The sequence below is a fragment of the Scyliorhinus torazame genome, chromosome 12, assembly GCF_047496885.1.
Source record: "Scyliorhinus torazame isolate Kashiwa2021f chromosome 12, sScyTor2.1, whole genome shotgun sequence".
In the NCBI taxonomy this organism is placed as follows: domain Eukaryota; kingdom Metazoa; phylum Chordata; class Chondrichthyes; order Carcharhiniformes; family Scyliorhinidae; genus Scyliorhinus; species Scyliorhinus torazame.
In genome coordinates this window covers 67012641-67083878 of record NC_092718.1, presented here as the reverse complement: position 1 = coordinate 67083878, position 71238 = coordinate 67012641, and the positions used below count along the sequence as shown (strand labels likewise).

The following is a 71238-nucleotide window of genomic DNA, read 5'->3' as shown; positions in this document are numbered from 1 at the left end:
AATTGCCCTTGGTGTCCAAAAAAGGTTAGGTGGGGTTACGGGGATAGAGTGGAAGTGTGGGCTTAAGTAGGGCGTCTTTCCAAGGGCCGGTGCTGACTCGATGGGCCGAAAGGCCTTCTGCACTGAAAATTCTATGATCTATGATCACATGGTGTTCAGGAAGCTCAAGTGTGTGAAGTGATTCTCTTCATCTTCCCGCTCATGAGAATGTCTTATTGGTGTGAGACCCTAAAACCTCCTTTGGGGACTTCCACCGTACAACTTGAGCTGTCACTCAGAAAGCCCCTCTGTGCTATTCCGCTCTGTGTAGCAGGATACACTGAATGGGCTGCTTCTACACTCCACTTCCTCACCCTAGTCTCCTGCCCATACACTTCCTGGCATTAGGTTTTGCCCTTCAGACACTTCCAGGTCCCTGAAATGAGCCACTTAATGGGGTGATGGTGGTGGAGTGGTAATGTTACTGGTAATCCAGTAATCCAGAGGCAGCTAGGCTCTGGGAACCAGGGTTTAAATCCCACCATGACAGCAAGTACAATTTAAAATCCAATTAATAAAACCCTGAAATTAAAGCTAGTCTCAGTAATGGTGACTGTGAAATCATAGAATCATAGAATTTACAGTGCAGAAGGAGGCCATTTGGCCCATTGAGTCTACGCCGGCCCTTGGAAAGAGCACCCCACTTAAGCCCAGGCCTTCACCCTATCCCTGTAACCCAGCAACCCCACCTAAACTTTTTGGACAATTTAACATGGTCAATCCACCTAACCTGCACATCTTTGGACTGTGGGAGGAAACCGGAGCACCCGGTTGAAACCCAGGCGGACACGAGGAGGACGTGCAGACTCCGCACAGACAGTGACCCAAGCCGAGTATCGAACCTGGGACCCTGGAGCTGTGAATCAACTGTGCTAACCGCTGTGCTACCGTGCTGCCCTTTGTGCTACCGTGCTGCCCTTACAATCAACAAACATTGATTGTCATAAACACCTATGATTCCCTAATGTCTTTGTAAGCCACTCAGCTCAAGGAAAGTTCGGGATAACAACAAATGTTGGCCTTGCCAGTGAAGTCCAATTACATGAAAGAATTTTAAAATGCTGATTTATCTGTTGCGCGGGATATTCTGTAACGGCTCAGATCGCTTGTTGTAATGTATCAGTGAACTAATATTTGCACCTTAAATTTCATTGTTGCAGCATGTCATCGATTGTTCCTGAGTTTATGCAGTTGTTTTGCTGGAGGAGTTTTCCTTGCTGCTTGCCTATTGGATGTCCTCCCAGATTATCTTTCTCACATTAATGAAGAGCTGGATAAACTGCAAGTTAATGTATGACTTCATTTTCATTTTGTGGTCAATGCTGGGAGGTGGTTTGGACAAGGTTTAAGACAAAAAGATGAAAATTAAAATGAAAATCGCTTATTGTCACAAGTAGGCTTCAATGAAGTTACTGTGAAAAGCCCCTAGTCGCCACATTCCGGCGCCTGTTCGAGGAGGCTGGTACGGGAATTGAACCGGGCTGCTGGCCTGCCTTGGTCTGCTTTAAAAGCCAGCGATTTAGCCCTGTGCTAAACAGCCCCTCGACTATCAACGATGGTCACCATTACTGTGACAAGCGTTATTCCAGATTTATTTATTAATTTAAATTTAAATTCCATTAGCTGCCATTTTGGAATTTTAACCTGTGACCCCAGAACACTAGACTGGCCTCTGGGTTACTAGTCTAGACAAATTACATTATGGGAGATAGTCAGATTTGGGGTACTTTAAGTTCAATTAAGGGCATCTTTGCTGCTGCAATTTCTGTTTTTTAAAATCTGGCAACTTTAAACTTTTTTTCTTTGGAAAAGTCTGAATCTGTGTCATTGTTACCATAGTGACAATACAATGGCATGATGCACTGAAATTATGAAGCTCATCCTGCCAAATTCACACTGACAAAGGATTCACAAACTAGGCAGGAGTGATTTACATTGAAAGCACATTAAAGAGCATGAATTCTCACCCATTATTTAAGCAAATCTATAATTCAGTCGAGAAAGAGGAAGGGAGGGATCCGGTGATAAGGCAGGAAGCTGGAATTGAATTTAACCAAACAAGAAGGCCTTTTCCTGTAGCTATAAGATCCAATTGTCCAAAATGGTTTACGTGCAATGTGTTTGCAAATAGATGAAAAGAAAAGGTGAAACATTTTTCTTCAAGACTACTAATCAATTCTTTAAAAATAAACCACAAGTGTGGTGAAATTGTTCATTGCGCCTCCTTATCAGTAAGGTTTGGGAAATGGTGCTTTGTCAGGGAATGAGGGTATTGTTTTCTCAGACCATGAGAAATCTGGTGGAGATAAAGGCTAGCTAAAGTGATCTGTTTGGAGGAAAAGTTCATGGAATGCATTCCAGACAATTTTTGGAGCAATATTTCAAGGATCCACAGTCATTGAGTTTTACAGCACAGAGACCCTTTGGCCCGTCGTTTCTGTGCTGGCCATCAAGCACCTAACGATTCTAATCTCATTTTCCAGCAGTGTATGTTATGGTGTTCAAAGGCTCATCTAAATGCTTCTTAAAAGTTGTGAGGGGAGGGCAGCACGGTGGCGCAGTGGGTAGCACTGCAGTCTCACGGTGCCGAGGTCCCAGGTTCGATCCCGGCTCTGGGTCACTGTTCGTGTGGAGTTTGCACATTCTCCCCGTGTTTGCGTGGGTTTCACCCCCACAACCCAAAGATGTGCAGGGTAGGTGGCTTGAACACGCTAAATTGCCCCTTAATTGGAAAATATTAATTGGGTACTCTAAATTTATTTTTTTTAAAGTTGTGAGGGTTCTCGCCTTCACCACCTTTCCAGGCAATGAGTTCCAGATTCGCACCAACCTCCTGAATGGAAAAGTCGTTCCTCACATCCCTCCAAATCTCCTGCCCCTCACCTTAAATCTGAGCCTCCTGCTTATTGACCCCTCAACTAAGGGGAAAAGTTCCTTCCTATCTCCCCTATCAATGCCCCTCATAATTTTGTACATCTCTATCAGGTACCCCCTCAGCCTTCTCTGCTCCAAGGAAAACAACCCTCTCTACACAGCTGAAATGCGCCAGCCCAGGCAACATCCTGGTGGATCTCCTCAGCACCCTCTTTCTCCAAGTAGGAAACAGGGTATTTGGATCAAGTGTTGTGTAATGAGACAGGTAACCTGGTCCGAAAGGATCCTCTGGGGAAGCTAATGGCCGGAATTCTCTGTTTGGGGACAAAGTATTGCCCCCGGTACTGAATTGGATGTGCTTAGTGTTCCCATTGGGGGGTGCTATTCGGAAAGTGAGTCAGGAAATGCAAATAGACTAGCACTCTGCCCATGTGAATGTGGAAAAGTGTGAGGTTATGCACTTTGGAAGGAGCAATGGAGGTATAGGCTATTTTCTAAATGGGGAAATGCTTCAGAAAGCAGAAGCACAAAGGGACTTGGGAGTACTTGTTCGTGATTCTTTTAAGGTTAATGTGCAGGTTCAGTCGGCAGTTAGGAAGGCAAATGCAATGTTAGCATTCATGTCGAGAGTGTGAGAGTACAAGACCAGGGATGTACTTCTGAGGCTGTATAAGGCTCTGGTCAGACCCCATTTTGGAGTATTGTGAGCAGTTTTGGGCTCCATATCTAAGGAAGGATGTGCTGGCCTTGGAAAGGGTCCACAGGAGGTTCACAAGAATGCTCCCTGGAATGAAGAGCTTGTCGTATGAGGAATGGTTGAGGGCTCTGGGTCTGTACTCGTGGAGTTTTGAAGGATGAGAGGGGATCTTATTGAAACTTACAGGATACTGTGAGGCCTGGATAGAGTGGACATGGAGAGGATGTTTCCACTTGTAGGAAAAACTAGAACCAGAGGACACAATCTCAGACTAAAGGGACGATCCTTTAAAATGGAGATGATGAGGAATTTCTTCAGCCAGAGGGTGGTGAATCTGTGGAACTCTTTGCCGCAGAAGGCTGTGGCGGCCAAATCACTGAGTGTCTTTAAGACCGAGATAGATAGGTTCTTGAAAAATGATGGAAACCAGAGGTTCAGGGGAAAAGGCAGGAGAATGGGGATGAGAAAAATATCAGCCATGATTGAATGGCGGAGCAGACCCGATGGGTCGAGTGGCCGAATTCTGCTCCTTTGTCTTATGGTCTTACAGCAATTCCCATTCCCCTTGCAGTCTGATTTGCTGGGGCCAAAATTGGCGCTGGAGAGCCTGACAAGTTGGAGCTGCTTATAAGCACTCCATTCCTCACAAACTCTATCCAGCCAACAATATGACTCCACGGGACGGCGCAGTGGTTAGCACTGCTGCCTCATGGCACTGACGACCCGGGTCCGATCCCGGCCCCGGGTCACTGTCTGTGTGGAGTTTGCACATCCCCGCCCCCTCCCCCCTCCCCCCACCCGTGTTTGCGTGGGTCTCCCTCCCACAATCAAAAGATGTGCAGGGGAGGTAGATTGGCCACACTTAATGGCTCCTTAATTGGAGAAGTTTAAAAAAAAAAAGATGACTCCACAAAGACCAGCACCACACTTCATGGAGAGTGAGCTGGAGAGAATGCTGGACGCTGTGGAGGAGAGGAGGGACACCCTCTTCCTCAGAAGCCTGTTGTCCTCCACAGGGCCTGGGAAGAGGTTGCAGAGCCAGTTCGTGTTGCCAGCCTCACCAGGAGGACTGGAACCCAGTGCAGACAAAAAGATGAATGACCTCAGGACAGTTCGGGTGAGTCACCACCTGTGCCCCTGGCATCACTTATTCCTCACACCACTGTCCCCCCACCTCCCCCCAAACCCCTGTCACCTGCATCTGCACTCGCCACCATCGCAGAGACCATCACCACGGTGGGGCATTTTAGTGAAGAGGCTCCCGGGTCACCTTTTGGTGCACACTTCACACATGCTTCAGCACCTCAGGTGGACTCCCGAGGGAGTGGGCGGTCAGAGGGCTTCCTGATCCCAGGAAACATTGTGGCCTGGACAAGTGTCACGCTTCTGGAAAGTCCATCACTTGTAGAGATGCAGACACAGTGCCAGGATTTACAGGAAGTGGCGTTAGCAACTTTCCAGCGCCTGTAACTGCAGCTAGACGAGTCCAACCCTTAAGGCACAAGAGATGCCAACACTGAAAGAGTGGTGTCTGCAGTGGAAGGCCTGGGCAAGAAGTCAGAGACATGGGTAAAGATGTTCAAGGCTTGGGGCACGCTGTGCAGTTAGGGCTGAGGCGCAAGACAGGAGCCCAGTCACAGGTAGACATGTCCTGGGTCCACATGGACATTGCTGCGATGCTCCAGAACTTGGTTCATTCACAAAGGGTTATGGCTGAGGGCATCAAGAGCATTGGCTGGGCACTGACTGACCTTGGCCAGTCTTAGAGGCAGTGAGGGACGTGTCTCACTCGCTAAGGGATGTGGCCCAGTCTCAGTGCTCCATGGCAGAGAGCATCGTGACCCTGCAGCAGATGAGGGTGGGCCTTCTGGACTGGCAGCGCCAGATGATGCTGGAGCCTCCGGAGCTCACTCCGGCCTCACCTTTGTCCCATTGAGTACCCGGGGGCCATCGTGCACCCAAAGGGAGGAGAACGTTATGGGGCTCATGCCAGGGAGGTGCTGGAACCCCTCCATGCTTCCAAATCTCTCTTTCCCCTCCCCCCAACCACTGGTGCATCTGATGGGCAGGGGGCAGACAGGCTGACATGTCGCCACCTTTGACACCCGAAAATCGACCATGGTCACCCTGATCTAGGCACTCCAGACGATGGCCGTCAAGGGCATCTCAGGTCAGAGGACGAGACACACAGCAGGCCATCTCCGTGTCTGATGTGCTTTCTGGGGTAACACCTAGAAGGTGCGGTACGCAATGTAAAATATGAAAGTTGGAGAACACTTAAATTGGCGCAGTGTAGCATATAAATGATGTGGGTCAGGGCACAACAATGTATATAGACTCCATTTGACATTTTTGCACCAACAGTCTGACCTGCCCCATATGTCGGTCTGATGGGTGTTAGTGTTGGGCTGGATCCGGGTGTAGAGGGTATGTAATGGGGGGGGGGGGGGGGGGGGGGGGTGCTGGAGGATTTGAAGGGGGGGCTGGAGGATTTTGGGTGGGGGAGGGGGCAGGAGGATTTGGGGGGGGGGGAGGGGGCTGGAGGATTTTGGGGTGGAGGGGCTGGAGGATTTTGGGGGGGAGCCTGGAGGATCTTTGGGGGGGGAGGCGGCTTGAGGATTTTGGGATGGGGGAGCTGGAGGATTTTGGGATGGGTGGTACGGAGGAGCTGGAGGATGGGAGCACCCTCTGAGAGGTGGCAGGGCACGGGGGCCAGAAGAGTGAACCTGCCTAGTATGACAGCTTACCCAGTGAGTGAACCCTAACCGTTTACCAGCTCCATAATCCTGCCCCCACCCCCCAAAGGATATATGGCCCGAACACGTGCAGGGTTCACCTGGGCAGACAGTGGAATGTGATCCTAAAGGCAGTACGATGAGGAGTATCAGAGCTCATCTCACAGTGTGTCATCATCCTCCTAAATTCCATGGTCAAGACCCGCTGATACTGCCTGCCCAGGGCCAGCACCATGTAGTGATGTTGGTAGGACCCTTGGAGATGAGAGAGAGAGGGCCGGGGGGGGGGTTGTGCTAGTGGGAAGGAGTAAAGGGCTGAGGGACAGGGAAGATGTGAGCAGGTATGGGGAAGGGGTTCCATTATGAAGGGTGGTTGGGGGAGAATGGAGAGGTGGGACAGGACGGCGGAGCTGTCGGTGGCCAGGCCTCTTTGTTGGCAAATTGGGAGGCAATGTGGTTGTCCCATGTACGGTGGCCCTGGAACACATATTGGGTGGCCTGCCAGCCAGGCCAAGCTCCATGCCGGTTCTTCTGGACACCCTCTTCGTCAGATGAGGCCTGGCGTTCTTCCTCCTCTTCCAGCATGTCATCTCTCTGCTGTGCGTTGTGCAGGACGCAGCAGGCCAGTACGATGCACAGGACCCTCCTCGGGCTATATTGGAGAGCTCCACTCAAGCGGTGAGAAGCGCAACTTGAGGATGCATCACTCAATGACACTCCTGGTTGCTGCATGTGCATCGTTATAATGGGTCTCCGCTTCGGTCTGGGGCCTCCGGACAGTGTTATTAGCCATAACTTCAGCGGGTAACCCTTGTTAACCAAGAGCCAACCCATCACCCGAGGGAGCATCTTGAAGGTGCCAGGAACTGATGAGTGTGCCAAGATATAAGCATTGTGCATGCTGTCTGGGTATTGGCTGTAGACGTGCATGATGTGCAACAGGTGGTCATACACCAACTGCACATTCTGGGAGTGGAACCCCTTAATGATGAAGGGCACCCGCTGATGAACCAGTGCTTGTAGGAGGACATGTGTGCTATCAATAACCCCTGGGGCATGCCAGTGATGGTGGCGAATTCTGCTGGTTACATAGTCTGCAGCCTGGGCGCATAGGGCATCTGTCACATTGCAGATGCACCAATGTGCAGACGTTTGCAATACCCCACGCATGTCCCTGCTCGAGCCCTGAAAGACCCAGAGGCATAAAGGTTTAGGGCGACCGTCACCTTGACGGCCATCAGAAGGAAATGTCCTCTTCCAAACCCATGGTGCCAGCTACGCCATCACCCGGCATAGGTGGCGCACAATCTCATTGGTTAGCCAAAATCTTCGGCAGCACAGACGGTCCAGCAGCTCCTCGAAGGACAGGCACAGAGAGTATATAATGTGGTTGGTGGAGTGGCAGACAGTGTTGAGGATTGTCCGAGGATACAGCAGGACATAGGTTGATGACTTGGGCAGAGAAATGGCTAATGGAGTTTAATCCAGACCAACGTGAAGTAATGCATTTTGGTAGGTCTAATATAGACGGGAAATATACTGTAAATGGCAAAATTCTTAGGAATATAGAAAGTCAGAGAGATCTGCAGTGCAGGTCCACAGATCTTTGAAAGTGGCAACACAAGTGGACAAGTTAGTCAAGAAAGCAAATGGAATGCTTGTCTTCATTGGATGGGGAATAGAGTATAAAAACTGACAAGTCATGCTACAGTTGTGGAGAGCCTTGGTCAGGTCGCACTTGGAATGTTGTTTGAATTTATTGTTGAGAAAGTGGTAAGACACTTCAAAATCATAATATGCAGGGTCCCTAGAATTTTGACACTGCAGAAGGAGGCCATTTGTCCCATCAAGTCTGCACTGACCCTGCGAAGGAGCACCTTTCCAAGGTCCACTCCTTCGCCATATCCCCATAACCCCACCTAATCTGCACATCTTTGGACACTAAGGGGCAATTTAGCGTGGCCAATCCTGGGTACTATGAAAGGGAACTAGTGTTTGGCAAATCTGGTAAGAGCATTTTGAGGGTGTACTAAGGGTGGTAAGTGGATGTAGTATATTTGAATTTTTAAAAGGCATTTTAAAAAATGCACACAAGATTGTTACGCAGGATTAGAGTTCAGGGAATTAAGAATAATAATTTGACAGTAATTGAAAACTGGTTATCCGAGATGGTGGCTTGGTCGTTATGTATGTTCAAGGCTCCAATAGACAGATTTTTAATCCGTAGGAGAATCAAGGAGCATGGGGATAAGGCGGGAAAGTGGAGTTGAGAATTATCAGATCAGTCATGACTCAATGGGCTGAATGGCCTACTTCTGTTCCTACGTCTTCTGGTCTTAAGACAGAAAACGGGCTGCAAAAATCAATTATTTTCACATTGGCAAATTGTAGCTGGTGGGGAAATATGCTGCTCTAAGTATCAGTGTTTGGGCATTAGCTATTTACAATCTATATCAATGACTTAGATGAGGGGAGGGAGGACAGAATAGTCAAATTTGTTTATGATACAAAACTAATTTGGATAGTAAGCAATGAGGAGGATGCAAAATTGCTGCAAAGGGACTTGTTGGGTTGTTGGACAAGAAAATGCCATTTGTAGTATATTGGGGGGAATTTGAAACTATCCACTTTGATAGGAAGATGAGAAAAACAGAGTTTATTTTAATGACGAGACTAGGAAATTTTGGTAAAGGGTGTCCAGATCACAAAGGTAACAGTCAGCAATAAGGCAAATGGTATATTCTTCATTAGGTCTTGTGGCACAGGGGTAGTCCCTGCCTCTGAGCCAGAAGCTCTGGGTTCGGGTCCCACCTCAAGTTTTGATGGCCAAGGAAGGCCAAACCGGTTGAGTCAACCTGCAAATCCTTCCAACACTCCGCAGCTGGCGGCAAGAGTGGGAGAGACTCCTGGCTAGCTACACTTCGATGTGGAGTGGCACCCCTCAAGCTATGAGCCCCTGGCAATAGACTAGCGACCTGTTCAGGAAGAATTAACTATGGAAACCGATGAAAGCCTGCCTTAATGCACCACTAGGTGCGGGAATGAAATTGGAATATCTGTCATTGCAAGGGAATTGGAGCATGAGTTAGAAAGTTTTGTTGCAATTGTGAGTAGGACTTTTGTGAAACTGTACCTGGAGTACTGGATACATTTTTTTGTCTCCATGCTTATGGAAAAGAATACTTGGCTTAAGGGTTTTGATTGATTCCTGGGCTAAGGCTGTTCTATGAAGATTGAATAGAATGGGCCTGGATTCTCTGGAGCTTAAAAGATTGAGAGGTGATGTCATTGAATTGAGGGTTTGGTAGGGTTGATGCTGAAAGGTTGCCTCCCCACCCCCCGGAGGAGAATTGCAAACTTGGGTTCATAGCCCAAGGATAAAGGAGTTGGCCATTTAGGACTTAAATAATAAGGGGAATTTCTTCACTGGGTCATCAATTTTTGAAATTTTCTATTGTGGATCCCCAGTCTGTTGGCTTAAGTTTCAGTTTGTTTTGAAATCTGAACTAAAATTAACATTCTCTCTCCAATGATTTGCTTTCTGAAGTTTATTGAACATAAAACAAATGCTACTTTGTATTTATTGCCCTTAATTAGTTCATGTTTATATATTTGCAGACGATCTTTCCACTTCCAGAGTTTGTCATGGCAGTTGGTTTTTTCCTGGTCCTTACCCTTGAACGAATAGTTCTGGAGTGCCACAGCAGCAGTTTGAGTGCGAGCACCCCTCTTATCGTACACCGTGCCCGAGCAGCAACGCACTGCAGTGATGACCACGTTAACCAGTGTGTACGGATAAACTGCAACAGTGTGGAAACCACAGATGACCATGTTCATATTGATGTCAATGCCCATTCTGCTTTCCGTTCTTTTATTCTCTTCCTTTCTCTATCCTTGCACTCTCTATTTGAAGGATTGCCCATTGGTCTTCAACAAACAGAGTCAAAGGTTTTGCAGATCTTTGCTGCCATTTTAATTCATAAAAGTATAATTGTTTTCAGCCTGGCTCTGAAGCTTGTACAGAGCAATGTGCCACGAGGCCGTGTGATGTTATACATTATAATCTTTGCAATAATGTCCCCTCTCGGGATTGTCATTGGTATTATAATCACACAGGTCAAGTCAGCCAGCAATGCCCTGGCACAGAGTATCCTTGAAGGGATCACTGCTGGAACATTCATTTACATCACCTTTTTAGAAATTTTACCCCATGAACTAAATTCCACTGATGAGCGACTATTGAAGCTCCTGGGCATTATCTTTGGTTTCTCAATAATGACCATGCTGTCCTTCATATCTTAGACTCCGTATTTGAATATTTTAATGATAAATGTTACTTATTTTTTTGTTGATAAACTTGTGAATTCTTAGCAAATATTGAAGCATGAGATGATTTTCTAAACTGTTTTTACATTGCCTGGAAAGTACAGACATGGGCTAATCAGATTTGCTGGTGCTGAATTCCCTGCCTTTCCCTTCAATTTTCCACTGCTTGTTTACTGGGTAACACAATGTTACAGCACTCTTGGCTGGCTCTGGATCCTGTTGCCTGGAAATTCCTGTATCAATGAAGATAGTTCTGCACCAGTGTTCACAATTGAAAAGTGGTTCTTTAGCTAAAATGATATCCACATTTGTATCTCTGTTAAGAGAAATTAAAAATCGGAATAGTGACAAATTTCCGCATTTCTAGAATGCTCCATCTTGTACCCAGTTTACAGCCAAAACTGTTGCCTGCTTGTCAGGTGTTCCAGTGACTTGAGCACAAAATCTAGGCTGATACTTCAAGTCTAGTATTGAGTTGCACTGACAGTGGAGGCATCTAATGGATTGCAGTGAACTGTTTGCCATTTATATTTCAACCTCGTGACAAAAACTATTTGGTCATTTAAAGATGACCAGGTTATTTATTTCAGAGCTATTTACAGGACCTCGCTGTACAAATTGCTGTTTTTTTCCCCCCAATGTCCCTTTTAGTCATTTCAGTGAAATGAAAACATTTTTTTTATTTTTGTTCACTCTCTGATTTACACAATCTTCATTTTTGTGGTGAACAGGGGTGAAGCATTGAAAAGAAACCAGCAGTAATTAGGAATGGGAGTGAGACTGATTTCAGCCAGGATAATTAAGTATTAAATAGAAGAGGATCATAAAATGACAGTCAGGTGCCCGTTAGATGAAATATTGCATGTTAATAAGGAAATTATGTTTTTAGAATTGCAAAGAGTGAGAGACATTGACTAAGAGACTCTTTATTTCCTTTAAAAAAAATAATTTTTATTAAAGTTTTCACAAAATAGCAACAACAAAATGTAAAAGGAACCCAATAGAATTAAATACAAAACAAAACCCAGTGCCCCCTCCCCTATACATAAATAATATATTAACACCCGCCGAAACACAGAGCAAAGCAAATATATATACACCCCCTCAGATCCCCCAATATAGACGAACAAAAATAAAATAGAACCGCCCCCCCCCCCCTCCCCCCTCGGTTGCTGCTGCTGACCAGTCTAACGTTCTGCCAGGAAGTTCAAGAACGGTTGCCACCGCCTGAAGAACCCTTGCACCGATCTCCTTAAGGGAAATTTCACCCTCTCCAATTTAATAAACCCTGCCATATCGTTGATCCAGGATTCCACGCTTGGGGGCCTCGCATCCTTCCACTGAAGAAGAATCCTTTGCCGGGCTACCAGGGACGCAAAGGCCAGAATACCGGCCTCTTTCGCCTCCTGCACTCCCGTCTCCACTGCAACCCCAAATATTGCGAGCCCCAGCCCAGTTTGACCCCGGATCCTACCACCCTCGACACCGTCCTCGCTACACCGTTCCAAAATTCCTCCAGCGCCGGGCATGCCCAGAACATATGGGTGTGATTTGCTGGGCTCCCTGAGCACCGAACACACCTGTCTTCACCCCCAAAGAACCTGCTCATCCTTGTCCCGGTCATGTGTGCCCTGTGCAGCACCTTAAACTGTATGAGGCTGAGCCTCGCGCATGAAGAGGAAGAGTTCACCCTCCCTAGGGCATCTGCCCACGTCCCCTCCTCAATCTCCTCCCCCAACTCCTCCTCCCACTTACCTTTCAGCACCTCCATCGAGGCCTCCTCCTCTTCCTGCATCACCTGGTATGTTGCCGAGATGACTTTTTATTTCTAAGGATTGAAAAGGAGTTTAATTTTTAAAGTTGGTGAGTCAAATAAGTTGAATTAGTGACCATTTAATTGAGCAGTTGGGTGTTAGTTCTCTTGTCGCATACATTCCACTGAGTTTCATTGATGATTCTTAACCATGTTTATCTCAAGCAACTAATTGCAATTATTGTGTCCTTTCATTTTATTAGATCCCTGAATGATCACCCCCCCCCCCCCCCCCCGAAACCTGCTCCCCAACACACAAACATATACTTTTTAGAATTTGATATCAAAGTTTAAATACTTCCATTAATATATGCATGGAAAAACTTGTTTATATCACAAACATATCAAACAACTCTTCACTACAAATGCAATGGAATCAGGTTGTATGTAGCAATGTGTGAAATCTGCCAGATTTGGGTGGGCTGTTGAAGCCGGTTGCTTTAACAATGTCACATGTAAGAGAACTGATCATGCATTTAGGAAAGTCTCATGTCTTGCACCACCTTTCATGGAAAATGGATTGTGAATAGTCATTGTTGAGAAGGGGTCCTGTTGTGAGATATTTTTAATGAAACAAAGAACTCACTCTATCTCTCCCTGGAGATTTGCAAATCATATTTGTTTGTGGCTTCAGATAGCAGTTTCAGTGATAGGTTTACATTTAAAAAAAATTTCCTGTGTAAGTTTAGCCAGAGTTTAAAGTATTTTTTATTCACTCTTCACCATGAGAAGGAACAAGCTATCCTATTGTGGACTATGTGAATTCACCAGGAGAGAAAATGGACTTTCAAACTTTTTCAAAAGTAGAATTGCCTTCACTGTTCCTTGTATTTTTAATTCATGTAACACGTGAAAGGATCTGAAGATATTTTGGATCTTAGAATCATGTGTTTTTTAAATTTTCCATAATTGAGGATGAGTTAAATTTTTAACTAATTGCTGATTTTGTTTAATTGTGTATTTATTGTAAAATCTGTTAATATTATTAAATGGCAATATGCCAGATTTAAATATTGATGGAGGATTTGGCAATGGTAATGGCATCAGATTTAATGGGGAAGTGGTTCCAGGATATTGATATTACACAGCAAGAGGATGGAGTCCTTTCAAAATGGAGGAGGAGGATCCAGAGGTGTGTTCATATCCATGAGTTTTTGAAGCTGAGCCTAAGGAGAAAGATCATTCAGTCTGAGAAACAAGATAAGGTTTTTTTTCTTCCTTCTCTGACACTGAATGATCTCTCTCCTTAGGTTCAGCATCATCCCATTACACCCCCACCTTAATGAATTGAGCTCAGCATGGCCATGAACTCTTCTTTTGTCATCTTTGTTTCTGTGCCCATTCTTTGGCCGAGTTCTTCCCCAACTCAACAGATGCTTTACCCGCCCCAATATTCTCCCTCCACCTGGACCACTCTAGCCACTTACCCGCTCGAGACCTTTCATTGAAAACTGCTGATGAATCATTAGGCTCTCTCAATTTCTCTGCTACCCTCACTTACTTCAACCCATCTCCCTTTAAACTTGCAGCACTCCATTCTCTTGGGTTCATCGGGAGCCTCGTCATCAAACCTGCTGACGAGAGTAGTGCTGTTTTCTGACCTCTCTAACAGAAGCCAAATGCCAATGCCAAAGTGAAATGTATTTACTTTTTCTTTTAGCTCAATAAAGGGTATTTGCGGTTCACAATGCACGGTGCACTGCTGCCTCACAGCACCAGAGATCAGGGTTAAATTCCGGCCATGGGTGACTGTGGGGTTTGCATTTTCTCCCCGAGTCTGCGTGGGTTTCCTCCTGGTGCTCCATTTTTCTCCCATAGTCCAAAGGTGTGCAGGGTAGGTGGATTGGCCATCCTAAATTGCCCCATAGTGTCTAAAGGTTACAGTAAGAAGTCTTAAACACCAGGCTAAAGTCCAACAAATTTATTTGGAATTACTAGCTTTCGGAGACAGCTGAGGAAGGAGCTGCGCTCTGAAAGCTAGTGATTCCAAATAAATTTGTTGGACTTTAACCTGGCCATTGTGCCCACCCCAGTCCAATGCCGGCATCTCCACATCATGGCTACCATCTTAAAGGTTAGGTGGGGTTCCTGAGTTATAGGGGTAGGGTGGGGTGTGGGCCTAGGTAGGGTGTCTTTCGGAGGTTGGTGCAGCCCCGATGGGTCAAATGGCCTCCTGCAATGTAGGGGTTCTATGATATTGGGGAGACCAAAAGCACACTGGGTGACCACCCTGTCCAAACGTGATCCCACGCTTCCTGTTACTTGTCATTTTAATTCACCACCTTGGTCCGACTCTACCCTTCTGTCCTTGACCTGCTACAATGAGGTTCGAAGCAAACTCGAGGAACAGGACCTCATAGTTCAACTCAGCACTTTTGAATTTCATGTTGACCTCAATAATTTGAGATCATAACTTCTGCCTGTTTTGTTTCATGTTTCTTTGCTCGTTTGGTTTCCCCCCCCCACTCCCGCACATTACACTCTATACATTACCATTCCCTTTGGCCTTGAATGATGAAATCGTCTGTCATTTATTCTCTCCTGCCCTCCATCTATCACAGACCTTCCCTTTGATTTTTTTCTTCCTGCTCTTTCACTTGCACAAACCTGCAGCCCTGCAGAAACTCAATACATGATTACCACAGCAGTTCCCATTCTTATGATTCTGACCTGATGATAGTTCAAGAGCAGCAATTTCATCAGAACACCCTCCTTCCAAGACATCATCCTGAATTGGACATAATGGGTGTGATCAAATGGCCTCGTCACGCCTGACTCAGTGACATAACATGGTCGTTAAATCTGCCGAGATTTGCGACGCTTGAAACGCTGCTCGCGAGACATCACATTACGGATCTTGCTGTCACTGGGCGAGATCTATATTTACATATTCAAGTGAGCCATTCGGCTCAAATATGTTGGTGCCTGATTCTCCCAAGGCCTGAATGAATGCCTGCACCTGAGAGACTGCGCCATGGCATCGTTTAGCACTGGTCCACACAAATGTGGACCAGGTGTAAAGGCACCTGTGAGAGGAGGAGGTCTCTCAGGCCATCGGAGGCTCCAGGGTGGTTGGGCTCTGGGCAGGGTGGTACCCTGGCTCTCGTGCCACCTGGGCACTGCCAGTGTAGTACTGCCTAGGTGCCAGGTTGCCCGTCCCACAAATCGGGTGCAGGGGTGCCCTGCCCTTAAGAGGTGGAAGGAAGGGGGGGTCTCAAGGACCCCTAAGAGGTAAGTTGGGGCAAAGGGAGGAGGGATGGATCCGGAGGCCGCAGTGTGGTGTCAGAGGTGGTTGAGAGATTGGGGCGGTATTTAAAAATGGCACCCCAATCTCTTCCTGCACTGACGAGTTCATCCATCAGTGCAAGAAATGAGGTAAGTGCAGCCTCGGCGAGGCGTTCCCAACCGAGGCCGAAATAACAAGAGTCCCGTTTGTAAAGAACGACGCCGCTTTATGCACCCAAAACAGAACTCTTTTTGTGCGTTAAATCACGCCCAATGTCTTTGTCACTGATCTAATACTGTAATTCTCCAACACTGTCATTTGTTGAAAGAGAAGGCCGATCACCATAACCATATTTATATACTGTAACTTCTCCAATCAGGAATGCCTAGGGCCAAGTCATTTCTGGACTATTCAATGAGCACAACCAAATAAGCTGGAAAAACATTGTTGGGTGCAAATATTTGCTCTGGAACAGTGGATAAAGCAGTAATAAAAATTGTTTTACTTATCTGAATACTGCATCTTCCAGGTTGCTGGTCCCGAAGTACTGGACTAAAATAATACTGAATTGTTTGGGGCTGCTCAAAACATTTCAGGGCAACTTATGTTTCTAAAGAATAGATTACTAGATTGGCGAGGTTCCAGTGTCTTTGATTTTAATGTAGGAATACATCTCAAGGTGTTTCATAGGAGCATTAAAATTACTTTGAGCCAAAAGGAACATTAGGATAGGTAACTAAAGGTTTGGCTAAGGACATATGGTTTAGTTTAGGATCCAGGTACCTGAAATTAGGGCAAAGAAGCCATTGCTTGAAGTTCTTGGAGGAGGGGTACACCTATGGAGTGAGGTTGTATGGGGATTTGAACACGAGAATGTGAGTTTTACAATTAGGGCATTGGTCGACCAGGAGCCAAAGGTCAGCAAGAAAAGGAGTAACGGATTTGATGCAAATGAAGAAATAGGCAGAGTTTCCAATAAATTCAAGTTTATGAAGGGTGGGGGATAAGAGACCATCAAGAGTGTGCGAGATCAAACTCAAATAGTTGAGCACTTGAAACGCAATAGCATACAAGACTACGGACCAAGTGGTGGAAAATGCGATTAGAATAGATGCTTGATGGTTGGCGTAGACATGATGGGCTGAAGGGCCTCTTTCTGTGCTGTAAAACTTTGAAATCTGGAGGCAACAAAAGCAGGGTGTCAGCAGCAGATGAAGTAAAACAGAGGCAATATTACAAAGGTGGAACTATGTACTTCTGGTGGAGTGGATATATTGAATTGGCATCAAATATGACACCAAGGTTAGCCAGTGATGAGGGAAAGGACTAGAGATTACAGAACAGTATGTGTGCGGCAGGAACCAAAGACAATAGCTTCAGTCTTCCCAATATTTAGTTTGTAAAACTGTAGTTCATCCCGGCCTGGGCAGCAGACAAGAAGTCAAGACAATTAAGAAAGGTAAAGGGGCTGAGGCACTGGTGAGTTAGAGTTGATGTCATCTGTGTACCTGTGGAACCTGATGCTGACTCTAGTTGTAATAGTGCAAGGGCAGGAAGAAGAAGAAGCTATTGCTTGTGATTCTCTGGTTATGGCTGGATAGATATGAATAGAATCAGGTTAGTGGAGCCCAACCCAAAAAGACAATGGAAAAGGTGTATTGGAAGATGATGTGATCAACTATTTCAAGGTCATAAGAACAAAATGACCCACTCATAACTCAAAAAATGGGTGTGGGCGAAATGGGTTCTGATTCATAGGGCAATGACACCAGTACTTGGAAAAGAGGGAGTTGTGTCGTTGGGACAATCTTCCCCTGAAACATACTGGGACAACTGGCAAATTGAATAACTAGGGCTTTAGAGAGGACTTTAAACTAAATAATGAAAAAAAGTGTTGACTCAAGGGAGATTTGGAAAGGACAAGGACATAGCACAGGATAAAGATACTGGTAGTGATACCAGACTGTGACAGGAAGGGACAAAGTATACAAACATGAGTACATCAAAGTAGGGGAAAACAGTAAAAAGACAGAATTCAAAGTTCTTTTTCTGACTGCATGCAGTATTCATAACAAGATGGATGAATTCATTGCACAAGCAGAGTCTAATGCAGCCATTACAGAAACATGGTTGCAGGGTGACTACAGCTAAGATCTAAATAAGAGTCTCACCAATGTTCTGTATAATTGTAGCAAGATTTTCCTAGTTTTATTCTCCATTCCCCCTGCAATAAAGGCCACATTTCTATTTGACTTCCTAATTGCTGTATCTACCTGTAAGTTAACTTTTTGTGATGCATGTACAAGGACACACCAAAGCCTTTGTACCATGACATTTTGCAGCTGATATGCCGATCATATCATACTCATTTGCTTATACTTGCTATCAATTCATCCATCTTGCTACAAATGCTGCTTGATTAAGATAAAGAGCCTTTAGTTGTGTCTTTAACCATTTTTCCCTGCTCTGACCTCGGGCTGGTATTCCTTGTACTACTCTTTCCTTTCTTACACACACTGGTTTTCATTAGCCACATTACTGCCCTGCATAATTGCCTGTCCTTTCTCTTTTCACTTTCCCTATTTCCTCTCCCTTGCACCCTCCCCCAACTATTTGGTACAAAGCCCTGGTTATATAGTCCACTGGTTTTAGCACAGTTCATTTACTGGTGCGTGCCCCATGAATTAAAACCTATTTCTCCAAAACCAATCTTTGAGGTTTTCCTGGTGATATTAGCAGATTTGAAAGGGAGGGGACAGATTACAGCATCAACCAGCATGGGGACTAAGAAGAACTTGTTGGTTAGAAGTTTAATGGAAATGAGTGTTGAGGACGTAAGAGGTGGGTCTCATGTAAAAGAGGAGCTGAGACGACATGAAGGGAGATGAAAAATGTGAAGTCAGGGCAAGGGTTTGATTTGCTAAACCAGAAATGAGAGGTAAGCAACAATTGATCTCAATTTTAGTAACATATAAGTCCATGGGCTCCTGGGCTTATTGAAAGTGAGGCAGGGAGAGGGGTTTAAGGATATGGTTAGTTGGGGAGAAAATAAACTGGCGTGTTTGTTCCATTCTAGGATATTCCTGTAGTCGTGAGCAGGATCTAATGATTCTTGATGTAGTTCAGCTGGATCTGGCAATTAACCAGCTGAATGGTCATGTGCTCCGGTTGGACTTGAGGGAGCAAAGGTGGGGGGCTGTAGTGTGAAAATTTGGGACAGGATATCACATTCAAAAATAAAAACAATCCATTACACATTCAAGTATATTGTTCATTTCACTTAAGCAAAGCATTCCTACATTGAATCAATCCCACTTCATAAAGTACAGACATGATCTAAACTAACATGGGTAGCATTGTGGATAGCACAATTGCTTCACAGCTCCAGGGTCCCAGGTTCGATTCCGGCTTGGGTCACTGTCTGTGCGGAGTCTGCACATCCTCCCCGTGTGTGCGTGGGTTTCCTCCGGGTGCTCCGGTTTCCTCCCACAGTCCAAAGATGTGCAGGTTAGGTGGATTGTCCATGATAAAATTGCCCTTAGTGTCCAAAATTGCCCTTAGTGCTGGGTGGGGTTACTGGGTTATGGGGATAGGGTGGAGGTATTAAACTTGGGTATGGTGCTCTTTCAAAGAGCCAGTGCAGACTTGATGGGCCGAATGGCCTCCTTCTGCACTGTAAATTCTATGATAATCTATGAACTAGCCTGAGAGGCTGAATAGCAAACAGTTGTTCTTATATTACATGAATCATTTTAATCCATCGCTGATGTATTCCATCTCTATTAAATTCCATCAATTTGATCAAATCATTAATTTTTATTCCATTCCACTATCCATTATTAAAATATATGGGGGAACCTAACCAAGAGAACATTAAACTACACAACTAAAATAGTAAAAATACAAAGCAGTTATAACTGCTGAGGGCAGTGCAAAGAAACCCATAGCTGAGATTAGCATCAGGTCTTTGAGTTATGGGACAAACTTTATAGCTTGGACTGGTGACATTTGAAAGGTGATCTTATGGATATTGATGAAGAGAATTAAAAAGAAAATATGTCCATTTTCGACTACTGGTAAGAAATTCTTCACGAAAAATACATAGAATTATTTAATGGAGTAGAGGTACAAAATACCTTGGATTCATTTAAGAAATAATTAACAAGACGGGGGTGAGAGGAGACAGTAGGGTCATTCTAGATGGATAAATTATGTGCTGAATAGCTTTCTTCAGCTCTAATGATCTTATGAAAACATGTCATGAGAAAGAAACAATTGCTGAAAAACAGACATGCTGTCAACCAATTTAAGATTCAGTTGGGCTCGTAATGTAGCTTGCTAGCGAGAAGTAAGCAGGGACCTATACTCTGCAGGCAAAAGGAATATGTACAGACATTACATCCTTTTTCAATAAATTAAAGCATAGGGGAACAACAGCTCCCTGTTGCATTCATCATGACAGTGTCTTGACCAATCAGAGCTGACTTGTCAACCAATCAGTACCCCTTTTGTCATGCAGTATAGATTGCTGTTCTCTTTGAAATTTGTCATTCTTCCAGCTGTGCAAGATGAAAAGCTTCGACAGCATGTCTCTGTTTCCAGAAATACTCCCAAGTTCTGTACTACCAATGATCCAAGTGCATGCAAGGGTATCAGCAGGCAGTAGGGTCAATTCATATTAAATGCCGTTCCATCAACTAACTCCTACTCATTGTGGGTTCGCTGATGCATCCGCAGCCCATTGGAGGTACAGAAACGCTTTGTGCAGAAGGTGCATTCAAATGGTTTTTCTCCTGTGTGAACACGTAGGTGTGTATCCAGGAGACTGGGCCAGCGAAATATCTTCCCACACACAGAACAACGGAACCCTTTCCCTTCCTTGACATCAGATACACACTGGCTGGGGGTGGGTATTGGTGTCTCAGAGGATTCACTTTCTTTCACTTTTTCCTTCCTGGCTCTTCTCTTTGCCTTGTTTGAACATGTCCCATCCAGCAGACCTGGACAAAGAAAATCAATTTATTAGCATAAAGGCTTCAGACTGTCCTCTAACATACAGCTCAGTCAGAACCCATGAAAAGAGAACAACTTTCTGGGCTCAACTTCTTCAGAGGCGCAAAATGACAGATGGACAATTCCCAGTGGAACAAAGCAGATCATGTCAAGTATTTGAATTTGATAGAGTGCACACCTGACAGGAAGTGGCAGGAGTATAGAGAGTGGGAGAGAAGGCCCAAGACAGAGCATGGACCTGGGCAGGCTGGTCAGGAAAACATAGTCCTTCAGCAGGCTGTCCCTCGATTCGAGGATGACATCTATTCAGGTTTCACGTTTCTGCCATGAGTCTTCATGTGACTGAACAGGCCAATTTTCAACTGCAGATCTTGGGCCACGTGGAGCAGGATGTTCCACAATGTAGTGGGATCTGGATTGCAAGCTTTGCTGCCTTTTCTTTCCCGCTATGCCACTGCTCTGCCTCATGAAGGTACTTGAACTCAATGTAAGATGCAGCTTGATGGACAAGTTGTTGCCATTTTGAATGATTGGTAGCAAGCCCCTCTCGATCATTAATGTCAAAGCTGCTGTGCTTCAAGGAGAGCTTCAGAGTGTCTGTGAAGCATTTTCTTTATCCTTCTTTGGAATGCAGGCCATTTGAGAGTTAGAAAAACCGGACCTGGCAGAGAAGGTGCGTTTCAGTCATTTGGACACAATATCCAGTCCTTCGTGGTTGATTTTATTCAAGGTGAACACGGAGTAGGAGGAACGTGAAGTCCCTGCAGGCAGATTTTAGGGTGTTTGGAAAGTGTAAACTGAAAGATAGCAATTTCTGCACAGCAAAAGTGACAATAATGGATGAATCCAGAGCTATGGTACAGGAATGAGTGCTTTGGAGTTCTGGACAATGGCATGGATTTTGGGAGAGATGGGATTTGTACTGGCTAATGGGATACATCATACTGTTGGGGAAGCTTCAAACTAGCTAGGTTGGGGAGTGGAAACTTGGGCATAAATTTAGAAACAATCACACAATAATCCAGTGCAGAAGAGGCCCTTCGGCCCTTCCATCTAATCTGCATTGACACATGAAAACCACCTGACCTGTCTACCTAATCCCATTTGCCAGCACTTGGCCGATAGCCTTAAATGTTATGATGTGCCAAGTGCTCATCCAGTTACTTTTAAAGGATGTTAGGCAACCCGCCTCTACCACCCTCCCAGGCAGTACATTCCAGACGTCACCACTCTCTGGGTAAAAAGGTTTTTCCTCAAATCCCTCTAAATGTCCCACCCCTCACTTAGAACGTGTATCCCCTCATAACTGACCCTTCAACTAAGGGGAACAGCAGCTCCCTATCCAGCTTGTCCATGCCCCTCATAATCTTGTACACCTCGATCAGGTCGCCCCTCAGTCTTCTCTGCTCCAGTGAATCAAAGCCGGAAATGGAAGGCAGAAAGTTAGTAAATCTGCAAAACGAAGAAAACAAAGGCTAGAAAGTGGGCTACTGTAAGAAGTCCATGGAGGCAGAAGTCCCTTCACCAGAATTCCTTTTATTTACAAAGCCAACAGTCGAACAACCAGGTGCATTATTCAACTTGCTGTCTACACTGGGAGTGCAGAGAATCTGACACAGAGAAAGGGGTTCCCTGATTGGGCCACTAATCAGGGAACTCTTATTCTAATTGGCCAATCTCAAAGGCCTGGCCTAAGTCATTACAACGACAAACAGTGTTTAATATTTTACACTGCACAACGTCTAGTGAGGTGTAAGGGACCTTCCCGTTTTTTCTTGTTAGTTCTCTGTTTATTACCTTAATTCCCCTTTATTTTATTTTTGCCATTACATTTTTGATCCATCAATGTTTAATGGACTTGTGACTTTAAGGCATAGCAGCCTGTACCTTTAATTCAATCAGTAGTTTCCAGAAGGCTGGGATGTTTTAGACTGTGATTGAGATAGACTGGCATCAGTGATAATTTGGTTTGATTGATATGATGGATGGCCATTGAATTAGCCTGAAAGGCTGTGCTCCATCTGGTAACAGGTGATGTTTGGATCTGGTCCCTAGGAATGTTTCAGAGCTTCAAGAGTTGTGCTTTGGTTTCGGTTTGACTGCTGGGAGACTGGAGGAAGGACTGCTTCCTATCCCCTCTCTGTTTTCTCCAAAGAGGCTGTGTTTCTGAACTGCCAGGGAGCCTGGATGAATCTATGTACAGGGGAACCATTATAGGCTGCAAGCAGGGGAGAACCGTTCAACTCTCTCTGTAGAGAAGGCAGAGGCCTAGAAATAAACCCAAACTAATGTGAAGCCAAAGGGACCTCTCTAGGAAAAGCTGCAATACATTTATAAACTATAGTGAAGATCGTTACAGGCTGCAAATCAAGGACTTTGATCACCAGCACGCTGTGCAGAAAGAGTGCTAAAGAACTACCACTGGAAGCAAAGACTCTTCTCTTTTTACCTTCATCCCGATCATTTTCATCCCTTTCCACCACCCACTTTGTCTTCTTCTGGGTGGGTAGAGGTTGGGACAGAAAAGGTGGTAGTAGGTTAGCTTGCTTGTTATCCAGGTGCAATTACTGCATATTTCATCATTATTCTTTTTATAAATAAAAAAAAAATTTGTTTTTAAAAATAAATTTAGAGTAACCAATTCATTTTTCCCCCCCCAGTTAAGTGGCAATTTAGCGTGGCCAATCCACCTACCGTGCACATCTTTGGGTTGTGAGGGCGAAACCCACGCAAACCAGGGGGGAATGTGCAAACACCACACGGACAGTGACCCAGAGCCAGGATCGAACCTGGGACCTCGGCGCCGTGAGGCAACAGGGCTAACCCACTGCGCCACCGTGCTGCCCTGTTATAAATAAACATTAATTGTGTTTCAACTTACAAACTTGGTGACTGTAATTACTAGGCAGCCAAGGGCCAAAGACTTCGGGAATTTTTACAAGAATTATTGGCTAATTCACTTGTGCTGTGACTCCGGGACAAGTGGGACTGGAATTGACCGTGCACTTGCCTACGGTGGCATTACAGAGGTCACTGAGCTGAGGTCACGAACACATTTGACGATATAGCTTTTATTGAAACATGTCTTGAAGCAGACTTGTCCAACCCCTTGCTAGTCTGTGTACGTTAGTCTGTGTGCGTTCGTCTGTGCGCTCGTCTGTGGGCGCTCGTCTGTGGGCGCTCGTCTGTGTGCGTCAGTCTGTGTGCGTCAGTCTGTGTGCGTCAGTCTGTGTGCGTCAGTCTGTGTGCGTCAGTCTGTGTGCGTCAGCCTGTGTGCGTCAGCCTGTGTGCGTCAGCCTGTGTGCGTCAGCCTGTGTGCGTCAGACTGCGCGCGTCAGACTGTGTGCGTTAGACTGTGTGCGTTATGGGCGACACGGTAGCACAGTGGTTAAGAGTGTGATGCATTGGAGAGAGGTCAGAAGAGGTTTACAAAAATGGTTCCAGGGATGAGAGATTTTAGTTATGAGGATAGATTGGAGAGACTGCGACGTTCTCCTTGGAGAGCAGAAGGCTGAGAGGAGATATGTTGGAGATGTTCAAAATCATGAGGGGGCTGGACAAAGTGGATAGGGAGAAACTGTTCCCATTCTTAAAATGATCAAGCACGGGAGGGCATACATTTAAAAGGATTTGCAAAGGAAGCAAATGTGATGCGAGAATAAGATTTTTCATGTAAGCGGCAGGGGTTTGGAATGCACGGCCTGGAAGTTTGGTGGAGGCAGGATCAATCAAGGCATTCAAGACCGGATGAGATAATTATTTGAATAGGAACAATGTGCAGGGGTACAAGGAAAAGGCAGATGATGACACTAAGTCATGATGTTCGTTTGATCGATTTCAGCAACTCGAGTGGGATTGTAAGAAGCGGAACTTCAGCGAGGAGAGGGGAGCTACACACAGCAAAACTTCAGTGAGGGTAGAGGAACTGTGAAGAGCGAGACTTCAGCAAGGAGAGCGGGGTTGTAAAGAGCGAGACTTCAGCAACAAAAGCTGGGCAGTACAGGCTGAACATCAGAGAGGTGAGCAGGGGTGTAAAGAGCAAGACTTCATGAGGTGAGTGAGGCTGTAAAGAGCGAGACTTCAGCAAGGAGAGTGAGGCTGTAAAGAGAGATTTCAGTGAGGAGAGTGAGGCTGTAAAGAGCGAGACTTCAGTGAGGAGAGTGAGGCTGTAAAGAGCGAGACTTCAGTGAAGAGAATGGGGCTGTAAAGAGAGAGATTTCAGTGAGGAGAGTGAGGCTGTAAAGAGCGAGTCTTCAGTGAGGAGAATGGGGCTGTAAAGAGAGAGATTTCAGTGAAGAGAATGGGGCTGTAAAGAGAGAGATTTCAGTGAGGAGAATGGGGCTGTAAAGAGAGAGATTTCAGTGAGGAGAGTGAGGCTGTAAAGAGAGAGATTTCAGCGAGGAGAGCGAGGCTGTAAAGAGCGAGACTTCAGTGAAGAGAGTGGGGATGTAAGGAGCGAGACTTGAGCGAGGAGAGTGAGGATATAAAGAGCGAGACTTGAGCGAGGAGAATAAGGCTGTAAAGAGAGCGACTGCAGTGAAGAGAGCAGGCCTGTAAAGAGCGAGACTTGAGCGAGGAGAGCGGGGCTGTAAAGAGCGAGACTTCAGCGAGGAGAGTGGGGCTGTAAAGAGCGAGACTTCAGTGAGGAGAGTGAGGCTGTAAAGAGAGAGATTTCAGTGAGGAGAGTGGGGCTGTAAAGAGAGAGATTTCAGTGAGGAGAGTGGGGCTGTAAAGAGCGAGACTTCAGTGAGGAGAGTGAGGCTGTAAAGAGAGAGATTTCAGTGAGGAGAGTGGGGCTGTAAAGAGAGAGATTTCAGTGAGGAGAGCGAGGCTGTAAAGAGAGACTTCAGCGAGGAGAGTGGGGATGTAAAGAGCGAGACTTGAGCGAGGAGAGTGAGGCTGTAAAGAGAGAGACTTCAGTGAAGAGAGCAGGCCTGTAAAGAGCGAGACTTGAGCGAGGAGAGCGGGGCTGTAAAGAGCGAGACTTCAGTGAGGAGAGCGAGGCTGTAAAGAGAGACTTCAGCGAGGAGAGCGAGGCTGTAAAGAGAGATTTCAGTGAGTAGAGTGGGGCTGTAAAGAGCGAGACTTCAGTGAAGAGAGTGGGGATGTAAAGAGCGAGACTTGAGCGAGGAGAGTGAGGCTGTAAAGAGAGAAACTTCAATGAAGAGAGCAGGCCTGTAAAGAGCGAGACTTGAGTGAGGAGAGTGAGGCTGTAAAGAGCGAGACTTCAGCGAGGAGAGTGGGGCTGTAAAGAGAGAGATTTCAGTGAGGAGAGTGGGGCTGTAAAGAGCGAGACTTCAGCGAGGAGAGTGGGGCTGTAAAGAGAGAGATTTCAGTGAGGAGAGTGGGGCTGTAAAGAGAGAGATTTCAGTGAGGAGAGCGGGGCTGTAAAGAGCGAGACTTCAGCGAGGAGAGTGGGGCTGTAAAGAGAGAGATTTCAGTGAGGAGAGTGGGGCTGTAAAGAGAGAGATTTCAGTGAGGAGAGTGGGGCTGTAAAGAGCGAGACTTCAGCGAGGAGAGTGGGGCTGTAAAGAGAGAGATTTCAGTGAGGAGAGTGGGGCTGTAAAGAGAGAGATTTCAGTGAGGAGAGTGGGGCTGTAAAGAGAGAGATTTCAGTGAGGAGAGCGAGGCTGTAACGAGAGACTTCAGCGAGGAGAGTGAGGCTGTAAAGAGAGAGATTTCAGTGGGGCTGTAAAGAGAGATTTCAGTGAGGAGTGCGAGGCTGTAAAGACAGAGGCTTCAGTGAGGAGAGTGGGGCTGTAAAGAGAGAGGCTTCAGTGAGGAGAGCGAGGCAGTAAGAGAGAGACTTCAGTGAGGAGAGTGGGGCTGTAAAGAGAGAGATTTCAGTGAGGAGAATGGGGCTGTAAAGAGAGAGACTTCAGTGAAGAGAGCGGGGCTGTAAAGAGAGAGGCTTCAGTGAAGAGAGCGAGGCAGTAAGAGAGAGATTTCAGTGAGGAGAGTGGGGCTGTAAAGAGAGAGATTTCAGTGAGGAGAATGGGGCTGTAAAGAGAGAGACTTCAGTGAAGAGAGCGGGGCTGTAAAGAGAGAGGCTTCAGTGAGGAGAGTGGGGCTGTAAAGAGAGAGATTTCAGTGAAGAGAGCGAGGCAGTAAGAGAGAGACTTCAGTGAGGAGAGTGGGGCTGTAAAGAGAGAGACCTCAGTGAGGAGAGTGGGGCTGTAAGAGAGAGATCTCAGTGAGGAGCGTGGGGCTGTAAAGAGCGAGACTTCAGTGAGGAGAGTGGGGCTGTAAGAGAGAGATTTCAGTGAGGAGAGTGAGGCTGCAAAGAGAGATTTCAGCGAGGAGAGTGGGGCTGTAAAGAGAGAGATTTCAGTGAGGAGAGTGAGGCTGTAAAGAGCGAGATTTCAGTGAGGAGTGCGAGGCTGTAAAGAGAGAGATTTCAGTGAGGAGAGTGAGGCTGTAAAGAGCGAGATTTCAGTGAGGAGTGCGAGGCTGTAAAGAGAGAGATTTCAGTGAGGAGAGTGAGGCTGCAAAGAGAGAGATTTCAGTGAGGAGAGCGAGGCTGTAAAGAGAGAGATTTCAGTGAGGAGAGCGAGGCTGTAAAGAAAGAGATTTCAGTGAGTAGAGTGGGGCTGTAAAGAGCGAGACTTCAGTGAGGAGAGCGAGGCTGTAAAGAGAGAGGCTTCAGTGAGGAGAGTGAGGCTGTAAAGAGCGAGACTTCAGTGAAGAGAGCGAGGCTGTAAAGAGAGAGGCTTCAGTGAGGAGAGTGGGGCTGTAAAGAGCGAGACTTCAGTGAAGAGAGCGGGGCGGTAAGAGAGAGACTTCAGTGAGGAGAGTGGGGCTGTAAAGAGAGAGACCTCAGTGAGGAGAGCGAGGCTGTAAAGAGCGAGACCTCAGTGAGGAGAGCGAGGCTGTAAAGAGCGAGACCTCAGTGAGGAGAGTGAGGCTGTAAAGAGCAAGACTTCAGCGAGGTGAGTGGGACTGTAAAGAAAGACTTCAGCGAGGAGAGTGGGGCTGTAACAGAGAGACTTCAGTGAGGAGAGTGGGGCTGTAAAGAGCGAGACTACAGCAAGGAGAGTGAGGCTGTAAAGAGCAAGATCTCAGGGAGGAGAGTGGGGCTGTAAAGCTTTGCTCTAGAATAGGTGTTAATAGCAGGACAAGGATCAGCAGTGTCTGGAAGCAAAACAAGAGAACAAGATCCTGGCTCAGGGCAAAAAAAATCAAGATGCAGGGCAGATTTCATGTCCTAAAGTTGTTGACCTCAATGTTGAGTCCAGAAGGCTGTAAATAGCCTAACTGGAAGACGAGGTGCTGTTCTTCCAGCTTCCATTGGGCTTCACTGGAACACTGTAGCAGGCCAAGGAGAGATATGTGAGCATGAGAGCAAGATGGTGAATAGAACTGGCAAGCGGTCAGAAGATTGGAGTTATGCATGCATACAAAGGTGTTCTGAAAAGTGGTCACCCAGTCTGTGTTTAGTCTCCCCAATGTAGAAGAGACTGCATTGTGAGCAACAAATATAGCAAACTAAATTGAAAGGAGTGCAAGTAAATCACTGCTTCACCTGGAAGGAATGTTTGGGGCCTTCAACAATGAAGAGGGAGGAGTGTTACACCTCCTGTGATTGCATGGGAAAGTGGCGTAGGAAGGGGATGAGCTGCTTAGGGTGCTGGTGGAGTGAACCAGGGTGCAACAGAGAGAATGATCCCTTCAGAATACTGTCAGGAGAGTTGAAGGGAAGATGTATTTCGTAGTGGCAATGGGGGAGGATAATCCTTTAAATATGGAGGCTGGTGGGGTGGAAGATGAGGAAAAGGGGAACGCTATTATGGTCTGGGAGGGAAGGAAAAGGATGAGGGCAGAATGCAAGAAATGCGTCAGTCACGGTTGAGGCCTTGGCTACCACAGAGAAGGGAGCTTTGGTGAAGAAAAAAGAAAACACGTTAGAAGGGCTGTTGTGGAAGGTAGCATAATCAGAACAGATGCGATGGAGGTGGAGAACCTGGGAGAATGGAACCCTTGTAGGAAGCAAGGTGTGAGGAAATATAATCAAGGTAGCTGTGGGAGCATCCAATGTTTTGCTTTTATTTGAGAGTGAAAGATTGGGGTGAATTGGTGCAGTAGACTGCAGACACATCTGGCTCTGTTAAACCTGACTCGGGAATAGTTCAGACCAACATCAAGTGTCTGGCCCCACAGTATCATTCTGAGCTATGTGATTAGATTTTTGACTGACAATCTTCCAATTTGAAAGTGGAGGGCAACACAAACGGAGTGAAAACTTTATGATAAGAAAATCTAACTTTTCTATTTATAAAATATCAATGAAGCTGAGAGATGTAACTCTACAATGAAACTAGTAGTGTTTACAATTTCAACTCAACGCCATTGTGGAAAGTTTTCAGTGAATTTGATAAATCTGCTCATTTCTGTACCAGATGAAGGGAATCGAGTTCAATAATGTCCTTCACGGAAGGGAATCTGCACCCTCATTCGGTCTGGCTATATGGTTTTGAAGTGGTCTGATAAGCCCCTCACAACAGAAGGTGGGAGGTGAGGAAGGAAAACAAACAATAACGAGGCCAGTACAGCCTGAAAAATAAAAGAAGCTATGACAAAATTGTGCAAACATATGTGTGTGCTGTGAATGATTCCAATCACCAGTGCAGGGTGGTTTTGGCGTGCTTTACCTTTCTCATCATGTCCTTCTCCTCGCTGGTGCCTCGTCAGGTTACTGGATCTGTAGAAGCGTTTCTTGCACAGAGGACATTCGAAGGGTTTCTCGCCAGTGTGGATTCCCTGGTGCTGAATCAAGTGACTAGATGTGTAAAAGCGTTTCTTGCACACTGCACACTCAAAGGGCTTTTCCCCAGTGTGAACCCGCTGGTGGACAACCAACTCACTGGGCCGACTAAACTGCTTCTTGCACTCGGGGCACTCCACCCGCTTCTCGCCAGTATGGATTCGTCGATGCACTGTCAGATCACCGGGCCGGTTGAAACGTTTCTTGCAGTCTACACACTCATACGGTTTCTCGCCGGTGTGGACGCGCTGGTGCACAGTTAGTTCACTGGGGCTGTTGAACCGCTTGCTGCACTCAGGGCACTCAAAGGGCTTTTCGCCAGTGTGGATGCGCTGGTGCCGGGTGAGGTGGCTGGAGGTGAAAAAGCGCTTTGTGCACACCTGGCACTCAAACTTCTTCTCCCCCGTGTGGAACTGCTGGTGCCTGTTCAGATGACTGGAACGGTAAAAGCGCTTCTTGCAAACAATGCACTCAAAGGGCTTCTCACCAGTGTGGATGCGCTGGTGAACCCGCAGCTCATTGGACTTGCTGAAACGTTTCATGCACAGGAGGCACTCAAAAGGTTTCTCCCCTGTATGGACCCGCAGGTGGACATCCAGAAGACAACGCCACCTGAACCCCTTCCCACAAGTCATGCACCAGAAAGCATGACCCCCGGGGATTCCCAAGGGAAGTTGGCTGGGCCCAGGCATGCCAGACAATGCAGGCTGTTCATTAATTAATATCTCAGATTCTTTCAGCATTTCCATGCTGGTGGCTATGTGCCCTGCTCTGTCTCTCAAACCTAAAGGAACAGAACAAATTTCAAGCTGTTAGTTTTACATTGCATAGAACTTAGAGCTGCCTGGCACTTTAAATGAGTCTGAATACTGGATGAGATGAAAATAGATAGAGGTATAAACAAGCTGGATTATTCAGTTGGTCTGGATGGGAAAATCTAGGTGAAAGGGTTAAAAGTCCCTAAAAAGGCCCTAGTTAATATTAGTTATTACTAGTTAACATTATTTGATATTAAAAGGATAAATTTTACTTAAAAGGTAAGACATGGCAGCGGGAATCCATGCCGTGGTCTGCCCTTCCTGCTCCATGTGGGAGACCAGGAACTTTTCCAGTTCCCAGGACCACCATGTGTGCAGGAAGTGTCTCCAACTGCAGCTCCTGGAATCCCGAGCTTCAGAGCTGGAGTGGCAGCTGGGGACGCTGGAGCATCCGCGAGACGGAGTGTCGTGGATAACACGTATAGAGAGGTGGTCACACTGCACGCTCAGACTCCACGGGCAGGAAGGGTATGGGTGGCCACCAGGGCAGAGAAAGAGAGCTAGGCAGGCAGAGCAGGAATCTCCTGAGGCCATTTCCCAACAAAACAGATATATTGCTTTGGATACTGTTCTCAGGGGAAAACAGCAACAACCAAATTTGTTGCACCACGGTTGCTTCTGCTGCAGAGGAGAGGAGTAAAAAGTGTGGGAATGTAATAGTTATAGGGGATTCAATTGTAAGGGGAATAGATAGGCATTACTGTGGCCGCAAATGAGACTCCAGGAAGATGTGTTGCCTCCCTGGTTCTAGGGTCAAGTATTTCTCGGAGCGGTTACAGGACATTCTGGAGAGCGAAGGTGAACAGCCAGTGGCTGTGGTACACATTGGTACAAACAACATATGTTATTAAAAAAAAGGAATGAGGTCCTGAAAGCAGAATATAGGGAGTTGAGAAGTCGGACTTCAAAGGTCATGATCTCAGAATTACTACCAGTGCTAGTCAGAGTAGAAATAGCAGGATATATCAGATGAATACGTGGCTGAAGAGATGGTGTGAGGAGAGGGTTTCAGATTCCTAGGGAATTGTGACCAGTTCTTAGGGAGGTGGGATCTGTACAAACTGGGCGGATTATGCCTGGGCGGGACAGGAATGATGCCGTTGGGGGGAGGGTACTTTCTAGAGCTGTTGGGAGGGTTTAAACTAATATTGCAGAGTGATGGGAACCTATGTAAGGATTCAGTGAAGGGGGAATCAAGAACAAGAAAAAAAACACAGCAACGAGAATAAGAAAAGTGATAGGCAGAGAATCCAAGAGTCTGTATCAGAAAACGGCACTGTAAAAAATACTAGGGACCGGTCAAGGAAATTATAAGGACTAGCCTTAAGGTTTTGTACCTAACACCTGGCGCAGTGGATAGCACTGCTGCCTCATGGCGCCGAGGTCCCAGGTTCGATCCCGGCTCTGGGTCACTGTCCGTGTGGAGTTTGCACATTCTCCCCGTGTTTGCGTAGGTTTCACCTACACAACACAAAGATGTGCTGGTTAGGTGGATTGGCCATGCTAAATTGCCCCTTAATTGGAAAAAATGAATTGGGTACTCTAAATTTATTTTAAAAAAAGGTTTTGTACCTGAATGATTGGAGCATTTGAAATAAAATCGTGAATTAGTTGCACAGAGAGATGTAAAGGGGTATGATATAGTAGTGGCTAGGGAGACATGGCTCCAAGGTGACCAAGGATGGGAACTAAACATTGAGGGCTATTCAGTTTTTAGGAAGACAAGACAGAAAGGAAAAGGTGGAGTTGCATTGTTGATTAAAGAAGATATTGATACAATACTGAGGAAAGATATTAGCACAGATGATGTGGAATCTGTGTGGGTCGAGTTAAGAAACACCACGGGGCAAATAACATTCGTAGGGGTGGTATACAGACCACCAAACTGCAATGGTAATATTTGGAATAGAATTAGACAGGAAATCAGTGATGCATGTGATAAAGGAAGATCTGTGATTATAGGTGACTTTAATCTGCATATAGATTGGGTGACTCAAATTAGTCACAGTAAAATAGAGGAGGAATTTCTGGAGTGTGTACAGGATCGTTTTCTTCAAAATACGTTGAGGAGCCAACAAGGGCACAGGCCATCTTGGACTGGGTGTTGTGCAATGAGAAAAGATTAGTTGGCAACCTAGGTGTGAGAGAACCCTTGGGGATGAGTGACCATAACATGATAAGTTATGTGAGGTAGTTGATTCTAAGACTAGGTTCCTGAATCTCAATAAAGACATCAGTGGGATGCCAGAGCTCCAGGAGAATCAGGGGGCAGAGGTGAGTTTAGTGCCATCACTAAGGGAAAGGTTCTGGGGAAACTGAAAGATCTGAAGGTGGATAAATCATCTGGACCGGATGGACTCACCCATCTAAAACAGATAGCTGAGGAGATTGTGAAGGCATTGGTGATGATCTTTCAGGAATCACGAAGCAGGGAGGGTCCCGGAGGACTGAAAGTGGTTCATGTAACACTGATGTTTAAGAAGGGAAGGAGGCAGAAGAAGGGAAATTATTGGCCGGTTACCCTGACTTTGGTCATTGGTAAGATTTTAAAGTCCATTATTAAAGATGAGATCACGGAGTCCTTGGAAGTGCATGGTAAAATAGGACTGAGTCAGCATGGCTTCATCAAGAGGAGGTCATGCCTGACAAATCTGTGAAGAGTTCTTTGAGGAGCTAACTAGGCAGTTGGATAAAGGAGAACCAGTGGACATGATTTATTTGACAAGGTGCCGCACAGGAGACTGTCAAATAAGTTAGCCCATGGTATTAAGGGTAAGATCCTGGCAAGGAGAGAGGATTGGCTGACTGGCAAAAGGTAGAGAGTAGGGGGAAAGGGGTCTTTTTCAGGAAGGCAGCCGGTGACCAGTGGTCTGCCTCAGGGGTCGTGCTGGGACCACAACCTTTCACAATATACGTTAATGATTTAGAAGAAGGAACTTCAGGCACTGTTGCTAAGCTTGCAGATGATACACAAAGATATGTAGAGGGACAGGTAGTATTGAGGAAGCAGGGGGGCCGCAGGCTACGAGTGGGCAAAGAAGTGGCAGATGGAGTACAATGAGGAAAAGTGTGAGGTTATGCACTTTGGAAGGATGGATGATGGCATAGACTATTTTGTAAATGGGGAAATGCTTAGGAAATCAGCACAAAGGGACTTGGGAGTCCTTGTTAACGATTCTCTTCAGGTTAACGTGCAGGTTCAGTCAGCAGTTAGGAAGGCAAATGCAATGTTAGCATTCATGTCGAGAGGGCAAGAATACAAGAGCAGGGATGTATTTCTGAGGTTGTATAAGGCTCTGGTCAGACCCCATTTGGAGTATTGTGAGCAGTTTTGGGCCCCGTATCTAAGAAAGGATGTGCTGGCTTTGGAAAGGGTCCAGAGGAGGTTCACAAGAATGGTCCCTGGAATGAAGAGCTGGAATGGTTGAGGGCTCTGGGTCTGTACTCGTGGAGTTTAGAAGGATGAGAGGGGATCATATTGAAACTTACAGGATACTGCGAGGCCTTGGTAGCGTGGACGTGGAGAGAATGTTTCCACTTGTGGGAAAAACTAGAACCAGAGAGCACAATCTCAGACTAAAGGGACAATGCTTTAAAACAGAGATGAGGAGGAATTTTTTCAGTCAGAGGGTAGTGAATCTGTGGAACTCTCTGCTGCAGAAGACTGTGGAGGCCAAATCACTGAGTGTCTTTAAGACAGAGATAGACAGGCTCTTGATTAAAAAGGGGATCAGGGGTTATGGGGAAAAGGCAGGAGAATGGGGATGAGAAAAATATTAGCCATAGTTGAATGGCGGAGCAGACTCGATGGGCCAAGTGGCCTAATTCTGCTCCTATGTCTTCTGGTTTTATGATGGTATGAGGCATGAGTTGACTATTGTGGACTGGGAAACATTACTGAAAGGAAGGACAGTGGGTAGGCAATGGCAGGCATTCAAGGAACCAATAGGTGAACTCCAAAAGTTGTTTCTTCCTATTTGGCGCAAGAGTAGAAAGGGAACTGTGGCCAAACCATGGTTTAGAACTGAAATTAGAGATAGTGTTAGATTCAAAGAAGAGGCATACAAGTTAGCAAAAAAAAGCAATAGGTCTGAGGATTGGGAACAGTTTAAAATTCAGCAATGGCAGACCAAAGGATTGATTAAGAAGTGGAAAATACAACATGAAAGTAAGCTAGTGGGAACATTAAAAAATGACTGTAAAAATTTCTATAGGTATGTAAAAAGAAAAAGATTGACAAAAACTAATGTAGGCCCTTTACAGTCAGAAATGGGGAAATTCATAACGGGGAACAAAGAAATGGCTGAAGAATTAATAATAATCTTTATTAGTGTCACAAGTCGGCTTACATTAACACTGCAATGAAGGTACTGTGAACATCTCCTAGTTACCACACTACGGCACCTGCTTGGGTACACAGAGGGAGAATTCAGAATGTCCAATTCACCGAACAAGCACGTTTTTCGGGACTTGTGGGAGGAAACCGCAGCACCCTGCGGAAACACATGCAGACATGGGAAGAATATGCAGACTCTGCATAGACAGTGACCCAATCAAAACCTGGAAATCGAACCTGGGTCCCTGGCGCTGTGAAACACCAATGCTAACCACTGCCGCCTAACTAAATTCGTACTTTGCTTCTGTATTCACAAAGGAAGACATGAATAATGTACCGGAAGTTTTAGTGAGGAGGTGAAGGAAATTAATATTAGTACAGAAACGGTTTCAGGAAAATTAGTGGGATTGAAGATGGATAAATCTCCAGGGCCTGATAATCTTCATCCCAGAGTACTTAAGGAAGTAGTCCTAGAATTAGTAGATCCATTGGCAGTCATTTTCCAAAACTCTTTGACTATAATCTTAACTGACTCATATGAGACTCCCTCCATCCCAGATATCAGCCTGGAGACCTTCGCTACACTCCCTCCATAGTAAGAACATCCTTCCTGAGATAAGGACACAAAGACTGCACACAATACTTCAGGTGTGGCCTCGGCAGCATGGTAGCACAGTGGTTAGCACTGTTGCTTCACAGCACCAGGGTCCCAGGTTCGATACCCAGCTTAGGTCACTGTCTATGTGGAGTCTGCACATTCTCCCCATGTCTGCATGGATTTTCTCCGGGTGCACCGGTTTCCTCCCACAAGTTCCGAAAGACGTGCTGTTAAGTGAATTGGACGTTCTGAATTCTCCCTTTGTGAACCAGAACAGTCGCCGGAATGTGGCGACTAGGGGCTTTTCACAGTAACTTCATTGCAGTGTTAATGTCAGCCTACTTGTGACAAGAAAGATTATTATTATATAATTGCATTAAAACATCTATATTCTGATCGTCAAATCCTCTCGCTATGAAGGCCAACATACCATTTGCTTTCTTTACTGCCTGCTGTACCTGCATGCTTACTTTCAGCGATTGATGCATGAGGATACCAAGGTCTCGCTGGGTATCTACCTCTCTCAATTTACACCCATTCAAATAATAATCTGCCGTCCTATTTTTGCCACCGAAGTGGATAATCTCACGTTTATCTACATTATACTGCATCTGCCATGCATGTGCTCACTCGCTCAGCCTGTCCAAATCCCGCTGAAGCATCACTGCATCCTCCTCACAGCTCACCCTCCCACCCACTTTGTATCATCCGCAAATTTGGAGATAATACATTTAGTTCTCTCGTCCAAAACATTGATATATGATGTGAACAGTTGGGGTCCCAGTACAGATCCCTGTGGTACCCTCTAGTCACTGCCTGCCAATCACCCATATGTTATACATTATGTAGTCCTAATTATTAGTTGTGAATGGATACAGATAATTCCTAAACAAATGTACTCTTTTGATTGGTATACGTTAATCACTTAGAAGGTAAGGATCAGACGGGCATTGTTAAGGGTAGACATCTAACGTCAAACATCAGGCGCATAATGACCCCATCCGGGGAAAGAACAGCAGAGGTGATTATCTCCTTGGGCGTAGAAAAGGCCTTTGACAGAGTCGAATTGAAGTACCTCATCGAGGTATTGGAGAGGTTTGGGCTCGGAGCAGGGTTCACCGCCTGGGTGAAACTCCTGTACCACTCTCCCATGACGAGCATGCAGACCAACAGCACCAGCTCGAAATACTTCCAGCTCCACAGAGGCACAAGGCCTGCAGTCTCTGCTCTTATTCGGCCTGGTGATTGAACCACCGGTTCTCATTCTATGCGGATGACCTGCTCCTGTATGTCTCGGACCCCCAAAGCAACATGGAGGGGATTGTGACGCTCCTGAAAGAGTTCGAACTTTCTCGGACTACAGACTCAACTTGATCAAAAGTGAAATCTTCCCAGTTAACCCACAAGGGAGAGGGACAAGCCCCAAATAAATTCTACCTGGGGAACCAAATTGCCCACGACTGGACACGCATTCACAAATGGAACCTGACTAGTCTGATGGAGGAGGTAAAGAAGGACCTGCAGAGGTGGGACATACTCTCTCATTCCCTGGCGGGGAGGGTGCAGACAATTAAGATGAACGTACTGCCCAGGGTCCTCACACTGTTGGAAAGAGTGAGGGGATGGGTAAGAGAGCCAGAAGCAGAATGGCTAAGAATGGGGGAGGGTTTCTGCATAGGAATGTCCCTCCAGGCTCTTGTCATAGCAACACTCCCATCCCCAGAGAGAGGGCAGGGAAAGGGAGAGGTTAGTGGGGGAGATCCTAAGGGTGGACAGGAGATATGCAGAGGCCCCCCGAGGAGGGACTACTTAGGGAGCGGCGAAGTCTCCAGACGGAATTCGACCTGTTGACCACAGGGAAGGCAGAGGCACAGTGGAGGAAAGCACAGGGGGCGACGTACGAGTATGAAAATGAAATGAATGAAATGAAATGTATGGGGAGAAGGCGAGCCGGATGCTGGCACATCAGCTCCGTAAGAGGATGGCAGGGAGGGAGATAGGTGGAGTCAAGGATAGCAGGGAAACTACGGTGCGGAGTGCGGTGAAAGTAAACGAGGCATTTAAGGACTTTTATGAGGAGCTGTACAGATCTCAGCCCCCAGCGGGGGAAGAGGGGATGCGAGGATTTCTAGATCAACTGAGGTTCCCGAGGGTGGAGGAGCAGGAGGTGGCTGGTTTGGGGGCGCCAATTGGGTTGGAGGAGCTGGTTAAAGGACTGGGGAGCATGCAGGCGGGAAAGGCCCCGGGGCCAGATGGGTTCCCGGTTGAGTTTTACAGGAAGTATGCGGACCTGTTAGCCCCGTTGCTAGTGAGGACTTTCAATGAGGCAAGGGAGGGGGGACCCTGCCCCCGACAATGTCTGGGGCGCTGATTTCTCTGATCCTGAAGCGGGACAAGGACCCACTGCAATGTGAGTCGTATAGGTCGATTTCGCTCCTCAATGTGGATGCTAAGTTGCTGGCAAAAGTGCTGGCTACGAGAATTGAGGATCGTGTCCCGAGGGTGATTCATGAGGACCAGACGGGATTTGTAAAGGGCAGGCAGCTAAACACCAATGTGCGGAGGCTCCTAAACGTGATTATGATGCCATCGGTGGAGGGAGAGGCGGAGATAGTGGCGGCTATGGACGCGGAGAAGGCCTTTGACCGGGTGGAGTGGGAGTATCTCTGGGAAGTGTTGGGAGGTTTGGGTTTGGGGAGGGGTTTATCAGTTGGTTTAAGCTCCTTTATAGAGCCCCGGTGGCGAGTGTGGCTACGAATCGGCGGAGGTCGGAGTATTTTCGGCTGTATCGAGGGACGAGGCAGGGGTGCCCCCTGTCCCACCTGTTGTTTGCATTAGCAATTGAGCCTTTGGCCATGGCGTTAAGGGAGTCCAGGAAATGGAGGGGGTGGTTCGAGGGGGAGAGGAGCATCGGGTGTCGCTGTATGTGGACGACCTGTTGCTGTATGTGGCAGATCCAGTGGAGGGGATGGTGGAGGTCATGCGGATCCTAAGGGAGTTTGGGGACTTCTCAGGCTATAAGCTCAATGTAGGAAAAAGTGAGCTCTTTGTGGTGCATCCAGGGGACCAGGGAAGAGGGATAGACGACCTACCGTTGAGGAGGGCGGAAAGGAGCTTTCGGTACTTGGGAATCCAGGTAGCTAGGAGCTGGGGGGCCCTGCACAAACCTAATTTGACGCGGCTGGTGGAGCAGATGGAGGAGGACTTCAAAAGATGGGATGTGTTGCCACTCTCGCTAACGGGCAATGTACAGTCGATTAAAATGATGGTCCTCCCGAGGTTTCTTTTTGTGTTCCAGTGCCTTCCTATTATGATTACCAAGGCCTTTTTTAAGCGGGTAGGTAGGAGCATCATGGGTTTTGTGTGGGCAAACAAGACCCTGAGGGTAAGGAGGGGGTTTATGGAGCGTAGTAGGGACAGAGGAGGGCTGGCGTTGCCGAATCTGGGTGGCTATTATTGGGCAGCCAACGTGGCGATGATCCGTAAGTTGGTAATAGAGGGAGAGGGGGCGGCATGGAAGAGGTTGGAGATGGCGTCCTGCAAAGGAACGAGCCTGAGGGCGCTGGTGACGGCACCGTTGCCGCTCTCGCCGACAAGGTACACCACGGGTCCGGTGGTGGTGGCAACGCTAAAGATCTGGGGGCAGTGGAGACGACATAGGGGTGAGATGGGAGCCTCGGTGTGGTCCCCGATCCGGGAGAACCATTGGTTCGTCCCAGGAAGGATGGATGGGGGGTTTCGGAGCTGGCATCGGGCAGGGATCAAAAGGAAGTGGGACCTGTTTATAGACGGGACGTTTGCGAGCTTAGGGGCGCTGGAGGAGAAGTTTGGGCTACCCCCGGGAAATGCTTTCAGATACATGCAAGTGAGGGCGTTTGTGAGGCGGCAGGTGAGGGAATTCCCGCTGCTCCCGGCACAGGGGATTCAGGACAGGGTGATTTTGGGTGTATGGGTCGGAGAAGGCAAGGTTTCGGCGATATATCAGGAGATGAAAGAAGAGGAGGAGGCTTCGGTAGAGGAGCTGAAGGGCAAGTGGGAGGAGGAGTTGGGGGAGGAGATTGAAGAGGGTCTGTGGGCTGATGCTCTGAGTAGGGCTAATTCCTCTTCCTCATATGCCAGGCTCAGCCTGATACAGTTTAAGGTTATTCACAGAGCGTATATGACAGGGGCGAGGCTGAGTAGGTTCTTTGAGATGGAGGACAGATGCGGGAGGTGCTCAGGAAGCCCGGCGAATCACGCCCACATGTTCTGGTCGTGCCCAGCACTGGATGGGTTCTAGAGGGGTTTCGCGAAGACTATGTCCAAGGTGGTGAAAGTCCAGGTCAAGCCAAGTTGGGGACTGGCATTATTTGGGGTGGCGGACGAGCCGGGAGTGCAGGAGGCGAAAGAGGCCGGTATTCTGGCCTTTGCGTCCCTGGTAGCCCGGCGGAGTATCTTGCTCATGTGGAAGGACGTGAAGCCCCCCAGTGTGGAAGCCTGGATAAATGACATGGCAGGGTTCATTAAGCTGGAGAGGATAAAGTTTGCCTTGAGACGGTCTGCGCAGGGGTTCTTCAGGCGGTGGCAACCGTTCCTAGACTATCTCGGGAACGTTAGAATGAGGTCGGTCAGCAGCAGCAGCAACCCAGGGATGGGGGGGGGGGGTGTCTCTTTCGGGGGGGGGGTTTAATTGGTTGAAAAGTTTTGTTGGAAAAACTTTGAATAAACATTTTAAAAAAAATAAAACACTCCCATCCCCGACAACCAAGCACTCCATAAGCTCAGTGGTAATAGCCATGGTCTGGTCATGGAACCAGCTGAGGTAGCACATCGGCCTTACTGACATGTCCACCATAGGCCCATCAGCAACAATCACAGATTCACAATTGACTCCACCTTTAAGAGGTGGAGACAGGACGGGGGGATAATGACAGTTAGGGACGACAGACACGCGCCTTTAGAGGAACTGACGGAAAGGTTGCAACTGCCCAAAGGGAACAAACTACGACATTTTCAAATTAAAAACTTTTTCCGCGAGAAGATGACATCATACCCACGGACGCCGAGACACTCAATGATAGAGGGACTGTTGGATGCAGACGACTTTGGTAGATGGAACTACGGGTACACGTATGGACAACTGTTAGAAGAGGCGATTGAAAGTGGTGCACAGAGCATACCTAACCAGAACCAGAATGAGCAGGTTCTTCTCGGAGGGAGAGGACAAATGTGAATGATGCCAGGGAGGCTCTGCCAACCACATGTTCCGGGCATTTCTCAGACTTCCTGGGTACTGGACAGCCTTCTTTGAGGCAATGCCCAAGGTTGTGGTGGTGAGGGTGGAGCCAAACTCAAAAGTGGCAGTCTTCGGGGGTATCAGACCAGCCAGAACTCTTCATGGGGAGGCGGGTCGACACCCTTGCCTTTGCCTCCCTAATCGCCCACTAAAGAATCCTGCTCAGCGGGCAATCATCGGCACCACCCAAAGCTGCAGACTGGCTGGCCAACTTGTCAGAATTTCTCCAATTGGAGAAAATCAAATTCATCATCCAGGAGTCGGAAAAGGGCTTCCACAAGGCATGGTGGCCATTCACCAACTTGTTCCAGGACCTGTTTGTAGCCAACAGCCAATACAGCGGGGAGGAGGGGGGAGAAACAGACGAGTTAACAAGAGGAAGGGAAGTGGGAGGGAGCAGAGAGGGAAGGGGGGTGGGGGGGGTCTTAAAACCCATAAGAAGACCGTGAGATGCAAGGGGCACAGAGGCAAAGGGATAAAACCAAGGACAAAAAGACGAGAGGACATAATAACAAACAGTGAAGCACAAGCCAGGGCCAACAACAGGCAATGCAGCAGAGGCTGACCGGCCAAACAACACCCACAGCCACCAAAGAGAGACGAAGCAGGCAACTGTAAATATGTACAGCGGGCCTGGTCTGTTCACACTCGGGTGAACTTGTTTCATTCTCTTTTTTTCATTTGTTTTGTTATTTTTTTTCTATTAACACATCTCTCTTTTTCTTGCATAAACTAGAACCGCACCATTTGTAAAATACTACTCGTGGGTACACCTGTCACTTAACGTTCAAACTAAAAATATGTAACATAAAACGAATTGTCAAAGATGTGAAAATCCAATAAAATATATATTTTTATATACAGAGAATACAGCATTCATAAAATCCACAGAATTCCGACAGTGCAGGAGGAGGCCATTAGGCCCATCGAGTCTGAACCGACCCTCCAAAAGAGCACCCTACCTAGGCCCAATCCACCGCCCCATCCTCGTAACCCCAACCATTGATCATGGCCAATCCTCTTAACCTGCACATCTTTGGACTGTGGGAGGACACGGGGGCACCTGGAGGAAACCCACGCAGACACAGGGAGGACGTGCAGACTCCACTCAGTGACCCAAGGCAGGAATTGAACTCGGTCCCTGGTGCTGTGAGGCAGCAGTGCGAACCACTGTCCCACCCAACAACCTTTATCCGTTAGGGAAAAATAGTATTTAACTAAAATAATTGAGTGTTTATTGTTGAGGTAACAGTGAGGGTGAATGAGGGCAGGTGCGGTTGATGTGCATAGGGACTTGCAATTGACATTGGATGAAGTACCACACAATAGATTAGTTCACAGGAGTACAAACTGCCGAAATGCTAGGAAATAGAGTTATGGTAAAATGTTATTTTTTGGACTGGAGAGAGTTCTGCAGTGAAGCTCCCAAATATGGTACTATGGTTGATGCCAATTTGAAATACATTTGTGATTTCAGATAAAGGGACATTTATATGAGGGTCATGGACTGGGTGGATAGGGAGTAGCTGTTCTCCTTAGTTGAAGAGTCAGTCACGAGGGGTCACAAGTTCAAAGTGAGGGGCAGGAGGTTTAGGAGGAATGTGAGGAAAAACCTTTATACCTAGAGGGTGGTGACGGGCTGGATTGCACGGCATGGTAGGACGGTAGAGGCGGAGGGCAGCACGGTGGCGCAGTGGTAGCACTGCAGTCTCACGGCGCCGAGGTCCCAGGTTCGATCCCAGCTCTGGGTCACTGTCGTGTGGAGTTTGCACATTCTCTCCGTGTTTGCGTGGGTTTCGCCCCCACAACCCAAAGATGAGCAAGGTAGGTGGATTGAACACGCTAAATTGCCCCTTAATTGGAAAATATGAATTGGGTACTCTGAATTTTTTTAAAAAAGGATGGTAGAGGCGGGTTGCTTCACGTCTTTCAAAAGTACCTGGATGAGCACTTGGCACGTCATAACATTATTGGGGATATTCTCTCTCTGATTCCGGGTATTGGGGATATTCTCTCTCTCTGATTCCGGGTATTGGGGGATATTCTCTCTGTCTCTCTCTCTGATTCCGGGTATTGGGGATATTCTCTCTCTCTGATTCTGGGTATTGGGGGATATTCTCTCACTGATTCTGGGTATTGGGGATATTCTCTCTCTCTCTCTCCGATTCCGGGTATTGGGGATATTCTCTCTCTCTCTCTCTGATTCCGGGTATTGGGGATATTCTCTCTCTCTCTGATTCCAGGTATTGGGGATATTCTCTCTCTGATTCCGGGTATTGGGGATATTCTCTCTCTCTGATTCCGGGTATTGGGGGATATTCTCTCTGTCTCTCTCTCCGATTCCGGGTATTGGGGATATTCTCTCTCTCTCTCTCTGATTCCGGGTATTGGGGATATTCTCTCTCTCTCTGATTCCAGGTATTGGGGATATTCTCTCTCTCTCTGATTCCGGGTATTGGGGGATATTCTCTCTGTCTCTCTCTCTGATTCCGGGTATTGGGGATATTCTCTCTCTCTGATTCTGGGTATTGGGGATATTCTCTTTCTCTCTCTGATTCCAGGTATTGGGGATATTCTCTCTCTCTCTGATTCCAGGTATTGGGGATATTCTCTCTCTCTCTCTGATTCCGGGTATTGGGGATATTCTCTCTCGCTCTGATTCCGGGTATTGGGGATATTCTCTCGCTCTGATTCCGGGTATTGGGGATATTCTCTCTCGCTCTGATTCCGGGTATTGGGGATATTCTCTCTCTCTCTGATTCCGGGTATTGGGGATATTCTCTCGCTCTGATTCCGGGTATTGGGGATATTCTCTCTCGCTCTGATTCCGGGTATTGGGGATATTCTCTCTCTCTCTCCGATTCCAGGTATTGGGGATATTCTCTCTCTCTCTGATTCCAGGTATTGGGGATATTCTCTCTCTCTCTCTGATTCCAGGTATTGGGGATATTCTCTCCCTCTCTGATTCCGGATATTGGGGACATTCTCTCTCTCTCTGATTCCGGGTATTGGGGATATTCTCTCTCTCTCTGATTCCAGGTATTGGGGATATTCTCTTTATCTCTGATTCCGGGTATTGGGGATATTCTCTCGCTCTGATTCCGGGTATTGGGGATATTCTCTCTCGCTCTGATTCCGGGTATTGGGGATATTCTCTCTCTCTCTGATTCCGGGTATTGGGGATATTCTCTCTCTCTCTGATTCCAGGTATTGGGGATATTCTCTCTCTCTCTGATTCCGGGTATTGGGGATATTCTCTCTCTCTGATTCTGGGTATTGGGGATATTCTCTCTCTCTCTGATTCCGGGTATTGGGGATATTCTCTCTCTCTCTGATTCCGGGTATTGGGGATATTCTCTCTCTCTCTCTGATTCCGGGTATTGGGGATATACTCTCTCTCTCTGATTCCGGGTATTGGGGATATTCTCTCTCTCTCACTGATTCCGGGTATTGGGGATATTCTCACTCTCTCTCTGATTCCGGGTATTGGGGATATTCTCTCTCTCTGATTCTGGGTATTGGGGATATTCTCCTTCTCTCTGATTCCGGGTATTGGGGGATATTCTCTCTCTGATTCCGGGTATTGGGGATATTCTCTCTCTGATTCCGGGTATTGGGGATATTCTCTCTCTCTCGGATTGGGGTATTGGGGATATTCTCTCTATCTCTCTGCGATTCCAGGTATTGGGGATATTCTCTCTCTCTCTCTGATTCCGGGTATTGGGGATATTCGCTCTGCCTCTCTGATTCCGGGTACTGGGGATATTCTCTCTCTCTCTGATTCCGGGTATTGGGGATATTCTCTCTCTGATTCCGGGTACAGGGGATATTCTCTCTCCCTCTCTCTGATTCCGGGTATTGGAGGATATTCTCTCTCTGATTCCGGGTATTGGGGATATTCTCTCTCTCTCTCTGATTCCGGGTATTGGGGATATTCTCACTCTCTCTGATTCCGGGTATTGGGGATATTCTCTCTCTCTGATTCTGGGTATTGGGGATATTCTCCTTCTCTCTGATTCCGGGTATTGGGGGATATTCTCTCTCTGATTCCGGGTATTGGGGATATTCTCTCTCTGATTCCGGGTATTGGGGATATTCTCTCTCTCTCGGATTGGGGTATTGGGGATATTCTCTCTATCTCTCTGCGATTCCAGGTATTGGGGATATTCTCTCTCTCTCTCTGATTCCGGGTATTGGGGATATTCGCTCTGCCTCTCTGATTCCGGGTACTGGGGATATTCTCTCTCTCTCTGATTCCGGGTATTGGGGATATTCTCTCTCTGATTCCGGGTACAGGGGATATTCTCTCTCCCTCTCTCTGATTCCGGGTATTGGAGGATATTCTCTCTCTGATTCCGGGTATTGGGGATATTCTCTCTCTCGGATTGGGGTATTGGGGATATTCTATCTCTCTGCGATTCCAGGTATTGGGGATATTCTCTCTCTCTCCGATTCCGGGTATTGGGGATATTCTCTCTCCCTCTCTGATTCCGGGTATTGGGGATATTCGCTCTGCCTCTCTGATTCCGGGTACTGGGGATATTCTCTCTCTCTCTGATTCCGGGTATTGGGGATATTCTCTCTCTGATTCCGGGTACTGGGGATATTCTCTCTCTCTCTCTCTCTCTCTGATTCCGGGTATTGGGGGATATTCTCGCTCTGATTCCGGGTATTGGGGATATTCTCTCTCTCGGATTCCGGGTATTGGGGATATTCTCTCTCTCTCGGATTGGGGTATTGGGGATATTCTCTCTATCTCTCTCCGATTCCGGGTATTGGGGATATTCTCTCTCCCTCTCTCTCTGATTCCGGGTATTGGGGATATTCTCTCTCTCTCCGATTCCGGGTATTGGGGATATTCTCTCTCTCTCTCTCTCTCTGATTCCGGGTATTGGGGATATTCTCTCTCTCTGATTCCGGGTATTGGGGATATTCTCCCTCTCTCTGATTCCGGGTATTGGGGATATTCTCTCTCGCTCGCTCTGATTCCGGGTATTGGGGATATTCTCTCTCTCTGATTCCGGGTATTGGGGATATTCTCTCTCTCTGATTCCGGGTATTGGGGATATTCTCTCTCTCCGATTCCGGGTATTGGGGATATTCTCTCTCTCTCTCTAATTCCGGGTATTGGGGATATTCTCTCTCTCTCTCATTCCGGGTATTGGAGATATTCTCTCTCTCTGATTCCGGGTGTTGGGGATATTCTCTCTCTCTCTGATTCCGGGTATTGGGGATATTCTCTCTCTCTCCGATTCCGGGTATTGGGGATATTCTCTCTCTCTCTCTAATTCCGGGTATTGGGGATATTCTCTCTCTCTCTCTGAGTCTGGGTATTGGGGATATTCTCTCTCTGATTCCGGGTATTGGGGATATTCTCTCTCTCTCTCTGATTCCGGGTATTGGGGATATTCTCTCTCTCTCTCTGATTCCGGGTATTGGGGATATTCTCTTTCTCTCTCATTCCGGGTATTGGGAATATTCTCTCTTTGATTCTGGGTATGGGGATATTCTCTCTCTGATTCTGGGTATTGGGGATATTCTCTCTCTCTGATTCCGGGTATTGGGGATATTCTCTCTCTCTGATTCCGGGTATTGGGGATATTCACTCTCTGATTCCGGGTATTGGGGATATTCTCTCTCTCTCTCTGATTCCGGGTATTGGGGATATTCTCTCTCTCTCTCATTCCGGGTATTGGGGATATTCTCTCTCTCTCTCATTCCGAGTATTGGGGATATTCTCTCTCTCTCATTCCGGGTATTGGGGATATTCTCTCTCTGATTCTGGGTATTGGGGATATTCTCTCTCTGATTCCGGGTATTGGAAATATTCTCTCTCTGATTCCGGGTATTGGGGATATTCTCTCTCTCTCTCTCTGATTGCAGGTATTGGGGATATTCTCTCTCTCTCTTTGATTCCGGGTATTGGGGAGATTCTCAACTCTCTCTGATTCCGGGTATTGGAGATATTCTCTCTCTCTGATTCCGGGCATTGGGGATATTCTCTCTCTCTCTCTCTCTCTCTCTGAGTCCGGGAATTGGGGATATTCTCTCTCACTGATTCCGTGTATTAAAGATATTCTCCCTCTCTGATTCCGGGTATTGCAGATATTCTCTCTCTCTCTGATTCCGGGTATTGGGGATATTCTCCCTCTCTCTGATTCCGGGTATTGGGATTATTCTCTCTCGCTCTCATTCTGAGTTTTGGGGATATTCTCTCTCTCTCTGATTCCGGGTATTGGGGTTATTCTCTCACTCTGAATCTGGATATTGGGGATATTCTCTCTCTCTGATTCCGGGTATTGGGGATATTCTCTCTCTCTCGGATTGGGGTATTGGGGAGATTCTCTCTCTGATTCCGGGTATTGGGGATATTCTCTCTCTCTCGGATTGGGGTATTGGGGATATTCTCTCTATCTCTCTGCGATTCCAGGCATTGGGTATATTCTCTCTCTCTCTCTGATTCCGGGTATTGGGGATATTCTCTCTCTGATTCCGGGTATTGGGGATATTCTCTCTCTCTCATTCCGGGTATTGGGGATATTCTCTCTCTGATTCTGGGTATTGGGGATATTCTCTCTCTGATTCCGGGTATTGGAAATATTCTCTCTCTGATTCCGGGTATTGGGGATATTCTCTCTCTCTCTCTCTGATTGCAGGCATTGGGGATATTCTCTCTCTCTCTTTGATTCCGGGTATTGGGGAGATTCTCAACTCTCTCTGATTCCGGGAATTGGGGATATTCTCTCTCTCTGATTCCGTGTATTAAAGATATTCTCCCTCTCTGATTCCGGGTATTGCAGATATTCTCTCTCTCTCTGATTCCGGGTATTGGGGATATTCTCTCGCTCTCTGATTCCGGGTATTGGGGATATTCTCTCTCTCTCTCTCTGATTCCGGGTATTGGGGATATTCTCTCTCTCTGGTTCTGGGTGTTGGGGATATTCTCCCTCTCTCTGATTCCGTGTATTGGGGTTATTCTCTCTCTCTCTCGCTCTCATTCTGAGTTTTGGGGATATTCTCTCTCTCTCTGATTCCGGGTATTGGGGTTATTCTCTCACTCTGAATCCGGATATTGGGGATATTTTCTCTCTCTGATTCCGGGTATTGGGGATATTCTCTCTCTCGGATTGGGGTATTGGGGAGATTCTCAACTCTCTCTGATTCCGGGTATTGGAGATATTCTCTCTCTCTGATTCCGGGCATTGGGGATATTCTCTCTCTCTCTCTCTCACTCTGAGTCTGGGAATTGGGGATATTCTCTCTCTCTGATTCCGGGTATTGCAGATATTCTCTCTCTCTCTGATTCCGGGTATTAGGGATATTCTCTCTCTCTCTGATTCCGGGTATTGGGGATATTCTCTCTCTCTCTCTGATTCCGGGTATTGGGGATATTCTCTCTCTGATTCTGGGTATTTGGGATATTCTCCCTCTCTCTGATTCCGGGTATTGGGGTTATCCTCTCACTCTGAATCCGGATATTGGGGATATTCTCTCTCTCTGATTCCGGGTATTGGAGATATTCTCTCTCTCTGATTCCGGGCATTGGGGATATTCTCTCTCTCTCTGAGTCTGGGAATTGGGGATATTCTCTCTCTCTGATTCCGTGTATTAAAGATATTCTCCCTCTCTGATTCCGGGTATTGCAGATATTCTCTCTGCCTCTCTGATTCCAGGTATTGGGGATATTCTCTCTCTCTCTTATTCCGGGTATTGGGGATATTCTCTCTCTCTCTGATTCCGGGTATTGGGGATATTCTCTCTCTCTCGGATTCCGGGTATTGGGGATATTCTCTCTCTCTCTCTGATTCCGGGTATTGGGGATATTCTCTCTCTCTCTCTCTCTGATTCCGGGTATTGGGGATATTCTCTCTCTCTCTGATTCTGGGTATTGGGGATATTCTCTCTCTCTCTGATTCCGGGTATTGGGGATATTCTCTCTCTCTCTCTCTCTGATTCCGGGTATTGGGGATATTCTCTCTCTCTCTGATTCTGGTTATTGGGGATATTCTCTCTCTCTCTCTGATTCCGGGTATTGGGGGATATTCTCTCTCTGATTCCGGGTATTGGGGATATTCTCTCTCTCTCGGATTGGGGTATTGGGGATATTCTCTCTATCTCTCTCCGATTCCAGGTATTGGGGATATTCTCTCTCCCTCTCTGATTCCGGGCATTGGGGATATTCTCTCTCTGATTCCGGGTATTGGGGATATTCGCTCTGCCTCTCTGATTCCGGGTACTGGGGATATTCTCTCTCTCTCTCTCTCTGATTCCGGGTATTGGGGGATATTCTCTCTCTGATTCCGGGTATTGGGGATATTCTCTCTCTCTCTCGGATTGGGGTATTGGGGATATTCTCTCTATCTCTCTGCGATTCCGGGTATTGGGGATATTCTCTTCTCTCTCCGATTCCGGGTATTGGGGATATTCTCTCTCCCTCTCTGATTCCGGGAATTGGGGATATTCGCTCTCCCTCTCTGATTCCGGGTATTGGGGATATTCTCTCTCTCTCTCTAATTCTGGGTATTGGGGATATTCTCTCTCTCTCTGATTCCGGGTATTGGGGATATTCTCTCTCTCTCCGATTCCAGGTATTGGGGATATTCTCTTTCTGATTCCGGGTATTGGGGATATTCTCTCTCTGATTCCGGGTATTGGGGATATTCTCTCTCTCTCTCTCTCTCTCTGATTGCGGGTATTGGGGATATTCTCTCTAGCTCTGATCCCGGGTATTGGGGATATTCTCTCTCTGATTGCGGGTATTGGGGATATTCTCTCTAGCTCTGATCCCGGGTATTGGGGATATTTTCTCTCCTTCTCTGATTCCAGATATTGGGGATATTCTCTCTCTGATTCCTGGTAATGGGAATATTCTCTCTCTCTCTCTCTGATTGCGGGTATTGGGGATATTCTCTCTCTCTCTGATTGCGGGTATTGGGGATATTCTCTCTAGCTCTGATCCCGGGTATTGGGGATATTCTCTCTAGCTCTGATCCCGGGTATTGGGGATATTCTCTCTCTCTCTCTGATTGCAGGTATTGGGGATATTCTCTCTCTCTGATTCAGTGTATTAAAGATATTCTCCCTCTCTGATTCCGGGTATTGCAGATATTCTCTCTCTCTCTGATTCCAGGTATTGGGGATATTCTCTCTCTCTGATTCCGGGTATTGGGGATATTCTCTCTCTCTCTGATTCCGGGTATTGGGGATATTCTCTCTCTCTGATTCCGGGTATTGGGGATATTCTCTCTCTCTCTGATTCCGGGTATTGGGGATATTCTCTCTCTCTCTCTGATTCCAGGTATTGGGGATATTCTCTCTCTCTCTGATTGCGGGTATTGGGGATATTCTCTCTAGCTCTGATCCCGGGTATTGGGGATATTCTCTCTAGCTCTGATCCCGGGTATTGGGGATATTCTCTCTCTCTCTCTGATTGCAGGTATTGGGGATATTCTCTCTCTCTGATTCAGTGTATTAAAGATATTCTCCCTCTCTGATTCCGGGTATTGCAGATATTCTCTCTCTCTCTGATTCCAGGTATTGGGGATATTCTCTCTCTCTGATTCCGGGTATTGGGGATATTCTCTCTCTCTCTGATTCCGGGTATTGGGGATATTCTCTCTCTCTGATTCCGGGTATTGGGGATATTCTCTCTCTCTCTGATTCCGGGTATTGGGGATATTCTCTCTCTCTCTCTGATTCCAGGTATTGGGGATATTCTCTCTAGCTCTGATCCCGGGTATTGGGGATATTTTCTCTCTCTCTCTCTGATTGCGGGTATTGGGGATATTCTCTCTCTCTCTGATTGCGGGTATTGGGGATATTCTCTCTAGCTCTGATCCCGGGTATTGGGGATATTCTCTCTAGCTCTGATCCCGGGTATTGGGGATATTCTCTCTCTCTCTCTGATTGCAGGTATTGGGGATATTCTCTCTCTCTGATTCAGTGTATTAAAGATATTCTCCCTCTCTGATTCCGGGTATTGCAGATATTCTCTCTCTCTCTGATTCCAGGTATTGGGGATATTCTCTCTCTCTGATTCCGGGTATTGGGGATATTCTCTCTCTCTGATTCCGGGTATTGCAGATATTCTCTCTCTCTCTGATTCCAGGTATTGGGGATATTCTCTCTCTCTGATTCCGGGTATTGGGGATATTCTCTCTCTCTCTGATTCCGGGTATTGGGGATATTCTCTCTCTCTGATTCCGGGTATTGGGGATATTCTCTCTCTCTCTGATTCCGGGTATTGGGGATATTCTCTCTCTCTGATTCCAGGTATTGGGGATATTCTCTCTCTGATTCCGGGTATTGGGGATATTCTCTCTCTCTCTGATTCCGGGTATTGGGGATATTCTCTCTAGCTCTGATCCCGGGTATTGGGGATATTTTCTCTCTCTGTGATTCCGGGTATTGGGGATATTCTCTCTCTCTCTCTGATTCCGGGTATTGGGGATATTCTCTCTCCCTCTCTGATTCCGGATATTGGGGATATTCTCTCTCTGATTCCGGGTATTGGGGATATTCTCTCTCTCTCTGATTCCGGGTATTGGGGATATTCTCTCTCTCGTTCTGATCCCGGGTATTGGGGATATTCTCTCTCTCTCTCTGATCCCGGGTATTGGGGATATTCTCTCTCTCTGTGATTCCGGGTATTGGGGATATTCTCTCTCTCTGATTGCGGGTATTGGGGATATTCTCTCTCTCTGATTCTAGGTATTGAGGATATTCTCTCTCCGATTGCGGGTATTGGGGATATTCTCTCTCTCTGTGATTCCGGGTATTGGGGATATTTTCTCCCTCTGATTCCGGGTATTGAGGATATTCTCTCTCCGATTGCGGGTATTGGGGATATTCTCTCTCTCCGATTTCGGGTATTGGGGATATTTTCTCCCTCTGATTCCGGGTATTGAGGATATTCTCTCTCCGATTGCGGGTATTGGGGACGGGGTCAACGCCTCCTTACCTGAAAATGGCGCCCGCCGGGGGTTCAACCCGTACCGCATGCCTGGCCACTCTGCGCCTGCGCGGTTTCTGTAATCGATGCAGCGGCTTCCCGCGCGCGCGGAACTCTGGGAGGATCCGGCCGCCATTTCACTTTGTGAAGTTGTAGCTATCAGATTCCTTTTGGGAACAGGACAACCTTGACTGAACCTGCTAAATCGGTATTCCAGACTAAAATATCACGACATTAACCATAACCTCTTGTCTTTTACCACATTACGTTTCCTGCCTTCATTGGCATTCAAGGTTTTCAAGAAGTCCGTGAAAAACATTTGATAAACGCAAACGTTTAGCTGAATCTTTGGTCCTGTTCTTCGCAACATGCAGTCTATTTTTTTTGTATTCAACGTGACAATCCAACTAAACATGGGAAAAGAAAATAGGAGGAGTAGATTCTGCCGCTCGACCTGCTCCGCAATTCAATCTCTAATCATCTATATCAACACCAAACCCTGCGCTATCCTCATAACTCCTTGAACGACGAATCATGGAACTAATGTTTATCACGAACCTTATGGACTTTCGCAGTAACTTCACTGCAGTGTTAATGTAAGCCTACTTGTGACAATAGTAAAGATTATTATTATTTTTGCTGCTTCATTTTACTGTCAGTTGTTTTTAGTTAGTTTAGTAAAGCCAGGGGAGTCCAATGAGTTTTTTAAAAGTATTTTTATTCAAAAAACAACATTACCTACACAAGGCCCTGTACCTCTCACTGGGTCCTTTCTGGTCAGCCCCACATTACCTGAGCTAATAGGCTACACCGCCCATACTGGGAGAGCTTGCAGCACCAATGGGCACAGGGCAGACTGTCTTCCCCTCTTCCGCAGCTTCATTGGCAGCAGGGTGTCCCTGGAGAGGGAGCATTATGTGTCCACGGCCATTCGGTGCATGGGTTGGATTGCTTTATCAACTCCTCTTTTCACATTATGATTTGATATTGCTAAGTTTCCGTTCTTCTGTGTTAGTTTTGGGCAGTGCCCCTACCAGTAGGGGCCCCTTTTAATTTATCCTTGAGTTAATTATTGTATTCAGTTGATTGGGCCCTAAAAGAAGTCTGAGCGCAGAGAAACTATCATCCTCAACTGGATGTGTCAGGTGCAGGTTATTACACCCCTCCCCAAAGTCCGAAAATCCTCTCAAGGAGGAGGAGATGAGGAGAAAAAAAAATTGAGGAAAAAGATGAAAATCTGTGCAACACCTGCAGTGGGAGGGCGACTGTAGAAAAAACAAACCGCGTTATGATTCCTAGAAGACGCAACCAAACGGGGAGCCTGGCGTGTTCACCGCTGATCATTACGTCTGGGCCGACATCCCTACTAATTACACGGGACGAACTCACCAACAACAAACCCGGGGATGCATCATGGTGCTGGATCCATCAGCCCAAGGACCAATCGGCATGGCGTTCCTTCTCGCTACAGAAGGACCAGATGGGAGGCTAACAGACAACGTCAAGCTCATTCTCCCCGTGCCTGCGTGGGTTTCCTCCCACAGTCCAAAGATGTGCAGATTAGGTGCATTGGCCATACTAAATTGCCCTTATTGTCCAAAAAAGTTCGGTGAGGTTACGGGGATAGGTTGGAGTTGTGGACTTAAATGGGGTGCTCTTTCCAAGGGCCGGTACAGACTCTATGGGCCGAATGGCCTCCTTCTGCACTGTAAATTCTATGATCTATAATCAACATCCCACATGCTCTTTCACACTGCCAGCGTGGAGGAAGGGGATCTACAGCGCATCCCAAAACACCAGGGGAGCTGTCACCCCGAAGTGTTTCCTGTACATTTCTCACAATCATATAAAACCACATTGAATATATTTAAAAAACAGCCGGGTTCCTCGCACGCCGCCACAGGACCCACAGTTCCTTAAAGAACAACCAGCTAACTCAACCGAGTCTTCACTGTGCTCATCCGCACATCTGGGGCTGGATTCTCCACCCCGCCATGCCACATTTCTGCCCTGACCCACCAGCGGGATTCACCGTTACGCCGGCTGGTCAATGGAGTTTCCATTACATCGTCGGGAAACCCTTGGGTGCCAGCAAAACGTAGAATCCCGCCCCTGGTGCGCCTCTGCAGCGTACAACCCGCCAGTGTCTTTAGTCATCAATGATCAGCCGCAGGCAACCGTCAGCTCACAGGCAGGAGCATCGTAGCGCAACTGTCTGACCAACCAGTGGCGGAACAGTCCAGGTAACATAATACCGCACTCATAACCCAAACAAAATTCCAACAGGGAATGACACAGGAGAGGTGATGGTGGCAGTGGTTTGGGAGGCTCTGAAGGCGGTCATTAGGGGAGAGTTCATCTCCATTAGGTCCCATAGAGAGAAGAAGGAGAGGGAGAGACTGGTGGGAGTGATACTCAGGGTAGATAGGAGGTACGCGGAGGCCCCAGAGGGGGGGGGCTGTTGAACGAACGCCGGAAATTACAGGCGGAGTTTGACCTGCTGTCCACGGGGAAGGCGGAGGCGCAGCTGAGGAAAGCGAAGGGGGCAGTTTATGAGTATGGGGAGAAGGCGAGTAGGATGCTGGCCAGAGAGATTGGGGGAGTGCGGGATAGGGAAGGCAACATGGTGCTGAGCCCAGAGAGGGTCAATGAAGTCTTCAGGGAGTTCTACGGAAGGATATACAAGTTGGAACCCCCCGGGGAGGGGGAAGGGATGAGGCGGTTCATGGACCGGTTGAGGTTCCCAAGGGTGGAGGCAGAGTGGGTGCAGGGACTGGGGCCCCCGATTGGGTTGGAGGAGGTAGTCAGGGGGCTGGCAGGCATGCAGATGGCCAAGGCCCCGGGCCCAGACGGCTTCCCCGTAGAATTTTATAAGAAGTTCTCGGAGCTGTTGAGCCCGGTCCTGATGAGAACCTTCAATGAGGCAAAGGAGAAAGGGATCCTCCCTCCGACAATGACGCAGGCATTGATTTCGCTTATCCTGAAGAAGGAGAAGGATCTGCTTCAGTGTGGGTCCTACAGGCCGATATCGCTCCTGAACGTGGATGCCAAGCTGTTGGCAAAAATTCTGGCCACCAGAATAGAGGACTGTGTCCCGGGAGTGATTGGGGAGGACCAGACGGGTTTTGTTAAGGGCAGGCAGCTGAACACGAATGTGAGGAGGCTCCTGAATATTATCATGATACCCTCGGTGGGGGAGGGGGGGTGTGTGTGGAGGTGGTGGCTGCGATGGACGCGGAGGAGGCAGGGTGGAGTGGGAGTATCTGTGGGAGGCGCTAGGCAGGTTTGGATTTGGGGAGGGATTTATAGGGTGGGTCAAGCTGCTGTATCAGGCCCCTGTAGCGAGTGTGTCCACAAACCGGCTAAGGTCGGAATATTTCAGGCTGCATCGGGGGACGAGACAAGGGTGTCCCCTGTCCCCGTTGCTATCTGCCCTGGCAATTGAGCCATTGGCCATTGCGCTCAGGACTTCAGGGGATTTGAGGGGACTGGTGCACGGAGGGGAGGAGCACCGGGCCTCCCTCTATGCAGATGACCTGCTGTTGTATATTTTGGACCCATTAGAGGGGATGGGGGAGGTCATGCGGATCCTGGGGGACTTCTGGAGGTTCTTGAGGTATAAGTTGAACGTGGGGAAGAGTGAGCTGTTCGTGGTCCATGGTAGGGGCCAGGAGGAGAGACTGAGGGAGCTCCCGCTCAGGATAGTGGAGAGGAGCTTTCGGTATTTGGGGATACAAGTGGCCAGGAACTGGGATGCCCTGCACAGGCTCAACTTAACCCAGCTCGTGGAGCAGATGGAGGGAGAGTTTAAAAGGTGGGATATGCTCCCGCTTTCTTTGGCAGGACGGGTGCAGACTGTGAAGATGACAGTTCTCCCCAGGTTCCTCTTCGTGTTTCAGTGCCTCCCCATTTTCATCCCCAAGTCCTTTTTCAAGCGGGTGAATAGGATTGTTACGGGATTTGTGTGGGCGAATAAAACCCCGTGAGTCAAAAAGGTATTCTTGGAGCGTAGCCGGGGGGGGGGGGGGGGGGGGGGACGGTGGAGGACTGGCTCTGCCAGGGGGGGGTGGGGGGCGGTGGAGGACTGGCTCTGCCAAACTTCTGTGGTTATTACTGGGCGGCCAATGTGGCCATGATCAGGAAATAGATGATGGAGGAGGGGGCGGTGTGTGGGCGGTTGGAGGCGTCGTCGTGTAGAGGCACCAGTCTAGGGGCACTTGTTACGGCTCCGCTGCCGTTCTCGCCGGCGCGATACACCACTAGTCCGGTGGTGACGGCGGCACTGAGGATCTGGGTGGAGGAGACACGGGGGAGAGGAGGGGGCCTCGGTGTGGATCCCGATACGGAATAACCACAGATTTTCTCCAGGTAGGTTGGATGGGGGATACCAAGGCTGGTATAGGGCAGGTATTAGGAGGATGGGGGACCTGTTTATAGACGGGACTTTCCCTAGCATGCAGGCGCTGGAGGAGAGGTTCGGCCTATCCCCGGGGAATGCATTCAGATACCTCCAGGTTCGGGACTTTCTTAGAAAACAGGTGGGGACATTTCCGCTGCTACCCCCGCGTAGGATCCAGGACAGGATGGTGTCTGGCATCTGGGTAGGGGAGGGGAAGGTGTCGGAGATATATCAGGAGCTGCAGGAGGTGGAGGAAGCCTCAGTGGAGGAGTTGAAGGGCAAGTGGGAGGAGGAGCTGGGTGGACGCAGAAATGATTGGGTGGAGTGGGGATATCTCTTTGCGGCTTGGGAGGTTTGGATTTGGCCGAAAGTTGATATCCTGGATTTGGTTGTTGTACAGGGCCCCCACTTCTAGTTTTCACTGTAATGCCTTAAGCACGGGTTGTTTTCGCTAATTAGGGGTGCGAGGCAGGGATTTCCATTGTCTCTCCATCTATCTGCTTTAGCAATTGAATTGTTAGCCATAGCGTTAAGATCTTCTTGTAAGTGGAAGGGGATAAATTGGGGAGGGAGGGGAGCACAGCGTGTTCTTGGCGCAGATGATCTGCTTCTTTATATTACGGACCCAGTCTCCACTATGGATGAGATAATGAAGCTCCTAAGGAGTTTTGACTCCTTCTTAGGGTATGAGTGGAATTTGGACAAGAGCAAATGCTTTCTGCTTAATCCCCCGGGGGAGGGGAGCCTATCTGGGGATGTTGCCTTTTTGTCTGGTCTGATCTCGCTTTCTGTAATTAACTTGCAGCTGGGGGATGATTGTTTCCCTGTGCTCATTGGTGCTGCATGCTCCCCCCACTATGGGCGGGTTAGCTTATTAGGACTGATAAAAAGTTCAGCCAGTGTGGGGCTGACCAGAAAGGAGAGAGGACCTGATGAGGTGTACCAGGCCACATGTCAGTAATGTTGCTTGTTGAATAAAAAGACTTCTAAGAAACTTGTCGGCCTCCCTTTGCTTTACTAAACTGGCAACGAGGGTGGGATTGGTGCTGTTGGTGTGTTTCCTGTTTGGCTGAGTGACCTCTCCGAAATTTCTTTTTCTGTGGACTAAGGTACGGAGTTCATTGCTGTGGTGCTTTTTTAGAGCTTGTGCGGAGAATGGGGATGAGAAAAGTATCAGCCATGATTGAATGGTGGAGCAGACTTGATGGGCTGAGTGGCCTATTTCTGCTCCTATGTCTTATGGTCTTATGGACATGGAAGGCGAGTGTCGGGCTGAGGTTTTGCTGCCAGTTTGTGGCGTGCGTACGCTTAGAGAGATCTGGGGTCTGATGGTTCTGGCAGTACCATCTGCAGCATTGTCTGACCGACATCTGCTCAGGGTCACGCAATGTTTCTGTCCGTTTCAGTCTGCTGTCGTTTCGTGATGTGATTTGCTGTGGCAGAGTCCCTATCTCGAGTATGATGCCGCTGTGTTGCAACTTTGTTCGGGTTGTGGGGGGACTTTGTGTCGCCTGGACTATTCGGCGACTGGCTGGTCGAAGGGCTGTGCTACAATGATTCTACTGAGAGCTGATGGTTGCTTGTGGTTAATGGTTGATGACTAGAGACATTGGCGGGTTGTGTGCTGCGGACACAGGCATGGTGTGGGGGTGTGCATGTTGATGAACCCTATTGCCATTGCGTTAACTAGGTATTCTGTATGTGAATGCTGGTCCTGTGGTGGCATGTGAGGGGCCCTGCTTTTTTTTTTTAGACTGTGGTTTTATGTTACTGTGTGACATGTACTGGAAGAACTTCGGGGTGACTGCTCCCCTGGCGTTTAGGAAAGCGCTGCAGGTCCCCTTTTTCCACGCTGGCGCTGTGCAGGATGTTCGGGTGCTATGGGTTGTAGAGCTGGATGTTGTCTGTTGCCACCCCCCATCTGGTTCCTCTGTGGCTGGATGGACTGCTGTGCCGATTGGGCCTTGGGTTGATGGGTCGGACACCATGATGTGCACTGTCTCTGGGTTCGGCTGCTGGAGACCTCCCCCTGTGTGACTAGTGGGGGTGTCAGCCCAGACATATTGATGTGGCGACGTGTACACCGGCCGGTCCTGCTCTCCCGTTCGATGACATCTTTTTGGAACTGCCATGTGAATGTCCCTTTAAGAAAGGTTTGGGCTCTTATAATGTGACCTGTAGCACAGCTTCAGTGATGTCGTTTGTGGGTGGAGCTGGGCTGTCAGTTGTGAGGGGTTTTCGTTTTGTTTCAGTTTTCATTTTGTTGTTTTGGATTGCAGAAGGAGAATGAAGTGTTTCCCCTGTTTTTCTTGGTTTTCATTTTAAAAGCTGTTCCAGTCAAAAGCACATTGGGTTGTGGCAAACTGCCGTGGTAATTTTAAAGATAGAGTTGCTTTCTGGAAGGAGTTTGAAACTGCTGGTTGGAACTGGATCAGAATCTCCCGGAAAGGACCGGCGGCAGTCAAGTGAGAATACAGTGCCCTGGGCCATGCCCTTGAAACGTGTTTTCGTTTATTGGATTTTGTTATTGAATTGGAACAGCTAAGGGGGAATTCATTAAGTGTTATATACATAGATTACTGTAGCTGTGGTGTTGTCTTTAGGATTATTGTAGCTGTGGTGTTGTCTTTAGTTTGTAATTGATAACTTTGTTTTGATTAAAGTGTTTAGGAAGTCTGATGAATCACACCTGCAGTGAGGGCTTTTGTGCTCACCCTAGCCAAATTCAACATATAGGTTGTAGGTCACGTGAACTTCATAATACACTTTGGAGTTTCTAAACCCTGGCCCATAACAGGAACAAAACACTTCTTGGTTTTTTTCCCTTTGTCGTCCCACTGCTGCTGGTGTGCACTTCTTTCTTTTTTTTTTTCCTCTTCTGTTTCCTCAACCTTTTTTCCCTTTGTCGTCTCCTCCTCATTGTCTTCCTTTCACAGGGACTTTGGGGGGGGGGGAGGGTTCTAATAACTTGCATGGGACACATCCAGCTGGGGATGATTGTTCCCCAGTGCTCATTGGCGCTGCAAGCTACCCCACTATACCGGGGAAGCTTATTGGGACTGATAAAAAGTTTAGCCAGTGTGAGGCTAGCCAGAAAAGAGAGAGGACCCAGTGAGGTGTACCGGGCCTTGGGTAGGTAATGTTGCTTGCTGAATAAAGAGACTTTTTAGAAACTCGTCGGATCTCCTCGCTTTATTAAACTTTCGTTATTTGGGAATCCAGGTGGCCTAAGATTTGGCCTCACGATTTCCGGTGGCGACCATGGAGGGGTAGGTCGCCCATTTGATAGCTCCCGCCTGTGACGGACCTTTGGACCTTGTTCCCCCGTTTTTTTTCTTGATTTATATGGGATAAATCGGTGCGGAGTGAGACAGTGAGGAGAAATCCCCCTCCGGTGTATGGAGAATTGGACTAGAAGTGGCCATGTAAGAAGACAAAGTCCTGTAAGGAAGACTCGAGCAGAGCCGGCAACTCGGGAAAGCATAGCGGACAGCAAGGGCCGCGGGGAGACGGCAGAGTGGCTGACGGAGCAGCTGGTGGAGTTTTTTGAAGCCAAGCTGAAGAAGGACATGCTGGACCTGATTCGGGCTTCGATTGATCAAGTTGTGCAGAATCAAGAGACCCACGTGAGAGCGATCCAGGAGGTGGAGAAAAAGGTGTCCAAGCACGAGGAGTACATAACCGTGCTGGAGACCAAGGTGGAGATGATGAATGACTGCCAGAGAAGAATGCAGGAGAAGCTGGAGGACCTGGAGAACAGGTCCAGGAGGCAAAGTCTTCGAATTGTCGGCCTCCCTGAAGGCAGTGAGGGATCGGATTCGAGGACTTGTGTAATGGGCATGTTGGAGAAGTTGATGGGGGCTGAGGTGTTCCCTCGGCCCCTGGAAGTGGATAGAGCGCATAGAGCCCTCGCGAAGAAGCCCCGAGTGAATGAGCCACCGAGGGTGATGGTGGTACGCTTTCACCGATTCCTGGACAAGGAACACGTTCTGCGGTGGGCCAAGAAGGAATGGAGTAGCAAGTGGGAGAATTGTGAGCTGCGCATTTATCAGGACTTGGGCATGGATTTGGCCAAGAGGCGAGCTGGGTTTAATCGGGCAAAAACGTCCGTCTTTAAGAAGGGGTGAAGTTTGGGATGCTGTACCCAGCCCATCTGTGGGTCACACATGAGGAACGGGACTTCTACTTCGAAACACCAGACAAAGTATGGACTTTTATTAAAGAAAAGAGTCTGGAGGCGAATTAAAATACACTGAAGCCTTGGAAAGTACTGTGGTGGCGATTTGCTGGGCTGTATAAGTATAAGTAGTGCCATGTGTAATAAGGGGATGTTTGGATGGCTAAAGGTAACTTTGTCTTGCAGGGAGCTGGTTAGAGGGGGGATGCTCTTTGGGGTTGGTTCTGTTTTTTGGGTGTTTCTTTTTTCTAAAGTGGCTGTTTCTTCACTGTTTTTTCCCTGATGTTTGTTTACTGTGGAATGGAATGCTCTTAATATGTTTGTTCAAGTGGGGGGAGAACAATGGGGAGACAGACTGCTTGGTGCCAGGGGTGGGCACTATCAAGTCAGCATGGGTCAGCAGACTCTCGGAAGCGCAGTGGGGGGCGAGCAGGTGTTAAGCTAGAGCTTGACTGGGGGGGGGGGGGGGGGGGGGGGTTGGGTTACTAGTGTTGTTGCGAGGGGGAGGGAGCTGCTTTGCTGACAGGCGAGGAACTGTTACTAGGAGACAAATGGGAGGTCTGGAACGGCGAATGCCCGAGGGGGGACTCGAGGAGGCAGAGGGCGCGAGCTAGAGGCTGGCCTAAAAAGGGTGATGGCTAGTCGGCAGGGGGGGGGTGGTAAGACCCCCTGACCAGGCTAGTTACATGGAACGTCAGAGGGCTGAATGGGCCGGTCAAGAGGGCTCGCGTTTTTGTGCATTTGAGGGGTCTGAAGGCGGATGTGGCAATGCTACAAGAGACACATCTAAAGGTTACAGACCAGACGAGATTGAGAAAGGGGTGGGTTAGCCAAGTATTCCACTCAGGGCTGGACTCAAAGACCAGGGGGGTAGCGATCTTGATCAACAAACGGTGGCATTCGAGGCAGGGAGAATCATGTCAGACAAGGGGGGTAGGTACATAATGGTGAGTGGGAAGTTGGAGGGGATGTGGGTGGTACTCGTGAACAGATATGTTCCAAATTGGGACGATGTGGAATTTGAGGTGGGTGTTAGGTAAGATCCCAGGCTTCGAGTCACATAACCTGATCATGGGAGGAGACTTTAACACAGTCAATGATCCGGAATTGGATCGGTCAAAATCCAGGACAGGGAGGAGGCCGGCTGCGGTAAAGGAACTGAAAGGGTTTCTGGAACAGATGGGGGGAATAGACCCATGGAGGTTTGCACGGCCAAGGGCAAAGGAGTTTTCCTTTTTTTCACATGGCCACAAGGTATACTCTCGCATCGACTTTTTTGTTCTGGGCAGGGCGCTGGAGGTGGTGGAGACTGAGTACTCGGCAATCGCAGTGTCGGATCATGCCCCGCATTGGGTGGATCTACGGGTTAGTGTGAAGAGTGGGCAATGCCCGCTGTGGAGACTGGATGTGGGGTTGCTAGCGGATGAAGCGATCTGTGGGTGGGTTAACAAGTCCATCCAGAACTACCTGGAGACAAATGATACGGGGGAGGTCTCTGCAGCGACGGTCTGGGAAGTTTTGAAGGCAGTGGTCAGTGGGGAATTAATCTCGATACGGGCCCACAGAGAAAAGGCGGAACGAGCTGAGAGGGACAGGTTAGTGGAGGAGATATTCCAGGTGGACAGGAGATACCCGGAGGCCCCGGACCCGGGGCTACTGAGAGAGGGCTACTGAGTTTGAGCTGTTGACCACAGGGAAAGCGGTGGAACAGTTGAGGAAGGCAAGGGGGGCAATTTGAGTACAGGGAAAAGGCAAGCAGAATGCTGGCGCACCAGCTCAGGAAAAGGGAGGCAGCCAGGGTGATAGGTAAAGACTAGATGCGGGAATACTGTCCTGGACCCAGTGGGGTGAACGAGGTGTTTAAGGACTTCTATAGTAAATTCTATGAGTCGGAACCCCCGGGTGGAGGGGATGAGGCAGTTTTTGGGCCAGTTGAGGTTTCCGAGGGTAGATGAGGATCTGGTGGAAGGGCTGGGAGTCCCAATTGAGATTGAGGAGGGCATGCAGTCGGGCAAGGCCCCGGGGCCTGACAGCTACCCGGTGGAATTCTATAAGAAGTTTTCAGAGATATTGAGCCTACTGCTGGTGAGGACATTTAACGAAGCAAGAGAGAAGGGAGTCCTCTCTCCAACAATGTCGTAGGCCTCGATTTCATTGATCCTGAAATGGGAGAAGGATCCGGAACAATGCGGATCATACAGGCTGATTTCTCTACTGAATGTGGATGCCAAACTGCTGGCTAGGATACTGGCCACAAGGATAGAGGACTGTGTCCCGGGGGTGATAGGGGAAGACCACATGTGATTTGTAAAGGGCAGGCAACTCAAGGCCAATGTTCGAAGGCTTTTGAATGTTATTATGATGCCCTCAGAAGGAGAGGAGGTGGAGGTGGTGGTAGCGATGGATGCGGAGAAGGCTTTTGATTGGGTGGAGTGGAATTACCTGTGGGAGGCGCTGGGAAGGTTTGGATTTGGTGAGGGCTTCATTGACTGGGTGTGGTTGCTCTATCAGGCACCAGTAGCGAGATGTGCGTACGAACCAGCTGAGGTCGGGGTATTTTAAATTACACCGAGGGACGAGGCAAGGGTGCCCCCTCTCCCCGTTACTGTTTGTTCTGGCCATAGAGCCATTGGCCATGGCGTTAAGAGCCTCTAGAAATGGGAAAGGGCTGGTTCGGGGTGGGGTGAAGCACCGGGTCTCGCTCTATAAAGATGACCTGCTCTTGTATATTTCAGACCCGTTGGAGGGGACGGGGGAAGTAATGTGAATCCTGGGGGAATTTTATAATTTTTCAGGATATAAATTGAACATGGGGTATAGCGAGGTGTTCGCGATCCAGGCAAGGGGACAGGAGAAGAGACTGGGAGAGCTGCCGCTTAGAATGGTAGGGAAGAGCTTTCGGTATCTGGGAATCCAGGTGGCCGGGGAATGGGAGGCACTGCACAAGTTAAACCTATCCTGGCTGGTCGAACAAATGGAAGGGGACTTTAAGAGATGGGATATGCTCCCATTATCACTGGCGGGGAGGGTACAGACCGTGAAAATGACAGTCCTCCCCAGGTTTCATTTGTCTTTCAGTGCCTCCCCATCTTCATCCCTAAGGCCTTTTTCAAGCTGGTGAATAAGGTTATTTTGGTCTTTGTGTGGGCGGGTAAAACCCCACGAGTGAAGGAAGTGTCGCTGGAGTGCAGTCGGGGGGGAGGGTGAGTTGGCGCTGCCGAACTTCTGCAATTACTACTGGGCGGTTAATATAGCCATGATTAGGAAGTGGGTAGTGGGAGAGGGGTCGGTGTGGGAGCAGATGGAGGCGGCGTCATGCAAAGACACCAGTTTGGGAGCACTGATAACGGCACCTCTTCCGTTCTCGCCGGTCCGATACTCCACAAGTCCAGTCATGGTGGCGGCTCTGAGAATCTGGGGGCAATGGAGGAGATATAAGAGAGTGGAGGGAGCATCGGTTTGGACCCCGGTTTATAATAATCATCGGTTTGTCCCGGGTAGGCTAGATGGTGGGTTCCGGAGATGGTGAAGGGCAGGAATTAGAAGGATGGGGGATCTATTTATAGATGGGAGCTTTCCCAGCTTGACAGCCTTGGAGGATAAATTAGAATTGCCAGCAGGGAACGGGTTTAGGCATTTTTAGGTGCGAGACTTCCTGAGAAGTCACGGGGGGGGTACAGGATAGAGTAGTCTCCAGTACCTGGGTGGGAGAGGGGAAGGTTTCAGATATTTACCAGGAGCCTTCGGAGGCGGAGGAAACTCCGGTGGAGGAGCTTAAGGGCAAGTGGGAGGACGAGCTAGGAGGAGAGATAGAGGCGGGGCTATGGGCGGATGCCCTAAGCAGGGTTAATACCTCCTCATCATGCGCCAGGCTTAGCCTGATACAATTTAAGGTAGTCCATCGGGCACACATGACAGTGGCTAGGATGAGCATGTTTTTTGGGGTAGAGGACAGGTGTGCGAGGTGCACAGGGAGCCCAGCAAATCATGTCCACATGTTTTGGGCATGCCCGAAGCTGAGGGTTTTGGCAGGGTTTTGCTAAGGCAATGTCCACGGTACTAAAAACACGGGTGGTGCCGAGTCCGGAGGTAGCGATCTTTGGAGTGTCGGAAGAGCTGGGAGTTCAGGGGGCGAAAGAGGCTGACGTCTTGGCCTTTGTCTCCCTGGTAGCCCGGAGACGGATCTTGTTAATGTGGGGGGACTCGAAGCCCCCGAGTGTAGAGACCTGGGTTAGTGATATGGCTGGGTTTCTCAGTCTCGAAGATAAAGTTCGCCTTAAGAAGGTCAATGGTCGGGTTCACCCGGAGGTGGCAGCCGTCCGTCGACTTTCTCGGGGAAAATTAAAATGTCAGCAGATGTAGTATTCCAAGGGTGGGGCCGGATTGTTGTTCTATTGTTGGAGTGTGTAAAGATTGGGATGGGGGGAAATGTTTATTATACCATGTTGATGTCATTGTTAATATTATTATAAATATTTTCAAAGACCTTTAATAAAAATATTAAAAAAAAAAAAAAAAGATTGAGCCTCACTTCATCAATTAAATTATGCTAGTTTGGTAAGTGGGGTCAAATCTCACCTCAGAGGTGGATAACCTCCCACTGTCCTGGAGGGCAGCACGATAGCACAAGTGGATAGCACTGTGGCTTCACAGCGCCAGAGTCCCAGATTTGATTCCGCGCTGGGTCACTGTCTGTGCGGAGTCTGCACGTTCTCCCTGTGTTTGCATGGGTTTTCTCCGGGTGCTCCGGTTTCCTCCCACAGTCCAAAGACGTGCACGTTAGGTGGATTGGCCATGCTAAATTGTCCTTGGTGAACAAAAAATGGTTAGGTGGGATTATTGGGTTACGGGTATAGGGTGGAATTAAGGGCTTAAGTGGGTTGGTGCAGACTCGATGGGCCGAATGGCCTCCTTTTGCACTGTATGTTCTATGTCCTTGACGGTCAGGGTACAGGCTATTAAAATGAATGTCCTCCCGAGATTTTTATTTTGTTTTCAGTGTCTTTCTATTTTTCTCCTGAACTCCTTTTATGTTAACCAGTTAGTGTCCGCTTGGACACGTGGGAAACTGTTCCACCTCCGACGCCTCATGGCCAGAACCAAGACCCCCCCCCAACTCTTGTCATCGAGCTGCAGTACGCAGACGATGCTTGTGTGTGCTCATTCAGAGACCAAGCTACGAACCCTGGTCGACGCATTCACCGAGGCATATGAGAGAATGGGCCTCATACTAAACATTCAGAAAGCAGAGGTTCGCTGCCAGCCCACTCCTGCGATGGGCAGGCCACATTGCATGCACTGTGACTCCCTGAATGCCGGACGCAAGACACAGGACTCCCAAAACAAGTGCTCTATTCCGAGCTCTGCAATGGCAAGCGATCATGAGGAGGGCAGAGGAAACGCCCTCTTAAAGCCTCCCCAAATAAATACAACATCCTCACTGACACATGGGAATCGCTTGCCTTAGAATGCACAAACTGGAGAAGAATCATAGAATTTACAGTGCAAAAGGAGGGCATTCAGCCCATCGAGTCTACACCGGCCATTGAAAGAGCACCCAACCAACCAACCCCACCTAACTTTTGGATACTCAGGGGAAATTTAGTGTGACCAATCCATTGAACCTGCACATCTTTGGACTGTGGGAGGAAACTGGACCATCCGGAGGAAACCCACACAGACACAGGGAGAACATGCAGACTCTGCACAGACAGTGACCCAATCTGGGAATTGAACCCGGGACCTGTGCGCTGTGACGCAATAGTGCTCACCAGAAGCATCCACAAAGGCGCCAATCACCTCAAGTGTCACAGGGTGGCGCACGTGGAGGCCAAGTGTAAAACAGTGTAAGGAGAGTGCAGAATCCAGAGCGTCTCACCCACCCACCCACCTCATCAAGCACAAACTGCCAAACTTGTGGCAGAGCCTGCAGCTCCAGGATCGGACTATTCAGCCACCTCCCCAGAGTGGAAGCAAGTCCTCCTCAATGCTGAGGGACTGCCCATGAAGGAGGAGTGCACCCGTGACATCACGGATGCCCTGTTGCCCGGGCAGCTGACTATATAAACTTTAACCTGGATCAGGCACATCACGATGCCCGGGCAGCAGGAATCTCTGTCATCGACAGGATACCCCAGGTTCATGGGTTAATAGACGGCACGCATGTTGCCTTGTGCAGTCCAGGAGCGCCCTTCATTAACAAGAACAGGTTCACACATGACGGTGGCCCGGATGAGCAAGTTTTTCGGGGTAGAGGGTAGGTGTCCAAGGGTGCGTGGGAAGTCCAGCAAATCATGTCCACATGTTTTGGGCATGCCTGGAGCTTAAGAGGGTTTTGGCAGGGTTTCGCTAAGGCGATGTCCACGGTACTCAAGACACAGGTGAGACCGAGTCCAGAGGTGATGATCTTTGGAGTGTCGGAAGTGCCGGGAGTCCAGGGGGTGAAATAGGCCGACGTCTTGGCCTTTGCCTCCCTGGTAGCCCGGAGACGGATCTTATTGATGTGGAGGGACTCGAAGCCCCCGAGTGTAGAGACCTGGGTTAGTGACATGGCTGGGTTTCTCAGTCTTAAGAAAATAAAGTTTGCCTTAAGAGGGTCAATGTTAGCGTTCACCCGGAGATGTCTTTAAGTCGCTGTTATTGTTATTATTATAAAATTGCAAATACCCTAATAAAAATATATATTTTTAAAAACAGGAAGAGGTTCCACTCCCTGAACGTTCAACTTGTGTGGGACAATCACCTCAAAATCATGCACGTTTGTGCACATTTCCCCGGGAGTGTGCAGGACAGCTACATCCTGTGGCAGTCGGAGATTCCATGTGCTTTCGAGGGACCACCCCAGGATGACCGGTTGTCTCTTGGGGCATAAAGGTCCTTGGTAATGACACCAGTACGGAGGCCGGTGACCGATGCAGACACTCGATATAACGAGGCCCGTGTGGCTACCCGGGCTGTCATTGAGCGGTGCACCGGATTGTTTAGAATGGGGTTCCGATGCCTCAACCGTTCTGGTGATGCACTGCAGTACACCCCTATAGGGTTGTCCGTTTTCTGGTGGTCTGCTGTGCCCTCTACAACCTGGCTCAGCAGCGAGACAATGTGCTGGAGGAGGAGGAACATGTGGCCTCATCAGAGGATGAGGACGAGGAGTTGGACCAGGAAGGGCAGGACGACGAGCCTGGGCAGGACCTATGGGAGCTGCCGGAGGATGGAGGACAGGCAGTGGTGGTGACGGTCTGGCATGCACGGAGGGCCAGAGAGGCCCTCGTCCTCACATACTTCTCACAGGACGTGCACGTGGGGCTGGGGCCAGGGGGGGGTGTAGGCCGCCTGCAGTGCGGAATAACGTGACAAGAGGCTTCACGTCTCGGGTGTAATTTGTTTTAATGGTGTATAATCATGACCCTAACTGTCCATAGCTATCGATGATGCTACGCCTTTCCCCCCCACCCCCCCCAGTGCCCTTTCAGTAATCATCAATCTTCTTAGCCTTCCGTGTTCTGTTGCTGTTTCTAGGTGTGTCCCCAGGATGAACATCAGAGGTGCAGGCAGCCTGCTGCTTACCGTATCCTGTGGCTTTTGGTGGATCAGGTAAGCTTGCCTGGGGCCGGAGGGTCCCGACCAACGTGGCAGTGGCATATGCCTCGCTGTGCCAACCTGTTCCGCCTGCTGACCCCAAGACGCACCGTTGTCAGGAAGGGGACACTTGGGAGAGGTGGTGACCACATCGCTGCCCTGTAGGGGGCTCTGGGTTGGCCTCCAGTGCTCCCTCCTCCCGATCGGTGCCCTTAAGGCTCTGGGACCGCCTAGGGATGAAGGGCCAGCTGGATTGTGCTCCTGGGGCCCATGCATCATCTGGCTCTGCCAGCCCTGGTGGCTCCCCATTGTCTACACCATGATGTCCATGCCCTTCAGCAATGCCCCTCTGTGACTGGGCCACGCTCTGCAGTGCAACGCCAATGTCCATCAGCAGCTCGGACACGTTCCTCAGTGACTGGGACTTGCTCTGGAGCACCTCAGCAATGCCGATCCGAGACTGGGTCATGCTCTGCAGTGCCACAGCAAGGTCTCCTGCGTCAGGTACACGTCCCCCAGCGACTGGGGCATGCTCTCAAGGCCCTCAGCCATGGCCATCTGTGTATCAGTAACTGTGGTGCTTTCCAGATTGTGCCCCAGAACCCTGTCCATTACTTTTGCTCACCAAGGTGTGTGTCTCTGTGCTGGTGGAAGGTGGGGATGAAAGCTGTGACACCTTGATGGCGGCATCATCGGAGCTCTCCTCTGAGGTGGTCTCTTCGTCGGCGGCGGCGGCGGGGGGGGGGGGGGGGGGTGCGTGGAAGAGGTGGATGGAGATACTGCAGGACAATGGACATGTGGTCAGTGGGCGAGAAGGATCATTATATTTGGCATGAACACCACTCGCGTGGCAGGTCATCTGGATGGGGGCCGGTGGATACTCACCTCATTGAATCATAGAACTTACAGTGCAGAAGGAGGCCATTCGGCCCATCAAGTCTGCACCAGCCCTTGGAAAGAGCACCCTACCTAAGCCCACACCTCCACCCTATCCCCGTAACCTCTACAGCACAGATATGTTCAAGGCCGTACTGGGGCACAGGCACGCTATTGTGCTGGGGATTGCGGTGCCAATCGCAGGACTGGCAGGGGAGGGGGTGGCAGGCAGGACCGATTCCAACTCGCCCTACTACCCAGTGAAGGTCGTTGAGCTTCTAACGGCACTGGGTGGCGGTCCACCTGGTTTCACTCTTCCCCCCCCCCCCCCAATGGCTGCCGCCACCGCCTTTCAGGCAGCACTGGCTGCCCTGTGGCTGACCCTCCGACCCCCTCGGGGAAACAAGGTGGAATCTGGACTGGATACCATGTCCGACAGTCGGGCCAGGTTGGCATCACTGAAATGTGAGACTGGTCTGCGCGGTGGCATGGCTGCGTGCTGTCTGAGGTTTGCTTTGCGGGATGGGTCCCTCGTTAGTGGACAGCTGCCAAGCACGAATAAGCTGGTGGGACACCCAGTTCCCAGGTGAAGCCCGTGGGGCATCATTTGGTGCACTAATTAACAGTCGATACTGGTGACGGCCTCGCTGGGTCAGCCAGTAAATACCCGACAATTCCCGCTCGCTGCCACACTTGGAAACATTTCTGTTAGATCACTCCAGTATTAGATTCTCTTTTTAAAATATTTTTATTAAAAACATTTTCCTCATAAACAGAATAATATAAAACAGTTGCCACTAGTTACAATGCAAAAAGAACACAATCAACAACCAAGACCTGAACTAAACTGAACTTTAATAAGGACACAGGGAGTCCGCACCAAGTAAAATAACAAAAAAAGTTTTATTGACATTAGCCGATAAATCCCTACCGGGTTCTTCCTTAGTTGGTGCATTAACTGTGCGTTAATTGAGATATCCTACCCAGAGCGGGGGGAGCTCGTGCTCTGCAAGGAGCACGGGGAAGACAAACATTCCCAGTCTGTAGGCTCCGTGTGGAATATTACAAACTCCCCAACATTAAAACAAAACGCCCCTTATCAATGGACTGACTAACTTTTGAAAAAGGAAATGAATGGTTGCCAATTTAGGTAGAACCTTGCTACTGATCCCATAATGCTGTACTTGAGCTGCTCCAAATGTCGGAATGCCATGAAGTCACCCAACCAGACCAAGGCACTGGACGGAGTACGAGACCTCCACACGAGCAGAACTCGCCTCTGGGCTATTAACAATGCAAAGACGAGGACACCCGTCTTTACCCCGTCGGCAGCACCGGCGAGTCATCCCCCCCCCCCAGCAAAAATGGACACCAGTGGACATGGCTCCAGATTGAGACTAAGTATCTCTGACATAGTATTAAAGAGACCCAGAAGCTTATCAGTTTGGGACAAGAACATGAGTATGGTTAACCGGCCCCCGAGAACACCGCTCACACCTATCCTCCACCCCAGAAAAAAAAAAACCACTCATCCTCACCTTGGTCAGATTAGCCCAGTGCACCACTTTGAACTGGATCAAACTAAGCCAAGCACAAGAGGACGTGGAATTGGACCTGTGCAGAACCTCGCTCCACACCTTGTCATACAGAATAGGACCCAATTCACCCTCCCATTTCATCTTCATCTCATTCAACAGAGCCGACTCGCTGGTAGAATCTGGCCATAAATACCTGAAATAATCCCCACACCAGACTCAGCCAAAAGACAAAATCCTGTCCAATAGGGAGGAGACGGTGGTGCCAAAGGAAAAGAGGTTAACACCTTCCGTAAAAAAAAAATCACATCTAAAAATACCTAAACAGATTGGTCCCAGGGAGACAGAAATCATAGAATTCCTACAGTGCAGAATGAGGCCATTCGGCCCATCGACTCTGCACTATGTTCCAATTCCTTCCTATTTTTTTCACTAAATCATTCTTTGCTAGGGTGAACAAATGAGTGAATTCCTATATATGGGCGGGTAGGGCAGCAGGAATTCGCTGCGTGTATCTTCCAGAGGAACCAGCAATTGGACGATCTGGCATGACCCAATTTCCTCACGTATTATTGGGCGGCCAACGTGGAGAAAGTGTTGGTGATACAGAGAATCGGACACCATATGGAGGCAGGTTTGTGTAAAAGGTTGAGCCTCTGGGCCCCAGTAGCGGCACTACTCCCACTCTCTCCAAATGAAATGTACCTCAAGAGTAGTGATCTCCTCTTTGAAGATATGGAGGCAGCTGAGAGAATATTACAGGCTGAGTGCCATGTCATTATTGGTTCCTGTGAGTGGCAACCATTTATTTGCGCCATCGGGTTTAGATTCGGCTTTTAAGGCATAATAACGCAAGACCTCCTGATTGCTTTGTAAAAAATCCCTATGGATCAGCAGTTCCTGTTTGACCTCCAATGTGAACAGAACTCCAGACAACAACCTGTGCTGTCGACCATCAAGCTGGTGGCAGCAGAAAGATCTGTGACCCTCATCAAACGTGACAACTGCTGCAACCTTGGACTAACTCACTCCATGTGCGTTCTCCCATCGTGGAAGTCTCGCTCTGGATAAACGGAGCACTCGACAATCAGTCAACCTCCCCTCGGAAGGAGCATTTCAGTTGATCTGATTCTGGACCAATGTAAAACGCCAACTTGTATTTATTGTGGTCATGCCTCGAACCCTCTTCCTTTTTCCTTATCCCCCATTTA

The 71238-nt window shown here is 48.2% G+C and overlaps 3 protein-coding genes across 8 annotated transcripts in view; 1 reads left to right on the top strand and 2 right to left on the bottom strand.

Moving 5' to 3' along the window:
- slc39a1 (solute carrier family 39 member 1) overlaps nt 1-11023 on the top strand; it is a 60650-nt gene extending 49627 nt beyond the window's left edge. For both annotated transcript variants that reach the window (XM_072468825.1, XM_072468824.1), the window contains exons 2-3: nt 1200-1330; nt 9964-11023. In XM_072468825.1, coding sequence (XP_072324926.1) covers nt 1200-1330; nt 9964-10647 — 815 coding nt within the window. In that variant the 3' untranslated portion in view covers nt 10648-11023. The remainder of the gene's footprint in view (nt 1-1199; nt 1331-9963) is intronic.
- Nucleotides 11024-16345: 5322 nt separating this feature from the next.
- LOC140386458 (uncharacterized) lies at nt 16346-51501 on the bottom strand. Its single transcript, XM_072468821.1, has 3 exons — nt 51472-51501; nt 29372-30268; nt 16346-20710 (listed from the first exon to the last, which is right to left on the bottom strand). Exons 2-3 carry the CDS (start codon nt 30231-30233, stop codon nt 20415-20417), a joined length of 1158 nt encoding a protein of 385 aa, XP_072324922.1. The 5' UTR covers nt 30234-30268; nt 51472-51501; the 3' UTR covers nt 16346-20414.
- A 17723-nt stretch (nt 51502-69224) lies between these two features.
- ankdd1a (ankyrin repeat and death domain containing 1A) overlaps nt 69225-71238 on the bottom strand; it is a 205058-nt gene continuing 203044 nt past the window's right edge. For all 5 annotated transcript variants that reach the window (XM_072468816.1, XM_072468820.1, XM_072468817.1 and 2 more), the window contains one exon: nt 69225-71238. This exon is cut by the window's right edge and continues 3677 nt beyond it. The gene's annotated coding sequence lies outside the window, so the exon portion shown is untranslated.

Coding starts and splice junctions, on each gene's coding strand:
- LOC140386458 (XM_072468821.1), bottom strand. CDS start 30,233: ATGGAAATGCTGAAAGAATCTGAGATATTAATTAATGAACAGCCTGCA. Junction 20,711..29,371: donor AGAAGGACATGATGAGAAAG/GTAAAGCACGCC, acceptor TTCTTTGTCCAG/GTCTGCTGGATGGGACATGT.